Raw genomic sequence first — 70,816 nt, 5'->3', positions numbered from 1 at the left:
CCCTAAATGGCTGCTTCCTGGCCGATCCCCCTTCTCCTGCAGTGAGCGGTTCATCAGGACAGAGACACGGGCCTCACTGCCAGGGGAAGGGACCAGGTGGTACCCTGTTTGGTGGATTTTGCTCAAAGAGCCTTCCAGGTGTCCAAGGAGGCCTGAAGAGGGCTGTGTGTCACTTGTGATTTCTGAGAATGGACTTGCAGCCCTCCTGGAGGCTGGGAAGGAACCAGGATTTGTGAGTGGATGTCTATTGGGAGGGGTGAGCGGAAGTAAGTCTAGAGATGAGACTGAGCTGTGAGAGAAGGCTGGGGTCTACTTGGAGTCGCCCCGCTGACGCCTGCTCCTGGTGCTTAATGCCGGGCCACGCCCCTCTCCTTGTTCCTCAGACATGGCCGGTGTCCTCCAACCCCAGGGTCTTTGCACCGAAGTTCCCTTTTCCAGGAGCGACCTCCCCTAGAGGTCCCCACGATGCTCCCTCACCTCCTTCAGGTCTTGACTCAAAAGGCTGCGCGGGCAGGCGAGACCAGGTGTCGTCCCCCACCCCTCCCCCCACTTAAGTCGCCCTCTCCTGCTTTCTCACTTCTGAGCACGTATCGCCGCCATCCACCGTCATACATATTTCATCTACTTACTTGGTTTAGTCCTCCCTCTACCCTCTTCCAGAATGTCCGCCTCACTCTGTATGGTGTTTTCTATCATCTCCAGGGTCTTAAAAAAGTGCCTGGCATTCAAGAAATCCTTAATGAATAACTGAAGAGATTTGGGAAATTCCTAGGAAATGTTACTTTCCTTGGGAATACTTTCCATTTTATCTTACTCCTCACGGTTGCTGAACCATGAGCATGGATGCAGGAAGGCTGCCGAGCTGTGGACGGGGTCCGACCTCTGTAACCGGCTGTTGGCCCCGCAGGGCAGCGGCCTCAGATTCCGGCTTCCCTGACTCGGCCGTGCTGTCCCTCCACCCCTTCCACCTGCCCCAACCCCGTTTCGACTTTTCGCTTGGCCAAGCTCCCTGCAAACCTTCCCAGGTGGATCCCACCGATGGTGCCGGCTCCCCTCTCGTCTGCTTTGGCTCAGGTTAGTGGGTGAGGAGGTTGCCCACACCTCCGTGAGGTGGGCAGGTCTTCTGTCCAGCACCTGCCCAGGGCTGGCCCATGAGCAGCACTGGTGCTGACTCAGCCTGGCCACTGGATCTTCCCAGCCAGGGAGCACCCAGCTGCCCTGGCTGGCCTCATCTGGCTGATCAGCGTTGTTTCATCTGCCTCATCCCTTGCCTTGTTCTCCCTCTGTCCACCCACACGTGTGCACCTTCCATCGGCTGCCTTATCACCAGCCTCCGGCTTTAAGCTCCTCAGGGACAGAGGATGCCTTAGGCGGGGTCCCACCTCTTTGATGCGGCACCTGCTCATCTGATTGGAAATGGGACAGCTGAGGCCATTGCCTCTGGCTCCATCTTGCATGGTCCCCCTGCTCCAAGAGGGAGAACACTTCCTCGAACACCCAGCTCGGTCACCTGACGTGGGCTCCTGGCGCCAGGTGCACGGCCCGCTCAGACCGTGAACAGCATTGGAAACAGCACATGTTTCCTGTGAGTCACCCATCAGCCTCTCAACCTCAAGGGGACCCTCAGACGGCACCACATAAGGGTACATTTGTGATGGCGCTTAACGCCAAAGACCATTTGTGAAAGTTATCTTCCTTTTCAAAAACTTTTTTGGGTAGTCCAAAATTACATTTCAGAAACTGTCTTCTTCCTCTACAGTGAAGAACACACCTTGACTTGAGAGAAATGGTCCGACTTTATACTCTTTTATAAGCAATACAAGACCCTCTATGAGGCGTAAACGTGGGCTTTTTAATGGAAGGAACAGAGGATGTCTCTATGATAAAGAAAGAATAAGTGGGTAGAAGCATGTCTCTCCGCTGGGGGCCTCTGTTTTCAAAGTGTCTTCTTTTAAGAATCCAAATTACTCTGAGGTGACGTGGCTTCCGTTTGGAGGGTGTTTTCACTCATCCTATTCTCTCATTTAATCTGTTTCCAAGCCTTTGAGTGACTTAAGGCCAAAAGTAGATCTTTGTTTTTGTCTTTATGCATCTAAGCTCCAAGACAGCGGCAGGCACAGAGCCAGTGGGACGTGGTAAATGCTTAAGTCCGAGCAACGCACGAAGCCCCGAGTGAATGAAGTCCTGCCCGCCCTCCTGGGTCACGAGGGTGCCCTGCGACCACGTGTGCGGCAGCATCGTACGAGGCTGACCCTGTCGCTGGCGTTGGTGACGTGGTGAGGGCTTTCCATGGGACCTGCAGAGTCATTGCTGCGTTTCATGGTGAGCTTAGCGACGTGCTGGACACAGTCCCGCCATCGGCAACAGTCCAAATACTGATTCTACTCAGTCAGGATGCAAATGGAGCGGCAAGAAACAGAGCCTTTTAAAAACTCTTTCATTATTATTATCTTCTTGCTGTAAACAACAGAAATTTATTCTTTATATGCAGACTAATTATACGCAGTCTTTTAAAGTTTATTTACTACCTCCATACAGGATATTCTCAATTATGCCTCAACACACTTCACTTTTAGCTTTGTTGAAAAATGTTTTCGACTGCAACGTGCAATATTGTTGAGTTATCCTGCGCCAGCCGGATGTGGGTTTGGAGCCTGATTCTTCCAGTGCCCTGTTGGAGACCTTGGCTAAGTCCCTGACATTTGCTCCACCTCAGTGTTCATATCTTTAAAATGGGAGCAGTAATTCCTGCCCCACACAGTTATGAAAGAGTTCAGTTAAATTAAATTAAAGTTCCGCTCACAAACTTACCACTCATTACATGTTTTTTCTTTTTTTATTTCTCCAGCTGAGTTTGGTTTAAAAAATACAATAGCCTTGATGTGACTGTGAAGTAGTGAATTGAAAATAACACAGCGAGAATGAACGTCACCCTCTGCCTCCGCTTCCATGCTCATTGTTATCCAGAATAAACTCAGTGTTTGGGTAATGCCACAGGTGCTTCTCTAACTGCTTCAAAAATTTAAGAGATTATTCTGTGTCACGTTGATCCAATGCAATTTTACTCTTTTGCACGTAGAGCTGGGGTGGGAAGGTTTGCTCGGTGGGCCAGAGACGGGTGCTGTGGAGTCAAAGCGATGCAGGGTTCAACGCGCCGGGCTTCTCCGCCGGGCTGTCCCCCTGGGGGCGCGCGCTCCTGCCTGCGGAGCGGCGTCCTTCGCTGGCCGCACACACGGACGGCGTCAGGCGTCCTGCTCCCTCGGGTGGTTCTGTTTAAGAAGGAGACTTGCGTTCGTGTTTCTTTTTTAAAGTTCGTTTTCCTCTTCATTGTCATTAAAGGTTATTACAAGACACGGAACGTAGTTCCCTGTGCTATACAGAAGAAATTTGTTTTTTATCTATTTTTACATATAGTGGTGAGCCTTTGCAAATCTCAAACTCCCAAATTTATTCCTTCCCACCCCCTTTCCCCTGGTAACCAGAAAATTGTTTACTCTGTCTGGGAGTCTGCTTCTGCATCTGTGTTTCTTAATATTTCTTTTCCCCAAATTTCCTGGAACACGTAGGCAGTCTGCAAGCCTCCTTTGCCCTCAGATTTACTCCACTATCCCCCCTAAATCATCGCGTGTGTCTATTTTGTTGCGTACCTCCCCCACACTTTTCAACCTGGCAGGGTCCCCAGGGCCACAAAAATGTGTCAGATTATGTTCTGTGCCAAAGGACTGCAAAATAAACTCTGGGAAATTGTGTCGTTGTAGCTCGCAGGACTGTCAGATTTAGAAATGGATTTAGAATTTTTACTTTATGCATTTTGTGTTACTTTTAAGGCTGTCTGGGGGTGAATGGGAACTTACACATTTTGAGAAATGAAGGCAGAACAACTCAGCCTGGATTCATGCAGATTTAGAAACAGCTTTGTGTCGTGCTTAGTTTACAGCTGCAGTCGGGAATTTTACACGCCCCTGTCTAGCTGTGGCAGGCAACGTGCACGTGGTCAGATCCTACTCGTCCTGCAGGTAAGCTGTCGTCTGTAATTCAGTGCCTGTCCCTGCTGCGTCCGGGCGGCTGTGAAGTGTGACTGCAGCCCTGAGTAGTACCAATGGCACTAACGACCTCAAATGGGCATGAGCCAGATGGGGTCATTGGCTTTAGGAACTCTCCGTCCCCTCCACTTAGATCAAGGGTCAGACTTCTATGTTGCTTGGTTCCAGGAGAGCTTGTTCTGGTGTGTTTATGTTGAGCAAACGTGTAATCAGTAAAAGGAGGAAAACCCCAAATACATTTTCTTCTCATCCGACGGCTTTCCTTTTCTTCTGCATGGGCCTAAATAAATCCAGGCTGGTTTGGTCTGCCTTAACTTCTCAAAGTGTATAAACTCCCATTCACTCACAAATCTGCTTAAAAGTAACATAAAGTAAAAGTTCTAAAACTTCCAGCTCCATCATTTGAGCAGTTTACCCACTCCAGCGAGGGATGAAGAGAGCGGCAGGTCAGCTTCTCCACGGAAATCTGCATGGCCTCACTGCTCCTCGTAGAAACTGACATGGTCTGAAAGTTTGCTGGAGCCATGTATTTTATTAGGGAGCACAGACATAATTTGGTGATTAAATAGACTTGTCTACAATTGTATCTGAGAAGTAGTTTGGTCCTCAGATGAAACAATCTTTGTAGTTTACCTGTAGTTAGAAATCGCGGTTCTTAAAAATGCAGATGATGCACTACATGTACTTACTTTAAGCACGTACAAGGTCTGGGTTATAAGAGGTAGGGTGATGGAATGGCCAGAAAGACCTTTCAGAAATCAGCAGCGTTTGAACGCTGTTCAAACGTTTAATGGACTGACTCCTTCATTAAGAAAAGAATGTGATATAATGAATGTGAAAGTAGGAATTCAGAGATAAATGTAAAATTAATCTAAATTAAATATAAATATAAATCAAATACACAAAACCCCAAGAACTCTAAGAACAGGAAGATGACATGCTGGAAAAGCTTAGGGTTTTTTCCTTGATGTGCTTAAAATCGAGGCCAGCATTTTCTGGAAAAGGGCTGGATGGTAATCATCTCAGACTTCACAGGCTACATTCAGTCTCTGCCGCATTTCCTTCCTTCCTCCCTTCCTTCCTTCCTTCCTTCTTCCCCACCTCCCTCCTCCCTTCCTTCCGTCTTTTGGAATCTGTAAGTGCCAGAGCCACCTTCTTTACGATCTTGCATTCTTCCATTTAAACCACAGGTTTTAGTATGTTTATCCTTATATGCTAAGATATTAACCCGACGCCTGACATCTGGCACGGTCTCATGACAGCATTTCTTTTTTTTTTTTTTCGTCTAACCCTGCAGTATTGAAAGGGTGACAAATTCTGAGAGATGGGCTTTCTAATGATCAGCCTTACCAGAACTGTTTCCTTGGGTCAGCCCACCCCAACCCCACCAGCTGTCTGTAGAATTTAGTGTGGATCCTGACAGATACAGTTTGTTGAAACTACAGCCTCTGTGAGCAGGAGTGGTGTGCGGTGCAGATACAATATTAGAGGGTGGAAACAATTGAAAGGCACAGGGTAAAATCTCAGCTGCCGAGCTCTAAGAAGTGTTCGAGTCCATTTAGTGTTTCATTGTTGGGCATCGCTGACTATAAAGTGATGTCCTTGTGGGCAAAACTGGGCCTCTCTCTTTCCCGTATTTCTTTTATGCTTCTTTTGCTTCCATTCCTCCCCTCCCCGCCTCCCCTCAAAGCAGCAAAGTGCTCTCTACGCAGCACACAGTGGGGCTTAATAAACGTTGCAGACCCTCTGCACTTGCCTTCTAGACCGTCTACAAAATTGTCCTTTCTGCCTCCCAGTCTCCTATTTTTTTAACATAAAAATTCTTCAACCACTTTTCTATTTCTTTTTTTTAAAGTATGTGTTTTCAACCTGACAAATAAAAACAATATGAACAATTTAAGATTGCTTTTAAATATATCTATTTTTCTGTCCACCCTCTCCTTCTTTTTTCAAATATTAGCACTAAGTCATAAGGCATAAAGAGCTAGCGGTTTGCAAAGTTTGATTATGACTGACTCACCTGAAGTCTGTAGTCATTCACTTCTTCCATGCCTAAAAAAAGGGCAAAATATATTACACCCTTACTATTAAATGCTAGCAGAGATCTGATGCCTTTGAAAACACATATGATGTTCATCCAGCATACGTTCCAGGTTGAGGAAGAAAAAGAACCTGCTTGCAGGTTTTAGAAGCATTTCGTTCTAGTTCTCCATACGGTCTGAGACGTTTTTACACTTGAGTTAGCAATGTCTGAGTTAGTTGGGCCCCTCTCCAAGTCCCTCCTTCAGTGGCCCGAGTTTGGCATTAAAGCTTTCGGCTGGGAAGTTGCACAGGCAGGATATGCGTGGGGGTTACAAGGCTGTGGCTTCCACAAGCCCCAGCCCATGTACGTGGAAACCTCGAGAATCTAGAATCGAATGGTTTTAGCTGAGCTGGCAGGGCTCACAGGCAGGGAAGCGCCCAGCCCGCAGCTCAGCATGGGGTGTCAGGGACATCATTAAGGGGGCAGCATCCTGGCCGCTCCCTCCCACACCTGCGCCCTGGTTCCCTGCTGTAATTTTATGGGCCGTGAGGAGGCAGGTTTGACGCCGAAGAACACAGTCGGCCAACAGCTGCAGACGAGTCCGCTCCCCAGACAGTAAAATGTAAAGAGGGGGAGGGAGGGGCCACCTTTGAAGTTTACAAAAAGCATGACTTTGACCACTTCCTTTTTCCTTTTTAAATTGGTGTCCCAGGTATGCTGAGAACAACTATCAGCTAACTTTACAAGGAAAGATCCACTTCCTCCCAACACTTAGGGGCTGCGGGGCTCCCAGCACGGTAGTACCCCGGCTCAGTGACCCGCATTTCAGGGACCACATGGGTAAGAGGCAGATGAGAAGCCTGGCGTTTTGATTTGAAAGCATTATGCGAACATGCCCTGAGGATACACACCCAGAGAGCTCTCTGGATTCAAGTTTAAGGTTGAAGGGTACCAGCCACCGGGCCTCCCCGCGTCCCTCCCATATGTCTCCTCTGCATTGGGCCTTCTTGCTTTTGTCCTTGAAGGAACATGCTCGGAAAGTGAATTGTAACTGTGGGCTGTATTTTTCTCTTATTTTCATTTCTCAGTTTTAATCTCCACGTACTGTTTTCCCTTCCACTTTGCCTTCAGTATTTTGTTTGAAAAAGGGTTCCAGGAGTTTCAGTTGTTCGGTCACGTTTATACAGTTTAGCATGAGATGTCCTGGATGGTGTGTGTGTGTGTGTGTGTGTGTGTGTCTGTATATGTGTGTGTGTGTGTGTGTGTGTGAATCCGATACAATCGTCTTAGGGAGAGCTTACTGGATTGTGGGGTTTGAGTCTCTAGTTTGAACCACGCACAGAAGAAAAGTGTTTGGCAGCTTGGTGATTTCCAAATGGAACTCTGTTCATTTTAACAATGATCTTAACTTTCTGTTTAATAAAATGTAGGCAAAATGGATCAAATTTAGAATCTTTGATGTTCAATTCTAAAATAAGAATCAGGGTCATTATAAAAGGCCACGCTGCAGGACAGGCACTTCTCAGGCCGCCGGAACATTTAGGGAGAACAAAGACTCTCACAGGTCTCCCACTTTTTCTTCAAAACCACTAAAAGGACCATAAATACTTGCATCCTTTTTTGTAGGGTGGAAATTTACCTAGAGACCAACGCATGGAGCCTCGTAATTTTATTACGAACGCGCTCTGCTCTCACTATGCGGTCATAAGACGTCCAACCAAGCCCTTAACTTCCTGGGGCTCTGCTCCCCACCTTGGAGAAATAAGGCACTTGGTCTCGACCTCTTCTATCTAATACTGTAGCCACTAGTGGACATGTGACTGTTTAAATTTAATACAATTAAGAAATATTAAAAATTTAGTTCCACAGTTGCATCAGTCACATCTCAAGCGCTCCACAGTCCCTCGGGCCAGTGGCCGCTGCACTGGACGGAGGCGAGAGGCTGGAAGTTCTGTGGGATGGCCCCGGCAGGCTCCAGCCGGAGAAACGGCCCGCAGGCCAGGGCAGGTGGCCGGGCTCCAGCCACAGCGGTCTCGCTCTCCCCTTCTGGTTGAAAGTTCGTTGAATCATCATGATGTTATGTACCACGCCAGTTCTGCAGAGAGCCACTGATGCAGTAAACGTGTAATGAGCACCTACTGTGTGCCAGGAATTGTGCACCATTGATGCTCCTGGACCAGAAAGACAAAAAGCGTCATGCTTTTGGGCTCAGCGCTTACTGCCTGCAGAGGAAGACTAGCAAACAAGTCATCCGCAAGGCAGGAGAGGCTGGGCAGCTGTGCAGAGGGTGCGAGGGACTCTGGGGGGAGAGGCTCTGCATCAGGCAGGGCCCCCCAGAGACCACTAACCCTCAGTGCGGGCTCCACGCTTCCTGCACAAACTATGGCAGAGATCAGAAGTTCAGAACCGGAGGTGTCGAGTTAAGGAGTGTGACAAAGCTTTCAGATTCCGATGCCTCAATTGTCTCCTCTCTGGCAATATGGGAGCACCAACCTTCACACGTTAGCCAACACTCAGGAGTTCCAATAAAAAACGTATTTTACCAACATTACAAAGAAAAAATGGCTAGTTTTGTATTTCTTTTATTGCTGGTGAGCTAGAACACCCTTTATGTCATTGATGCAGGCTTCCCACGTCACTTCCGTCATCGCCCATTTCTGGGTGGGGTGGGTGTGCACACACGCATGTGTTGATAGTCCAATTTCTTTTTGATTTGTATGATCTCTTCATTGCAATGTTAACCTTGTGCCTGTCCTCGAGTTGCAAAAATAACACGTTTGTCATTAATCTTTTAATGCTTATGAACTTTAAATTTATGGAAGCAATAGATAGTTTTAGTTCGGAGCTAATTTAAATGTTTTCAATCTTTTCCTTTACGCCGGATAGCTTCCCAAAGCAAATATTACATAACTATCGACCAGTGTTGTGGTTCTGCGCGTTGGCTGCACGGTGGAGTCCTCTGGAGAGCTTGAAGAAATACGGATGCCTGGGTCCCCTGCTGCCGCCCCCAGCTACCCAGGGACCCACCATGCAGCCAAGCTCGAAAACCCCTGGTTTATATTTTGTAGCACTTTTATAATTTTATTTTCTACATTTATTTGATTATGAGGGAGGGGTCTGACATTATATTCCCAAAATAGTTCACCATTTGTCTTAAAACCACTTGTCTAATAATCTGTTCTCTCCCAGCTTGTTTGGAAAGCATCTTTACCACAGGTGATGCTTTCAAAGCTACTTGGGTCCTGTCCTGCAGTTTGTATTCTGTTCAGTGGGTTCCTGAGGCAGCCCTTTACCGGATCCCACAGGAGGCGTCCCCCCTTGCTACTTTTCTGGTTGTGGAACGCATGTTTAAATAGCATTTTGGTTAATTTAGCAGAGGAGCCTAGCCAATCCTGGTTTGAACAGAACATCCACAGAGCCATCTGGGTTGACGGTGAGTTAGTATTGAAAGTTGGTTTATTTTTGACTCACTTCATATAAATATGTTTAAAGTGAAATATACAATCATAGATTCACTCAACAACTTTCTGATGGGGCCAAGGGTTTTCCTTTGAGGTGGGGTCTGCTGATTAGTTCCCTGACTTTTCTTGATTCGCTGACAACTTGGATGCACTGTCGAGGCTTTGGACTCCCAGTTATGTGATTATTTAAGCACCCCTGGCCCCCAGCCCGAGGGCAGCATCCTTTAGACTCGCAGTTTTCTCAGGGGACCCAGTTCGTTGGTGGTCTTTCCGTTGACTTACCTTAATCACGTCTTCCCAAAGCAGTCAGCCTAGTGGCTTTGTTTGTTTAGAAATAACTGCCTGTCACAGTCACGTTGTTCTGGATTGTGTAAATTGTTAATTCAATTATAAACCCCTGATTATGACGACAAGACCCTTGGCTTCAGTGGGGAACAAATACAGGTGACTCACGATGACCACTACCTCGTGATGGTCACACATGGCGGTCCCGCTGTTCAGCTCAGCCTGCCCCTGGTGCCGTTGCATATTTCAAAGGGAGTCGAGGGTTAATCTGGTTGGCGGGTTCAGTTGGGTTTCCAGGAGGTTTTGGGGAGCTTATGAAGTGGGGGCTGCACGTGGTCAGAAGGCAGATGTAGTGGGCAGAGCCAGATGAGCCCATGTGGGGATCCAGCCCCCCTGCCCCCCGGCCGTGAGCACTGGAAGTTACATCCCTCACTCCTGCCTCATCCTGTGCCCACAAGGGGGAAATGCCAGGTCCTCGTGAGGGTCCAGTGAGGCCATGCCAAGGGACAGCTACACAAGCAGAGCCCTGGGAATTGTCGCTCCCTCGCTCTCCTCCTCCCCCACATCTAACCTGCCCCTGCCCACTCCTGTCTTTGCCACATCAGTACCACTAGGATAGTGATTTCAGACACACCTAGGACTGGGCCAGCCTCCGCTTCAAGGAGACAGAGAGAAAGACAAAAGCCCTCATCTCGTCAGACTCCGGGTTCTCAGCTCCCGTCTCACTGGCCTTCGGGCCCCTGAAGCAGACCCAGCACCCTTCAGAAGGAGCCTCGTGTGCACTCTTCCCTCCTGCCCCCCCCCCCCCCGCCATCTGCGCAGTTAACACGGCCTCACCCTTCACAGGCGGGCCTCCCTCCTGCCAGCCGGCCCGTCCTCCGGCTCCTCAGGGCTGGGGTCCCCGGCCTCAGGAGCGTTCACCCAGGCACAGCTGCTGGCTGTTTCGGTGGCTGTCTGGTGAATAGCATCTCTCTTCCCTGATGAACTCTGGGCTCCTTGGGGACAGGAGTTCTGCCCGCAGGGCGCCCCATGGCTGGCACAGGGTCTGAGCAAATGCTCATTAAATCCCTTCTGGAATACTCATCAGAGTGGACGATCAGTGTAATAAAGCCATCTGACGAAGTCTGACCTGTAAGATACACTTTGACGTATTTATCTCCTTTTTCCTGTCCTTTTAGCTAATCAGATGGGAACGTGTTACCTATCAAATGAACTCTTCCAGCTTTGGGCCGACGGCCTTGGCCTGGAAGGGCGATGAGGTGGCATCCACCTTCGAAATGACTTCTGGATCATTAGAAATAAGAGCCTCTGAGAAGACGGCTCAGCAGATACAAAGTCCATTTTCCAAGAAAAGGCGGCAACTTTCCCAAGGACCCCAGATCGGTCCTGAGGAAACTGCTCTCCATAAACCTTAATCCTTGGTGACAAACTGTCACAGTTGCAGATGATACCAAATTGCAGCGTATTTTTAATTATATTAGACTTTTTTCTCCCCTGTTGGGAGCGCGGGGAGAGCCAGGGCGCCTTTGATCCGGGGGCAGGTATGTTAATGCTGGAACAACAGGAAGCCCCGGCCCAGATTGCCTCCCCACCCCCTCCCGAGCGCCGCACCTTTTATCTACTTGACTTGATTAAGGAAACCAACTTGAAAGGGCCCAGGCCCTCGGTCATATTTACATCAGCTGTAGCCATTAGAAGGAAAAGAAATACTTCAAGGAAAAAAAGTGTAAGTGATTCACTGGTTCATCCGAGACCACATTTAGCATCAGATTTGGGACTTTTGGTTTCTATTTTGCAGGATCTGCAGATCTTTCTGGAAAAGGTGGGGCGGGGGTGGGGCAGGTCTCCCTCTCCTTTTTGGAAGCACTTAGCCCTCGCTCAGGCCCTCTCTCAGGGGGCTGCTAGAGCCACACCCCTTCCTCTCCTCCCCCCACCCTCACCCCAAACTCCGAACCCCTTCCATGTCCAGCAGGGTGGTTCCTGCCATCCTACTCCAAGTCCTGCCGAGCTGCCTGTTTGGCAAAGTCGGATCTCTGGAGGGATGTCCAGGCCTCCTTCTTCTGTCCCTGAGACTGGCCTGACCTTGTCAGTACAAGGCTCCCTCCACCCTCTGACTTTGGCATTTGCATTCCAAGATTTAAGGGTTTCCCCACGGCTTCCTTCTTTCTTCTCCCTCACCTGTTCAAAGTGTTCCCTTCAAAGACCTCCTGAAGCCCCACTCCCGCCACTGGTTCCCACCTTCCCCTTCCTCCCACAGCCAGCTGCCCTGACCCGGGGCTCACCGGGCCTCGGCCTCCTCGCCCTTGTCTTCTCTTTGTTGCTTGCAAATCCCGACAGGGCAGAACCCTCGTCTTCCTTTTGCCTCTCCTCAAAATATGGCAGGTTCATCAAACACTTAGGGAGCAGAATGAATCACCATTTGATGGCATTTCACTTGCTTAAACATTTTGAATATCACCTGTTGGTGTGTACAATAAAGACAGAAACTCAAGAGTAAATAATTCTTAATTTAAAAATTATGGAAAATCAGTGAAAATGCAATTGCTGATGTAGGGACAGCTTTGGCAGGAGTTACAGAGAATTATTCTGGGGCAAGGTCACAGACACGCATGAAATGTGAAATTTATTTATTGCATCATTCCTAGGGAAACTTAGGCAAAATGACTGGAATCGAGAAATGGGCAGAGATACATAGAATATCATTAATATGGCTAAATTAACAAAAACAAAACGGAAGGTGTCAGGATTGTCATAACAGCACACGTCATGACGTGGGCCGTGGCTGTGACACTGTGTACCACACAGGGGTTACTGGGTCCTTCTAAGTGGGCCTCTCGGGAGATTCCAATGACAGATGAACTGTCCGCCTTTCTTCTAAACAGAGAAAGTGTTTCAAGTTTGCTGACCTTTTCTGTGATAACAAATGACTGTCTAATCCTTCAAGGTGAAGATCAGATGCTCACATTTTATTATCATTAGCTGAAGTCTGTAGTTGAAATGAGGGTTCACTCTGGGTGGTGTACGCTCTGCAGGTCTTGACAAATGTGTGACGTCGTGTATCTGCCCCTCCTCGTACGGAGGGTTTTCACAGCCCTAAAGACCCCTGTGCTCTGCCTGCTCATCCCCCCCACCCCGCTCCTCAGCCTTCGGCAGCCAGTGACTGTTTCATTGTCTTCACTGCTTCTCCTTTTCCCAAATGTCATATGGTTGAGATCATACAGTACGTGGCCTTTTCAGATGGCCTTCTTTCGATCGGTAATATGCGTGTAAGCTTCCTCCACGCCTTTTGCAGGCTTGATAGCTCATTTCTCTTTAGTGCTGAATCATGTTCATGGTCTGGATGGACCACAGTTTATTTATCCATTCATCTACTGCAGGACCTTCTGGTTGCTTCCAAATTTGGACAATTATGAGTAAAGCTGCTATGAACACTCTGCGTACACGCCTTTGTGTGGACGTGAGTTTTCAGCTCTTCTGGGTAAATACCAAGGAGCATGACTGCTGAGCTGTGTGGCGAGAGCATGTTTTGTTTTGTAAGAAACTGCCTGTCTTCCAAGTGGCTGTACCGTATGCATTCCCACCGGCAGTGACTGAGTCCCGGCCAGCGCTCCATGTCGTCAGAGCTCCAGACTCAGCCATTCGAATAGGTGTGTAGTGATAGCTCGCTGTTGCTTCAATCTGCATTTCCCTGATGACTTGTGATGTGGAACATCTTTTCATAAGCTTATTTGCCATCTGTGTATCTTCTTTGATGAGTAGTCTTTTAAGATGTTTGGCCCATTTAAAAACATTGTGTTGCTTCCTTATTGTTGAGTTTTAAGAGTTCTTGGTATATTTTTAATACAAACCATCAGATGTGTTTTTGCAAATATTTCCTCCCAGTCTGTGTCTTGTCTCTTCAGTCTCTTAACAGTGTCTTTCATAGAGCAGAAGTTTTTAATTTTAACCAAATCCAGTTTATCAATTTTGTCTTTTTTTTTGCAAATATTTCCTCCCAGTCTGTGTCTTGTCTCTTCAGTCTCTTAACAGTGTCTTTCATAGAGCAGAAGTTTTTAATTTTAACCAAATCCAGTTTATCAATTTTGTCTTTTGTGGGTTGTGCTGCTTTTAGTGCAGTATCTTCAACACTCATCGCCAGACCAAGGCCACCAGATTTTCTCCTACTTTCTCTTCTAGAACTTTCACAGCTTTGCCTTCCCTTTTACGCAAATGATCTGTTGTGAGTTGATTTTTCGTGAAGGGTTTGAGGTCTGTATTCACTTTTTTTTTTTTTTGGCACGTAGACGTTCAGTTCCAACAGCATTTCTTGAAAAAACTGTTCTTTCTCTGTGGAATAGCCTGTGCTCCTTTGCCAAAGGTCAGTTGTCTGTATTAGTGTGGGTCTGCGTCCTGGCTCCTTATTCCAGTTCTTTGATTTATCTGTCTGTTCATTCACCAATACCCCCGCTGTCTCACTTTTTGTAACTTTACTGCAAATTTTGAAGTCGAGTAGTGTCAGTCCTCGGACTTCCTTTTTCTTCTTCATTATGGTGTTGGGTCTTTGGCCTTTTCATATAAACCTCAAAATCAGTTTGTTGATAATCACAAAATAACTTGGTGGGGTTTTCTTTGGAACTGTATTGAATCTATAGACCAAGGTATGTTGAGTCTTACTATCCATGGATGTGAAATATCTATTTACTTAAATCTTCTTTGACACCTCTCATCAAAGTTTTGTAGTTTCCCTCATATAGATCTTGTGCATATTTTGTTAGATTTATCCCTGAGTACTTTTTTGGTGCTAATGCAAATGATATTGTGTTTTTAATTTTAAATTCTATTTGTTCAGTGCTGGTGTATAGGAAAGTGATTGGCTCTTGTATACTAACCTTGTGACCAATAGCCTCGGTATAATCACCAGGTTCAAGGCACTTTGGGGGTCAACTTTCTGCATAGTTGATGTCTGCCAACAAAGATTTATTTCCTCCTTCTCAGTCTATATACCCTCCTCGTTTATTTTCCAGAAGAGATTGTGTAACATTTTGTGTTAATCTTCACTTAAATTTCATATACAATTATTTTGTGAAACCATCTGGGCCTAGAGATTTCTAAACTTGATTTCTTTAACGGTTATAAGACTTTTAAGGTTGTATTCCTCATCTTGGCTGAGTTTTGGTAGCTTGTTGGTTTTGAGAAATGGTCAATTTCTTCTAAGTTGTCAATTTTATGGTATAAACTGAACAGTATTCACTTACTATCATTTGGTGGCTGAAGGGTCTGTAGTGATACTCCCTATTTCATTCCTAATATGGTGACTTATGTCTTTTTATCAGTCTTGCTAGAGGCTTACAGATTTTACTGAGATTTTTCAAAGTGCTACCTTTTGTTTCATTTATATTCTCCGATTGTTCCCTATTTTTCATTTTATTGAGTTACACTGTTACCTTTATTATTGCCTCCCTTCTGCTTGATTTTGGTTTATTTTGCTCTTCTTTTTCTAGTTTTGTGAGGCAGGAACTTAGGAAATTGTTCTGAGACTTCTGCTTCCTACGTGTGCATTTCATGCTATAAGTTTCCCTCTCAGTTCTGCTCTAGATGCATCTCACAGGTTTTGATACATTGTGCCTTCATTTTCATTCAGTTAAATTTATGCTGAAATTTCCTTTTAGCCTTCCTCTTGGACCCATAGATTATTTAGCAGTGTTGCTACTTTCCATGTTTGAAAATTTCCCTTTTGTCTTTCTGTCATCAATTTCTAGCATGACTCCATCTGTCACTGACTTCTAGTATGATACCATTATGATCAGAGAACAAACTCTCTATGGTTTCAGTTTTCTTCAATTTACTAAATTAAAAAAAATTCCTCTAGGCCGTGGTCTGTCTTGATGAATGTTCTGTGGGTGCTGAACGTGAACGTGCACCCTGCTGCTCTTGGGTGATGTGTTCTCTAGATGTTGGTCGATGGGGTCGTTCAGTTCTTCTACATTTTTGCTGGTTTTCTGTTTAGAGGTTCTATTGAGTGCTGACAGAGGGGTGATGAAGTCTCTAACTATAATTGTGGATTTATCTTTCTCCTTTAAGTTCTTTCAGTGTTTTCATCGCGTGTTTTGAAGCTCTGTTGTTTGCTGCATACATATTTAGGATTGCTGTATCTTTTTGGTGAATTGATTCTTCACTCATTATAAAATGTTTCTCTTTGTCCTCAGTGATTTTCTTTGCTCTGAAGTCTACTTTATCTGATATAATGCAGCCATTCCTTTATTGGTTTTATATGATATATCTTTTTTCATCCTTTTACTTTCAAACTACCTATATACTTAAGTTTGAAATGAATTTTGTGAAGACAGCGTTTATTTGGGTAGTATGTTTCTGTCCATTCTGCCACCCTCTGAAGTCTAATTTGAGTATTTAGACCCTTTACATTTAGAGTAACTATTGAAACTTAGGGCTTACACCTGCCATTTCATTATTTGTTTTGTTCCTTTTCTGTTTCTCATTCCTCTGCTTCTCTTTTCTTGCCTTCCTGTGGATTATCTTGCAAATTTTAGAATGCTGTTTTTATTTATTTATAATATTTTTGATCATATCACTTTTTATAGTTTTCTTAGTGGTTGTTCTAGATATTACAACATACAAGTAACTTATTCTAGCCTCCTCATATCAACATCCTACCACTTTGAGTGAAACATTCAATGTTTACTTCCATTTAGATCCCTTAACCCGTTTCCTTTTTTAAATAAAATTGTCTTGAGTATTTCTTCTACATACATAGAGCACTACATCAGATGCCGGAACTTTCTCTCAAAGGGCGAACTAATAATAATAGTGGAATTACATATAAAAACACATACCTAGGGAGAAAGGGAGACATAAAACATGCATTTTACATGACACATAATATGAAAAAATGATTATAAGTGATATATCTAACTGAAAGACATAAAGGAGCTCATTGTACTATTATTATCAGTTTGTATAAGTATGAAACTTTTCAAAATAAATAGTTAGAAAAATCTTAGAGTTAAAAAGACAGCTCCCTCCCAACTTTACTTGGGAGTATCATATATTCCAGGATAAAAAATAGCATTTGTTCCATTTTTTCTTCAGTATATTAGCATTACTGGGAAAGGTAGAATGAAATAAAACTGCAGCGCCAACTCCAGCTGTAATCAATAGTCAGTGTGTGTTTCCAAGCACAGAAAACAGTTTAACAGAATCTGGCATTTTATTGGGTCCCTTGGATGATGCAGTGGTGTAGTTAAGATAAGCGGAAACTTTGGAAAAACACCGTCTTCATAAGCCAACTGAAAAACTGGTTATGAACTAGGAATAGTTCAAGACAGAAACTGAGGGGAAGCAAGCTTTCTTAAAAAATCCACCTGGGCTCGTGTACAGACCCAGAGGACTGAAGGGAACTCTGATTAAAGTGGGTAACCACACGAAACACTCGTAAACAAGAAAAAGGTTTTGGAAATGGAGGTGACTGGTTTGACAGACCACTTTGGTGCAGCCAAAATTCCAAACTGGGTTGAGAAAATGAATGCAGGTACTAAGGAGAAGCAGGCAAGTCTAAGATCTAGACTGCAATATCTAGAAGTATTTGAGAATGTTTGTAAACCCTGGGTGCAAACAATTCTAGGATAAAACAAGGAAGTAAAATAATTAAAAATCTTTCCATTTGTTTTGCCTGGAGGACTGGAAGGACAGGCCTGCTGGGTTGGACCAGGTGCTTTGTGGCAAGTACACTAAGCATAAATTTGGCCCCAGGACTTTGGACTAGTTTGAGAGGGAAGGGATTGAGCAGGACTGGACAGACTGACCTTAGCCCTGAGTCTTGGGTAGTGACCTAGCACATGAATGTCAAACTAACCAGAGTTTCACTGAGCATCTCATATACCGTGAAGTTTTCTTCACCTGGGTACCCTGTTAGTAAGCAATACTGGGGTCCTGTTAGTAAGGAAAAAGATGGGTAACAGGTGTTGGGTGGGCAGCCAGCAGTGGGGCTACCCCCAGAGAGTCCCGGCCACCTGCTGGGCCCGGCAGTGACTTCACACTGACACCAGGCAGATGGCCATGGAAAGCCCGTGCCCGGAGTGCTTATGAAACCAATAGGTGAGTTTCCCACTTTGTAAGTGTGAGCAGCGGAAATTGGAGGAACACAGCTTGGCTAAAGCACCATAAGCCGTGGCATTGAAGGGTATTTGTAAAAATCATCTCATATTTCCCTCGCAGGGCCTTCTCTGTCAGCCTTTGGGATGGAGGGAAAAGCTGCAAACGGCCCCAAGGCCCGAAGCAGGTGAGCAGGAGAGCAGGCGAGCTGCGTGCGTGTCTCTTCACTCTCACGCAACCTCTTGGCACCTTTCCCTTCCTCTCCACCTCTGTCCCCACTGGGCCCCTCATGGAATAAGCTGTTTCAGACTAAGAGAAGGCCCAAGGCATCGGGGGTTCAGAGCAAAATTTAGCAAAACCGATAGTGGAGGAGAAATGAAAGGTCACAGACAAAGGCTTGTCTTTGTCAGAACAGCCACAGAGGCCGGCTGAGGACAGAGACAGTTTCCAACCCACAGATGCTCCCACAGGGCTCAACCTTGACTGAACTGGGGCGCCATCCTTGAAGCCAGATATTTTGGCTCAGTTTCCTAAAAGCATGTCAAGATGACATTAGGATAATCTGACCCATATTTGAGCTTCTTATGGGGCATGTGAGGTCTTAAAAGTTGTAGAATTTGATGAACAAACGTTCCTCCGAGAGCTTACTGTCATGGGTTATGGAAGCTAGGATGGGACTGTTTAATTCATTTACAGATTATCAGTTCAGGGCGTAGGCTGCAGAATTCTCTCAAACTTAGAGAAGGGTCAAAGCCCCACACCTGGCATGCGTCCTCCCCTGTGCACGGATGGGAAAACCCACAAGACACACAGGTATAGCTCTCATCTGTCAAATGAGGGAGTTTGGCAGGATGACCTTCTTAGCGACACATTCTGACTCTACAGCCCATGAATACACACATCTAGAAATCTAGGGACCGGATTACAATCTCCACCCCAAGGGGACAGCAAAACTGGAAACACGCACGTGGACTAAGGCCTCTCACGCACAAATCTGGCCCTGTACCTATTCTAGTCCGGCGTTAAATCTGACTCTTTGAGCAAAGAGGGTGATGGTAAGTCGTGTGTGTGCGTTCTGGGGCTGTCTGAAAGGCCGACCCTCTCTTTCCTAATTTCCGGCTTCCCTTCCTGGGCCACGCTCGGCAGCGTGCCTGTTCCTCACGCGTCACCTGGCGCCTGGGTAAACGCGCAGCTTTCCCCGAAGGCTCTGACTTAGCTGCTCTGCGCGCAGGCCCAGGAAGCTGTGCTGCTGCCACGCTCCTCTGATCATTCCCGCGAGTCCGATGGTCGGACAAACGCAGGGAACCAGAGTCAGCAAACCTGCCTGCCACCATCGGTGCCGGTTCGGTCCGGGGACCTGAGGAAGGGTGGTTCGAGATCACAGCGCCCCTCCCTCAGGGCGCGGAGCGAGAGCGTTGCGAGCTCTCCGTGAAGCCCCCTCACCCAGGCCTCAGCGGGTGGCGCGCTCAGCTCGGTGCCGCTGTCTCCCTGGGCCTCCACGCTCTGCCTTCCTGTCCGACCTGCTTCTTGCTTTACCTCCTTCTGCTTGGAATTCTCTCCACCCTGATGTTCTATCACTTGGGATTCAATTGGGTTTTACTTTAACTTTCCAGCTATTTCTGTAACTAAAAAATTTCCCCTCATTTTCTACATTTAGGGTGACATGATTTGCATCACTATTTTTGGGTTTTTAAAGTAGTACCTCCAATACTGCACTTGATACCACCCTGAATTACGCTGTGCTAAATCATCTCCTTTGTTACCGGTCTCAGCCTGAGGAGCCAGGTCTCCGTCTGATGGTTTTGCTGTCCAAGGGCGTTAGTGTTATCTTGTCAACTAATTCACACTGGAAGGCCAGGGCAGAGGCGTCTAAGTGTTTACAGCTTTCCCAGAATACTTTGACACACACACGAGAGTATTATAAATATAAGCTAGGGGGAAGAGCTGCCAGGTTTACTCATCATAAGAGGCAACTCCAGGGCACACTGAGTGTGTGTGATACACACATGTGTATGTTACAAACACAAAGCAGACAAATATCCACCCTTGACAGTCTTCAGTTCTAGCTGCAGAGGTAAGACATGAATGTAAAGAATAAAAATAAACCATTTCTTTCAGAACAAGAGTATCTGCAGATCGGCTGAGAAGGATTCCAGAAGTGAGGCGTGTCTCAGTCACTCACATCAGATGTACTCGACGTCCCTGGCTAACAGGGAGCGCTCCAGGAGGTACGTGCTCCCTCAGCCAGGTACAGAGGCCAATTTTAAATAGGTTTTGCACAATCACACTCATGGTCTTTTCACAGGTGAGTGAATAAACTGTCACTCCACAATATGGCATCAATATGGTTTCCCAGTAAAAGAAGCATCAAAAAGTCTAATCAATAAGAAAGTGACCAGCATGGCGCACGTGGAAAAGGTGAACTAAAGTAACCCCATCCTTTGAGACCATCGGGCCTGTAGGAGGCAGAAAATACAGAGGGGAGAGAGGGGCCGGTTGTCTTGCAGGAGGCTGTAACAACTCCCCTGGGACTGCAAATTGTCAAAGCGTCTCACTCCTGCAGGCTGAAGTCCGCACCGCTCCTACCGAGCAGGTGCACCCCAGCAGCACAGGGCTGAGTCGGCCACCGCAGCCGGGGTGCCAGGGCGGATCACTCAGTGAGCAGGGTGCCCCGCGATGGGCACGGGGTGGGTACAGAGTGCAAGGCTGCGTGACTAGCGGGTAAGGCGAACACAAGAGCAAGTATGAAAAAGACACATCCTGCAATAACGGCAGAGAGAGGTGCAGAGACCAGAGAGAGACGGTTCCCAAACCTCCACGCTATCACCCAGGTGCCACGCCTGCCGACGCCAAGTCCGCATGCCGGGCGCTGAGCTGGCGCCCACTCTGGTCCGATGCCACAGGGCCGGGCTGCTACACGGAGGGGCGCCCGAGCTGGCGTGTTAGCCGACCGGGTCAGGCGAGGTTAGTGAGGAGGTTCAGACCTGACTGCAGGTCCCCATGGGGTGCAGGGGCCCTTCCCCTCACCTGGGTGGAGAGCTGGGCATCGGTCTCCGTCTTGCCCTAAGGCTGTACTCCCAAGGTACGCAGTGCGCACAGGTCACGCACTGAGCGGCAGGACTTGAGCTTGGAGCAGCAGCCTGAGCCCGGCTGTCCCGGCTCCCCAGGACCAGCAGAGCACAGGGATGCGGGGAGGATGGGGTCGGGGGGATGTGTCCGTAGGGAGCTGAGGAGATACTTCTTTTCTTTAGAGCCAGTGGAAACAAGGGGGCCACCTCAGAGTTAGGACGAATTAAGATGATGTCAGCCAGCTCCCCAGCTGTAGTAGCCCTTTCCAGCACAGAATTCCCAAGTTGTACCAGATCCTTTCCCCTCTTCCTGGGTCTGTACCCGGGAGAAGGCGCGTCTCTGAAGAGACCACAATTCCTTGGATCAGAGCTTTGTCTGCACTGAAGGTCCTCTTCTCTTCTCCAGAAACTGGCACGCTCAAGACCAGTTCTGGGATGCTTCCCATGAAGCAATTTAACGGATGTCCAACTGGAAGAATCCTGCAGATTCTTGGGCCAAGGAGTGACTCTCTGGTCATTTGCAGGGAGAAGTGTCTCTCTTTTAGTGGCCAATTCAAGCCCCTGCTATTAGCATTTGAATCAGGCAGCCTTGCTGTTTTGATTGAAAAGAGAAACCCAGGCTTTGTTGTTGCAATTTAGGGGCGTGAGTAATTTTCTACCCTCCTTTAATCAAGTCAAATAGATGGGGAAATGGCAATATATGGGGAAAGTGTGGTCTGGCCTCGGAAATGCAAACGCGGCCCCCATCCTGAAGCTGCCCCCTGTCAGTTCCTGGCCCCACGTGTGACAGCTCAGCTCCAGATCAGCGGGTTTCCTTGGCCAGCTGTCCTGTCCATTGGAATTTGGCTGAATGTCTTCAAAATATTCTCTTTGTTTGGATTAAACCAACCCAGATAATGGTGGAAATGCAGCAGGACATGATTGATGCGTGGATGGTCAAGGTCTCCTCTTGCGTCCTCTGGTCCATTTCCCACGCACAAGGGAGAAGGGTGGAAAGGTCCCTGCAGGGTCCAATGGTGACACCAGCACTCTCCTGAAGTTAAGGCTCCCAGGAGCACTTTGTAACATTTAATTTGTATGCCTAGGAGACACCCTGTTTGCTTCTGTAGCTAATAAAAACTGAACATTTGTTAAGTTAAAAAGACGCAAGAGGACCAAGGTTTCAAAAATCCTCCATTTGCCTTGCTATTCCTTTCAGGGGCTCACAGTTTCCTGTATGGTGTTCGTGGAGATGCGGAGATCTGGGATCCTTAGAAACGTAGACGACAAGGAAAACCCATCTGGGGAAAAAAAGTCTCTTGCAAAGTTGATGGGTTTGCAGCCAGGCTCAGAGCCAGGATTGCTTACTTTTGTGCCCTGACACTGGGGCAGAACCGTCACCCTGTGGGAAGCTCCTGGCAGCACTTCAGGGCCGCGTGGCAGGTGACAGGCTTGACAGCATCCCTGATGAACATCCGTCAAAGGTGTCTGTAAAACCGCAGAGGTCGCACGAGCCCTGCAGCCCCAGCCCATGGGAAGGGCCCGGGACCCCTGGCTCCAGCGGGAGAGGACCAGCCCCTCAGCCGCCCTGCTCCGCTTGTGCAGAGACGGCCTCAGGAAGACGCTTCTCCGCCTGCTCAGCCCGAGACCAGGCTCAGCAGCAACGAGAAGCTGCTCAAGGCGTTAAAGTGAGCTGTCGGAGGAAATCCACGCTCAGCAAACTGTGTTCTGTCCACTCTTCCAGCTAAGATGTTTGTGAGCTTCCTTCCCCACTCCACTCCCCTTTGGATGACAGGCGAATTCCCTCCTTTGAGATTTGGTTGACCCAGTCCCTCTCCCTCACATTCTGGGTCACAAGCCCACCACCCCTTCCAGGAAGCCCTCCAGGATTTATCTCCTTCGCTCATTAGCTCCTGCATAAGCTGGGGCTGAAACTGCCCCTCCTTCAGTTACATTCTTTAGCTGCTGGAGCCCTGTAAGAGCCCCAAAGGCGGGTACCGCGTCTTCTAATTATTGGGTGTTCTCCCCTAGGCCTGAGTGCTCTTCCAAGAAAAGCAATTTGTCAAACAGCTGTTCCCCAGGAGCTGATTAAAGGCTGTGTTTGTTTCTGCCTCGCTGGTTGCGGTATCGTGTGTGCAGAGACAAACGGCAGGCGGGGCTCTGAGGCACCTGTCTCACCGCGAGGCAGGGGGTCGCCCTGCAGTTTGCTGCAGCTGTTCTGGCCTCACCAGGAGAACCAACGCAGAAAGGGGGGATGAAGTCCCAGGGGCCAGCCTAGGACCACCGTTGGGACCGGGTGACACCAGGCAGTTGGTTCACTGGCCCTAGAGTCTGTCCCCCAAACTCAACTGGTGATGACAGCCATTACTCCATGTTCTCACAGAGCGGTGTGAGCACCAGGAGAGCTTGTGTGGGGCCCGCCGCTGCCGAGGCGGAGGGGCACTGCCTTGCCACCATCACTGCAGGGTCCGTAATTGGTCCCCAGGGCAGCCCTCCGGTTCCGGCCTCCTGGAGGGAATTCCCCACAAGACCGCAGTCCCCTGTCATTTGTCCCCATCTTCCCAGACAGCCCAGGATGCGGGCGAGGGAGGGAGGGCACCGCGGGGTGGTAAATGTTGCATCTATTACTAGCATTGGGAGACAGGTGGCGGCTAGAGCAGACGGCTGTGTGCCAGGCCCTGGGCAAGCGTCTGCGTGAGCTCGTGTCCCCTGTGTGTCCCCTACCCGCCGGCAGCCCTCTGAGTCATCAGTGCTCCGTCCGTCCCGTGGTGCGGACCAGACAGCTGCTCCGAGGCTCGCGGGCGTGTTCCGGGCCACGGCTGCGAGCAGCCGGGGGCCACACCCGGTGTCCTCGCGCCCATCCGGGCGGGAGGCAGCCCTTCAGCCGTGCGCGCGCGCTCCTTCAGCGCCGGACCGGACCGTCTGGCTTTAGGCCCAGGTGATGCCAGGTTTTATTAGGGGTACTGTGGAGGAGTGAAGGGAAGACGTCGTTTCGTGGGCTGCAGCAATGGGCGGATTCAATATGCGTTGCACAAAATCCATGTAATCCATCCGCACGTGGATGCGCAGCGCACGGGGTCAGGAACTGCTGCCTTCATCGGCGGCTTGCCGCTGCTTCTTCCAAGATGAGCACGCGCCGGAGACTTTCAGGGAGAAGTCCCGAGGCAGTAGGATAGCAGCGCTGTGTGCTCAAGGCGTGCCGAGCCTGACAGCTTGCTTCTGTGTTTGCTTTTCTCTGTTTGGTGCTACCCCGAGCAGACTGCTGGAGAGGAACGGCCGGTTTGCTGATGTGGGCCCAGAGGGCAGAGCCGTTGGTCTGCTCAGTGTTGTCTTGGTCTGGAAGCCGCACAGTGAGGCTCTGTCTCAGATCTGGGAAGGGGGGCAGGGGCCGGGGCCAGCCCAGGGGAGCGTTTGTGAGTACACAGTACCCTCCCTGCTGCCTGTCAGCAGACTGTGCACTGAAAGTCCTGACGCATCCAGGAGGGCTGCGTGGAGGCAGTGGCACGTTTATATGTACCGAACTGTTTACATTCTGGTCTTGATGTGGTGACCAGGGGACAGGAAAGTTAGTTCTGGCTTTAGACACATAAACATCTAACCTTGAGTCTAATTTAACAGCAAAAGGAAAACCAAAACAGCCCCTTGCCTTTCCGAGGTCGAGTTTCCTGCGGCTTCCCTCCGTGGACTCTCTCCGCCCAGCAAAGCCGGCCCTCAGTGGGCGATCACAGAGATGAACCCAGGGCCTCAACCGGCATTCCTTAGCAATAAGGTACTATCTCCCAAAATATCAAATAGTGTGCAATGAAAATTTAAATATAGATAAATAGACATTTTAGTGATCATTGCTAGTCCAACTTTGCCAAGTTCTGTTTTAAAAAATATTTCTCACATTTTGAAGGTAAGGAAAATGATAACCACAAAAATAACGCTTGCTTCCGAGAACTGGATCACGTGTTCCCAAGTGGACACGGGCAGGGCGGAGTGCGGCCAGGGGAGAGGACGGAGGACGGAGGACTTCTGGTCAGCGGGTCCGCAGCAAAAGGCTCTGCCTGCCCTCCGCTTCCTGAGGTGCGACAGCGCAGCCGGTAGAAAAAAAGTTTCGAATCAGAAAACAAGAGAACAAGTGGCCCTGTGCGGCAGGTGAGTAATCTAGAAAAATGCCAGAAATGAGAAATATTCAGGAAAAAAAAGAACCAAAAACTCCCTGCAGTTTTTGAGAAGTTGGCAGTGGCCGCGGAAAGGGAATTGAGAAATTCCAGATTTGGGGTGGCTCCTGCTTCTGATCTGAACCCCAAAATCACTTTCCCCAGGAATTCTTCCGGGACCCCCGTGGGGTGGGGTGGGGTGGGGGGACCTGGGCAGCGCTCATCTTTTCCGGGCTGGAGTTTTCCTCTTCTCATCACCGCGGAGGGGGTCAGGGATGTGGCTGCTCCCCGCCCCGCCCTCCGCCTGCGCTCCCCCAGCCACGGGGCAAGGGCTGTCACGGGCACCGCGAGGTCTCCTGCTTCTGGAAGAGTAACTAACACACCGAGGAGAGCAGTCAATTTTTCCTCAACGAATGCGTGAATGAATGAATGAATGCGCTCCTTTGGGTTCAGTTTTACGTCTATAAAATCTGGGTAATGCCCACCCCCCCCCCTTCTCACGCGGTGGAAAGGATGGCGTTGCAGGTGGGTAGGAACTGCCTGACCCTTTGTACCTCTGTGACCTTAGTCAGGCCCGGCCTTGGTGTCCTCATTTTGTGCAGAGGGTACAAGGGTGCCCACTCTAGGGGTGTTGTGAGGACTAACTCAGCAACGTAGTTAAGACGCTTTACCTAACGGCTGGCATGTGGTACGATCTCTTTAAATGTCCAGTACTTTGTACAAGATGAGTTGCATCCATTAAGGTCGCCATGGTGATGAATGTCTAGTGTGTGACACCCTCCTCCGTGTTAGATACATCTGTTGCCAACAACCTCATAAAGAAGGAGCAAGGAGGCTCCTGGCCGCCAGCTGGAGCAGCACTGGTGAGCAGGTCTCCACTGGGAGAAGCCCGGTTGCAGCCTGGCTGCTGACTGTGTCCGACTACGTCTGTGAGACAGACGTTTTGGCATTAGTCCAGTTTGATGCAGCAGGAATGGTCAGCCTTGAAGACGAGACACCAGGATTCAGTCTCTTACAACTTTGCTGTCTTATCTACTTGCCTTGTCTTTTGGAATCCTTACCAGATTTTGTCACGAACAGAGTTCATATTTTAATTAATGCACTGTGCATGAATTAAATTAATTACTTTACTTCTAATTAAAGAGCAACCATCAAGCTGTCTAACTGTACAGGTGCAGCGTAGCTCAGAGGCGGGTGATTGGTGGAGAGGTCCAGAAGGCCGGGATTCTGGCGAGGGGGCACCTGGAGAAAGATGGGCTGCGGCCGGCGAGGGGTGGGAAGTCCCTCTCTGGTCCAGGCCCACCCCGCTTTCTTTCCTCCGAAGATGTCGCAGATGCTGTTCCATTGGGCACCTGTGCACAGACCCATCTCTGAGACAGGACAGCATCACCTGATACTAGTTGTTCTCTAGTCTCTGTTTCCTGGGTATCAAATTCCATCAATTCAGAGGTGTTTTATAGATACTAACTTCAAGTCAACGGGTAAACAGCAGCTGTGAATTCATCAGTCATTAGTTTGATTTTCATGCAAGTTGCAGTAGAGATTATTTTTTCGCACACACACACACACACACACAGACCTTTGTTAATAGTGATTTGTTTTTACTTCTCTAATATTGATTTTGGTGAAGATTGATTGATTTGTCTTGCTAGAAACAGGTGCTGTTTTATTTATTGAGCCAGTATCTGAGGTTCTCAAACATCCTCTAAAGCAGGATTGTTGTGTATGAGAAGCTAATTCAAATTTTATATGCTTCCTTTGACACCCAATTTTGAAGAATGTTTCCATAATTTTCTCAGTGGTCAAAATTTCCAGTTTGAGACATAGTAGCCTGTGGATTCATATGATCAGGAAAGGAGGCATCGATATTCTGAAGGATGGATAGATACACAATGAGAAACGCACAGGTAAAACAGCCTTTGAAGAGCCGCTGCACTGGGGAATCTACTGGCAGACTTACAGTAGACTGAGGTGTTCAATGTAAGGTTCAGAAGCTTGTGGGGGTGTAAATGCCTTAGAATATGTTGTATACGATTATGTGCATATGATTTTCTTGGAGACAGGATTCATAGTGTGTGCGTGCTTTCAATTGGGTTTTTAGGGAGGTCTCTGATCCCAAAAAAGTTAATGTCACAGAGTGAAGTCATTCAGTGAAGTGGATAAAACCTTCCATTTGCAGAAAAAGTATACACTGGTATATTAACCAATGTTAATATTGGTATTAACACCATTTTAAGAGTTAATGTATAGAAAAAAGATTTAAATACAATTTGTTTTCCAGTTTTATGGAGAAATAATTGACATACATCACTGTATAAGTTTAAGGTGTAGAGCATGATGGTTTGATTAACATCTACTGTGAAATAACGATCACAGTAGGTTTAGTTAATATCCATCTTCGCTCATATAGATACAATGAAAAGAAAAGAAAACAATTCTCTGGTGATGAGAACTCTTAGGATCTACTCTCTTAACGTTCCTTCATATTGTAGCGCAGTGTTACTGTAGTCATTGTGCTGTGACATTCCTAGTGCTTATTTGTCTTATAATTGGCGGTCACCTTCTTCTAAGTCCCCCTTCCCCAAAGCCCTGCCTCTGATTCCATGTAAAAGTGAGATTATACAGTATTAGCCTTTCTCTAACTTATTTCACTTAGCATCGTGCCTTCCAGGTTCATCCATGTTGTTACAGTGATAGGATTTCCTTGTTTTTTTATGGCTGAATTATATATATATATATATATATATGTATATTTATATATTTATATATGTTTATATATGTTTATATATATATGTATATTTATATATTTATATATGTTTATATATGTTTATATATATATATATGTGTATATATATATATATATATATATATATATATATATATATATGACAATATCTTTATCCATACACTCATCCATCGCTGGACACTTAAGCTGTTTTCATGTCTTGGCTATTGTAAATAATGCTCCTGTGAACATGAGGATGTGAACATCTTTTTGAGTTGTGTTTTCATTTTCGTTGGATAAATATCCAGGTGTGGGATTGCTGGATCACATGGTAATTCTATTTTTAATATTTTGAGGAACCTCCATACTGTCCTCCATAGTGGCTGCACCAACTTACATTCCCACCAGCAGTGCACGAGGGTTCCCTTTTCTTCACATCCTTACCAACACTTGTTATCTCTTGCCTGTTTGATAATGGCCATTCTAATGGGTGTGATTTTATTTGCATTTTCCTAATGATTATTGATGTCAAGCACCTTTCATGTACCTGTTGGTCATTCATGCATCTTCAGAGAAATGTCTATTCAGGTCCTTTGCCCATTTTAAAATTGTTTTTTTTTTTGCTATTAAGTTGTATGAGTTCTTTATATATTTTGGATATTAATCTGTTATCAGACATATTGTTTGCAGATATTTTTTTCCTGCCCTGTAGGTTGTCTTTTCACTTTGCTAATAGTTTCTTTCACTGTGCAGCTTTTTAGTTTGACATAGTTCCTCTTGTTTTTCATTTTGTTGCTTGTGCTTGAGATGTCATATCCAAAAAACCATTGCCAAGACCCATGTCAATATTTTTCTGTTTTTTTCTAGGAGTTTCATGGTTTCAGATCTTACATTTAAGTCTTTAATCCATTTTGAGTTGATTTTTGTAAGTGGTGAAAAATAGGGGTCAAGTTTCATTCTTTTACATGTAAATATCCAATTTTCCCAACACCATTTATTGAAGACTGTATTTCTCCACTGAGTATTCTTGGCTCCATTGTCAAATATTAGTTGACTGGATGTGCTTGGACTCACTTCTGGGCTCTTGGCTCTGTTCCATTGGTCTTTCTGTTTGTAATGCCAGCACCACACTGTTTTTATCACTATAGCTTTGTAGTGTAGCTTGAAACTAGAAAGTGGATGCCTCCTGCTTTGCTCTTCTTTCTTGGAACCTCTTTGGCTATTCAGGGTCTTTTGAAGTTCCATATAAATTTTAGGAGTATTTTTTTCTATTTGTGCAAAAAATGTCATTGGAATCTTGATAGGAATTTTGTTGAATCTATATGACCTTTGGTAATACTGACATTTTAACAATATTCAATCTTCCAATCCATGAACATGGGATACCTTTCCATTTATTTGTGTCTTCTTAGTTTTCTTTCATCAAAGTCTCATTGTTCTCAGAGTAGAGATCCTCATCTTCTTAAATTTATTCCTACGTATTTATTCCTATTTATTTTATAGTTTTTGATGCTATTGTAAATTGGATCAATTTATTTATTTAGTATTCAGGTAATTTATTGTTGGTAAGTAGAATCTTTAAGAGAAGTCTCTCTTTTCTTTAGGATTAACCTTCTAAAACACATGAAGGGTGAGCCTACTTCTCCAGGGATGACTATAGCACCCAGGACCATGGCACCCCTGACCCTGGAACAAGCAATTCAGATGCATTGTGCTGTGGTTGGCTTCTGTCTTTTCTCTGCCTAGAGAGTTAGAGGATATAGTTCTCCAGGAGATCAAACAACAAGTTAGATGGGGGAGTGAAAGCAAGAGATGCCAGAGGATGAGAAGTTGTGGTGAGAGAAGGACCCTGAGCTTAAGATTTGAGTCAGAGCAGCTCTGGGCAATGCCCAAAGTTCAGAGCATGAATTCCTGCCCTTGGTGGAGTGGGGGTGAAGGTCACTAAGATTTCAGGGCTGCTGAATTTGATGGGTCAGCAGCCTGAGGAGATGGAAATTCTCAGGATAATGGCAAGAGGCAGGAGAGGGGGCATGAACTGTGTCCCAATTCCTTGGTGACTAAGAGCAAAGGCCCAAGAATTAGACTTATAATAGAGTTGGTGGGTGGCACATCTCCACCGCACTTTGTCTTCAGAGTTATGTGTATAGTTTTGTCCTTTTATTCATTCTAGGAGTCTAAAACAGCAAGTCGATATTGGACTAACTACATGGATTAAGAATAAGACTGTAGTGTCCTACCTGGATGAAAACAATGAAGAAATGTTGAAAATCCCAAATAAATAACTGAAGGGCAGATATCGTTTTCTTTAATTCAAAGTTATGAAAAGCAATGGTGGCAGCATCAAATAAATAATCATATATTTGTTATAAATGTGACATTTTCGTGCAGAAACCCAGAACCATGAATGAGAACCAGCAGAAATGAGAGTCAGCAGGATCTGACTCACAAAAAAATCATGAGAATGGAAGTTATCAGATGTAGAAAATACAATAGGAGTGATTAATATGGTTAAGTGAATTTTACAAAGAATTTTAAATTCTGAGTAAACAGTAGACTATTAAAATGAATTAACATTGTTTGAGAAAGAAATAGAATTTTTAGAGTGGGAAATATAATAAATAAAAATATTTAACTAGTGGATTAAACAGTAGATTAGTCATATGTGAAGACAGAATTAGTGAACTATATAGATCAATGTACATTGTCTAAAATACAACACAGAGAAACACGGTGATGGAATACATAACAGAGGTTAAGGGCATTGGAGTGAGAAAATCCGACATGTGCTTTATCACAGTTCCAGCAGAACTAATCAAGAGAATGGGGAAAGAGCAATATTTGAAGAAAAAAAATTAAATTCCAGAATTGATGAAAGACACCAGTCCTGAGATTTAGGGGTCCCAAAGAGTCACAAGATGGTAAATAAAAAGAGCAACACCAACTGTAGAGGGGAATTCTTTAAAGACACCAGAGAGAAAAGACAGATTGCCCACAAAGGAGCAGTAATTAGAATACAGACCACATGTCAATAGTGACAGTGGACAAGTTCTTAGAAAATTATTTTAATAAGAAGAAATGGAAAGTCCAAATAGTTCTATATATTAAATAGTTTGAATCTGTAATTTAAAAACTTTCCCACAAAGAAAAGAAGAAAACTCTATACCCATATGGTTCCCCTGGTGAATTTCATACAAATATTTAGGGGAAAAATGTCATCTTTTATATGTAAATTCTCCCAGAAAATAGAAAAAGAGGGCACATTCCCCATTTCTTTTTGTGATGCCTGCATTACCTAGAAAGAAAAAACAGGCTTGTCTCAAGAATGTAGTTGCAAAAATTTTAAACAAAATACTAGTAATTTGAATCCAGTAATATTTTGGTCCTGGACCAGAAGGCTCAAAATCAGATGCAGAACAGAAACTATTTATGATAGTTTTAGTGCTGATCTTTGGTGGAACGATGGATGATTTAATACATGGTACTTGGACAATTGGTTTTCCAATTGTGAATCTCTCTCTCTAATCTTATGCACAGAAGTCAGTTCTACGTGGTCTAAAGTCCTAATTGTAAAAAGGCAGAATTATACAACTTTAAAAAAAGAAAGACTATCTTGGAGGTTGGAATGGCTCTCTTAAACAAAGATACAAAAAGTGTACAATGGAAAGGAAAAGTGTGATAACTGGGACCATATTAAAATTGAGAATTTCTGTTGGCAAAGGATGCTATCAGGGACGTGAAAGACTAGTCACTAAGGGGGAGGATGTTTTATTGGTTATAAAATTGACAAATGATTAGTACCAGCATTTGAAAAAAACTGCAAGTGAGTTTTAAAAAAGTTTCAATGGGATACTCAAAATCCTTAGTAATCAGAGAACTGCTATTTGAAACCATGACATTCTTTTTTATACCCTTCAGATTGGAAAAATTGTAAAATCTGACAATTTGTGTCAATTGTCAGCAATTTACAAGTTCTGGTCAGGATTCAATGAGCGAGGAGCCTTAGTCACTGCAGGTGGCACATAAAACCAGTGCAGTCTCTTTTGGAATACAATTTGGCAAATTCTATAAATGCTGAGAGTAGATGTTACCCAGAAATTCCCTTTCTAGGCTTACAACTCACCTATGGGGAGCTCCGACGCACAGGCATTGCAAGATACGTACATTTACAGCTTGTACTCAAACCTTGGCAGGTAATACTGCGTAAGTTCCTACAACATCCCCAGGGGTCTCCCCCAGTGCCTTTAACCTCACAATCCCTCTAGCACCCAAAGGAAGCAGCTGCAACAGGAGAATAGTCTTGTTTTAAAGCTGACCTCTGAGGTTCATGGTGATGTTTGAAAGTAATACAACAAGCTGACAAAAAATAAGTTAGTCAAAAGCCAAGGAACACAACTTGAGTCTTCCTGCTTCTGCTCTGGGATCTCTAGTCCACTAGCACAACGGAATTATGGTCCTGCACGAACTGTGTGACCCTGGGGAGACTTCTTTACCTCTCTGATCTACATTTTATTTTATTCTGAAAATTTTTAAAAGGAAGGAAGGTAATACTTTCATAGGGTGCTTTGGAAACTTGATAGGATGACACATTCAGGCATAAGCACCGTTTGGCTTCGGCTTTTCTCTCTAATCACCAGTATCTCTGATTGGATTGCAAGTTGCTTAAGGGGTGAGATTTTCCTCCTCCAAATCCTATTGTATTGTCATCCTTTGTATTACGAAACTTTTTTTTTCAGATTTTCAAAGTATTTAAGTCAACCAGTTCCCACTCCCCAAACACGCGCGCACACACACAAACACACACACACACACACACACACACACACACACAGCAGATTTCATTTATAAATAGTTGCATATATGCAGTGGGTAGGAGAGAAAAAAGTACATCTGTTTCCACTCGCCATATATTTAACCCTGATTAGTGGAAACAAGATAAGTTCAAATGTTAGCCACTATGTATGAAAATAGATTTAAAAACCCCAAGTTTCTTCTGTGTAGCACAGGGAACTGTATTCAGTATCTTATAATAACCTTTAATAAAAAAATATGAAAACAAATATGTGTATGTGTATACATGACTGGGACCCTGTGCTGTACATCAGAAATTGATACATGGTAACTGACTGTGCTTCAATTAAAAAAAGTAATATTATAAAAATAAAAAAAAATAAAGTAAGACAGATCAGAAATCCAGTCGCACTCTATTTCTTCCTCTCTCTGGAGACTTAGTTGAATATAAACGTGGGTATTACCTCCGTGCAAAACGCTGATGTCTGGAATAACATATGCACAAGTCCTTGCATATAATGGACCTCATGAATGTTACTTCCTCCTCCTCGTGTCCCGGGGCTGGGACCGCTTGGAAGCTTGTGAGTTTAGACTGTAGAATGTGCTAATCCTCATTTCCAAATGGGTTTCCCTCCTCAGCGGCTTCTTTTCAGCTCGCAGAATCTCCACGGTGGGAACCATTGACTGGGGCTCTTTTCTCACAGAGGCGCTAAGCCCTCCCCTTTGTCCCGATTTTACTATCAGTCTGGTACTTGATCTGTAGGGAGGGCTGATCTTAGCTCCTCCCCCTGTCCTCCCGGGTCCCCAGCCCTCCGCCTCACCCCAGCTGCAGCCGCCTGCACTCCAGGTCCTTTTGGAGATTTCTGCTCGGGGCTCTGCCTCTGTCTTTCCTTCTGTTCCCTGCTCCCAGGTGAGCCCTCCCCAAACAGTCTTACAGTGTGATCACATTCATTGTCCATTGTTCCTTTACGTCTCTGTCTATAGCACTGGTGGGAATTTCTACAGGTCGCCTCTAAAAGTGCCCTCCCTTGAGTTCTTTCTCTCCAGTCCGTGAGGATGCCGGCATTCCACTCATCTCAACAGTCTGCCAGGGCTGCACTCCCGTACCTACCTGCTGACCTCTGCCCTCCTGTTTCGTCTTTCCAACCACGCCGGCACCTAGTGCATCTGCCTCGCCATCCAGTTTCCCGCCAGGCTTGGCCCTCGTGTCTTAATGTTCCATTCGTTCTTGTTAAATAGGTGACTGTGTCTCCACTGTCATCAGAAGTCCACTCTCTGTTAGCTGTTCCCATCTTCGCTCCAGAGTCAGCCACTGAAAACCCGCTGCCCCTGCCTCCCTCGGGTCTCCACGGTCTTTGCCTGGTCTCAGATTCTGCGTCAGGCCATACTGCATGTGGTCGGTTTCTCCCACAGGAAGAGCTGTCTCCCTGCCACTCCCGGGCCCCCGACTCTCTGAGCTCTGAGCCTGCTGCACCAACCCCTTCCACAGCAACAATCACAATCTGTCCTGATTTTGGGCAGAATGCCTGCCTTTCCTATTAATAAGTCACTATGGAAACCTTAGAGCTGGTCCAGCTTAAGTAGTAGGCATCAGTTACCCCTACCTGCATGTGTTTCCAACCTTCTTTCCTATAAGAGAATTGGTTTGGGACTTGAAACTAATTCAGTGCCACAATAGGATTTTCCAGTATAAGATATAGAGAAAGGAGTTATGTTTAGTCACTGATGAAATGATTGAGTAAAGTCCCCAGTCATGATTTCTCAAGTAATTTGAAGCCTAGCATGATGTTCCTACCCGCTCACCCCCTTTGCTTCCCTTGGAAGAGCGCATTTGTTTCGATTCTTAGGTCTCAGTTTACACACAACTCCGACAGGGAGTCCTTCCTCTACTGTCTTCAAGGCAAGTGGCCATTAGAATGGGCGGGTATGCGACTAAAGACAAACCACTGTGGTCTCTGTGGCTCTGCATTTGAGGGGATGTTAAGGGTTAACATTTTGTTAAGATGCTCCCTGGCAGGGATGCAGGTGGATTTTGAGGACAGGGGCTCCCAAGTTGGCCAATAGGAACCCATTCAGTGAGTAAAACAGACTGTGCACCTCACCTGCCTCGGTGTGGCTCTCGGTGTGGCTCTCGGTGTGCCTCTTGGTGTGGCTGTGAGAGCGTCTGCCACACCAGGTCCTCGGAGAGCGGCGAGGGGCCGCGGATAGGCTGGGGAGACCGCCCCCAGCTCCGAGGGGAATGTGGGAAAAGAAAACAGCATAAAGCCAAGTGTTAAGGGACAAGGGGCCGTGGGGTTATTCCTAAAGCTCAGAGGGGGAGCAGCTCCAGAGACAATAATTGATTGGAACCAGAAGATAAATTCAGATAGCTGTTGAGCCTTCTCAGTCAGGCAGAGCCTGGAGGAGCGAGGATGGAGGGCAGTGGGAGGTGGTGAGGGACAGGGGCGCCAGGACTGTCAGAAATTGGAGCTGCCGCAGGGAATCAGATACGCAATGTAGGTGGGGAAAACCAGGAGTGGCACCGAGGCGAAGTGACATAGAGGGGTGCGAAAGCGCTCTCCCGAGGCAGCTAGCACAGGTAGAAAAGCCTAAGAGGTGAGGGAGCAGAGACAGTGAGAGCAGCGAGAAATCCTGCTAGGAAGCGCTGACAGCAGCCCCTGAGGTAGAAACAGAAGGACTGAACCCTTCCTGCGTCAGGTCAGAGCTGAAGGCGCCCCTCCCCCAACAACGCCAGCAAAACCAGGAAAAAGGGATTCCTGCCGTCTCTGAGGACTGAGAATTCCAATATCCAGGAGGACCACAAGCTACCCACCACGGAAGGGACCATGGTCCCCTGCCTACAGCTTTCTCCCCTGCAGCCCCGAAGTCCAAAGGGACTGGAGCAACCGTGCTGGAGTTTTAAGGAGAAAGGTCACCACTCCAAGCTCTGGGCCTCACCAGGCTGGTTTGTTTGTTTTTAGTGTGTGACCTCCCGTCAGGAGACTGTCCATTGTCATGTGTGACAAAGTTCTGTGGTTCAGAAAGCAGAGTGAGGATGGATTTGGTCTTGAAGCACTTCCATGGTCTAATCTGATTCTACACCTGCAAAGGCCAACCCTGGCCTGCAGTTCAGGGGAGAGCCATCACGAAGCTCTGAGTTGTAGTCCCCCTGCCTACAGTGGGTCAGCCATATTCAGGGCTGGGCCACTGTCCTGAGAAAGACTTTAAGACTCGTCTTGGGGAGAGGGTATATAGCTCAGTGGTACAGCAAGGGCTTAGCATGCGCAAGGTCCTGGGTTCCATCCCCAGTACCTCCATTAAGTAATCAATCAATCAAATCCCACCCCTTAACATAAAGACACAAGTCTTTGCTCTTCTCCACTAACCAAAGATGCCCTCTGGCAACCCAATGGCCTTTGAAAACTTTCAATGCTGAGGAGTCTCAAGAATGATGTCGTGGAACTTCAGAAGCCAAAACAAAATCCATGGGGTTTCTTTCAGTGTGATGGACAGAGAAAGCACTGGGGACTGAAATGATTTGGTACTCAATGCCCTGCACATGTTGTCTTATATTTAGGACACAAATGTTCCCAAGTTTGTGGTTCAGTCTGCACCACCAGTGTAGGAGGAAAGCTCACCCCAAGGACAACACTGGAAAAGGTGAGGAAAACACACGCGAGGATGTGTGGGGATAGGGCCGATGGTACCACGTTCACACACGCACACACGTTATGTATATGCAGACCTACACACATGCTACGTAAATGTGTGTAGTGCATTCTACAATGAGCAGAAATGATATGATAGGAAGAGAAATTTATTTTTTTTCTTTTAAGGAAATAGGAAAAAATGAAATCAGGAAACTGGAGCGCCTGGCCAGGGTTGCACAGTGCCGCCAACGTCTGACTGCCCGTGAGCCCCTGAGCACCGCTGATACCTGCTCCCGAAAGACAGATGGTTTTGTTGCTTGAGAGGGGGTTGTGTCCGGCGAAAACTGCCTCTCTGGGAATTGAGGAGTGTGTGTGTGTGTTTGTGCGTGTGTGTGTGTGGTGCAGTTTCTTGTAAAATGTCTCCTAAATTATTTGGAGGGAGGACCAGCCGCGCTCTGAGGCCCGCCTGTCAGGGCTCTCCTGGCTTGTCTGGAGCGGTTAGGCTTCCCAAGGGGGGAAAGACCCCATGAGAAACATGCGGGGGCGCCGTGTCCCCTAGCCCGCAAGGACGCACCTAGTTATTAACTGGGAATTCTTTATAGCTGGGGGGGGGGAGTTTTTGACTGTAAACTGTCATGGACGGCAGCCTTCACTGAAGGGATCCTGAGAGAGGAGACGCTTGTCCTGAGAACCAAGGGACAAACATCCAGAAAATCAGGCCCAGGAAAGAGACGGAAAGTACTCGGCGGTGGAAGTCGGAAAAACCCAGCGGCAGCCACCTCACTGTCCCTAACCTGCAGCCTCCGACCCAGCCGCGCGGTGAGCTTTCTGCGCTGCGATCTGGGACACCTGACGTTAGTTCTGGAGGGGAGAGATGTCTCTACGCACGTTTGAAAGCCAACATTCTTTTTTTGCCGGAGTGTTAGTCTTTTTCGGCCGTGCTTCTTCCCGACTGTGGAGACGAATTGAAATCGGAACCGCAGTGCTGGAATTTGGGGAACCCGCCGGTCTGCGCCCCTCTAAGGGGTCAAGGAGCTGCTAAGCTTCGCTCCCCGACTGGAGGTTTTAGAGGCCTGCCGGGCTCAGGAGGTCTCAGGCCACAGAGATGACCTTTGGACATTTTTAATGTCTCAGGAAAGACGCACGCACAAGTCCCCTAAAGCCCATGGCCGAAGAGCCCGGTCGAAGGCGACTCGGGAGGGTCCGGGTGATGGGAGCAAATGAGGTCCTTTTGGTGCCTCTTTCCAGAAGGAAACTTCCCCCGTCAGGCCACCCCCCTGGCATTTTCCTTGCATCCTAGACAACAAAAGAAACTGAGAAATGCGACATTGAGGCGGTGCGCTGCGCTTCCCGACTCCAGTCCCCATTTGGAGAGGGGCGGGAAAGCATCTCTGGGGGCGACCTCGCCCCACCCCCGCGGGCAGCAGGTGCTCTGTCCAGGGCTGGCTCCTGGGATCCCTCCTGCGGCTCCCCCCTCAATTCCCGGCGCTAGGACGAGCCTGGCCAGGCGCTGGGCAGGGAAGCGTTCGCGCAGGGCGCAGATTGGACGTCCTTCCCCGAGATCCCCCGTGCTAAGGCGCAGGGCTTTCTGAATGGGGTGCCTCACCCGATTCGTGGCTTTTTCCAGAGGGTGTGGAGGTGAGGGGAGTGCAAAATGGACGTAAGGCACCAAGGCTGGGGCCACACACCCTTGTTCGAGCCACAGGCGTTGGATGCGGAGGCGCGCGGCGGCGCCCTGAAGCCGGGCGTCTGCTTCCTCCCCCTTCTCGAGCTCCTGTCTCAGGAGGAATGTTACTGTCTGAAGAAACTCTGTGGAACTATTTCCTGCTTATTGTCACCTATCCTTCACTGTCCTCGTGAAAATGCTCCCCGAAAGGTTATAGACCACCTGGGCCCCACACCGCGGGGCACTGAGGCCAGGCCGGGCAGGGAGACGCACCCCGAACCCCGCTCGCCTGGAAACCCTGGCTCGCGCCCTCTCCCCCTCCCTCTCACCTTCCGCGAAAGCAAAGACCAAATCAAAAAAGTGGAACAGACCCTCGGGTCACACTCAGAGTACGCTTAGACCTCGCCAACAAAGTCTTGTTTTTATAAGAGGGGAGCGAGAAAGCATCCCCCAAAGGGTCGTTTGGTTGATTTCAGTCTATTTCCCTCTCAGGGCGCGGGGTGTATCCGGGGGCAGAGACTCGGAGCGCGAGGCTTCCCTTTCCAGACAGTGAGGGCTCCGGAGAACAGGGGACGCCGAGTGGGCTGATCCATGGTCGCGGGTGTTAGTGGAGTCACCTGAAGCGCCGTGGGCCGAGGGACGCGTCGGGACTCGGGCAGGCTGGGTGGTGGGCTGAGCTTCGGAGGATCGAGACCAGCTCCACCCGGAAAGGCACGCGGCGCGTCCTTAAGCGGGGGTTGTGGTGCGCGATGGTTGCTGGCGAGGGACCGACACCGGCTCGGGAGCCAGTGTGAGCCGCGGTGCGACTCCAGGCCGGCACACCTGCAGGATCCGGGGTGCGCTTGGAGAGCGAGGAGGGCCCGGCTCCCGGGAGTAAGGGAGCATCTCGGGCATCCAGACAGCCCCTGGGCGAGGTGCGGGCCGGGCGAGCTCGGGAGCCCGGTTCTTCCACCCTCATCGCGTCCCCCTCCTCCTCCCGGCCTCCGGGGCCCGCCGGGCCGCTTTGATGGAGGTGCAAACATCTGGGGGAGGGCGGAGGTATAGGGGCTGGGCCGGGCCGCGCAGTGCCGGGCTGCGGATTTACAAGAAACAGGCGCGGGAGCCCATTGTTGGCGGCCCGCCTCCGCAGCCCGCCCGGCGGGGTCTGATATGGCCGCGCGCGGCCAATGGGCAGCTGCCCGGGCACTTCAAAGGGCGCTCGGCCCAATCCGCCGCGCCCCCCGCCGCCGCCGCCGCGGCGGCTCTATTTATGCCGAGGGGACAGATTCTCTCTCCCCAGAGACCTACTCTAGCAGCTCCTTGAGGGAGTTCAAGTGGAATAACCTTTCCCCCCACCCCTTTCCCCCGCCCCCTCCCCCCAAGATCGCCTTCTTCACCCTCCTCCCAGGTCTGGGGGCGCCGTCGGTCCTCTCGTCTTGGGTGCGCGGCCGCCTCCTGGGGTGAAGGTGGCTCTTGGATAGCGAGTGAGGGCTTCGGGGGCGGTGGGGAGGGGGCGGGAGAATGAGCTCCCCCGGCGCCGAGAGCGGGGGGAAGAGCCTGCAGTACCGAGTGGACCACCTGCTGAGCGCCGTGGAGAGCGAGCTGCAGGCGGGCAGCGAGAAGGGCGACCCCACGGAGCGCGAGCTGCGCGTGGGCCTGGAGGAGAGCGAGCTGTGGCTGCGCTTCAAGGAGCTCACCAACGAGATGATTGTCACCAAGAACGGCAGGTAGGCGCGCGGCCGGGTCTGGGGCACGCGCCACGCACTCGGGCGGGCCGGGCGCCGGCTGCAGAGGTCCGCACTGTGCCACACTTTCTCCGGGTGGAAGTTTTTTTGCTCATTTCCGCTCAGGCTGGAAACAGACCCTTGTGGCCTCTAATTACTCCTCTGGGGCCTCTTGGTGTAATCTTCACTCATCTGGGGAGGAGGACTCCTGGGGGAGTCTCCCGACCCGCGCCTGCCCGGCCGGCTTGGCCCGGGTGCTGCCACCCTCTGCCGGGTCCTCTCCCGCCGGCCTCCAGAGGCCGTGGGATAGCGCAGAGGACGCTTGTGGATCTAGGAGGGTCCTGGGAAGCGGGGAACTACGGAGTCTCTTTTAAGTTCCCGAGGGGACTCCTCACTGCTCCAACTGACACGCCTCCGCCTTGGGTCTAATGGGTCAGATCCGGGTCCTCCTGCTGAGCGCCTCCCTTTCCAGGAGGATGTTCCCCGTGCTGAAGGTGAACGTGTCCGGCCTGGACCCCAACGCCATGTACTCCTTCCTGCTGGACTTCGTGGCTGCTGACAACCACCGCTGGAAGTACGTGAACGGCGAGTGGGTGCCAGGGGGCAAGCCCGAGCCGCAGGCGCCCAGCTGCGTCTACATCCACCCCGACTCGCCCAACTTCGGGGCGCACTGGATGAAGGCGCCGGTCTCCTTCAGCAAAGTCAAGCTCACCAACAAGCTCAACGGAGGAGGCCAGGTAGGTGTGATGGGGTGGGGGCGGGAGAGGGGTGGGGGTAGGGGACGGCGCGAGGACACCACGACTCCGCACCTTCTTGCGGTGGAGCCTTGGCAGGGCGCTGCCTGCATGGAGGTGACATCTGCCTTCCTCAATTAAGCCTTTGGTGTTGTTTATAGTAACCTGACGACAGTAACACCAAGGCCTGGAGAGCGGGGGGGGGGGGGGGGGGCGCCAAGCCTCCCCTTTGAGCACTCAAGCAGGTCTTAAACTTCGGGGTCACTTTTGCGTCCTAGTCCTCAGCGTTCCTAACGGCAGAGAACACCTCAGCCTTGACGGTCAAGCGTCATTTGAGAGCCGGATATGCCCACCGTGTAGTATCTCCAGCTTGAAGTTTGAACGCACGTGTAAATATGTCCTTTTCCGCAGAAAGGTCTTTAGTTTTGGATTGAGGATCATTTCTGGGAGACCTGGTGTTCCCGAAAGCCAGGCTCGCGCGCTGGTGTTTAAAGGTGCCTTTAGCTGCCCTGGAAGCCTTGGTCAAAGCATTTCTCCATGAGCATTCGCTGCTTTTAACGGCATGTAGCATCTCACATGCTTTTGCAAACTAGTCGTGGGAGCAGCATTTGATGGGAAACCTGCCAACTTCAGCAGTGAAGACATTTTCCTGCAAGCTGAGAGATCTTTTGCACCTTGAATGTATTTTTCTCCTCAACAGCAGGGCAAATGGGTGTTTGGTTGTCTTCACGGTGGGACTGTGATGACCACCATTGCCGGTTTGTGTCTCTGTCAGATCATGTTGAATTCCTTACACAAGTATGAGCCCCGAATCCACATAGTGAGAGTTGGGGGTCCGCAGCGCATGATCACCAGCCACTGCTTCCCGGAGACGCAGTTCATAGCTGTGACGGCTTACCAGAACGAGGAGGTGAGCGGCGCGCGCGGCGTTCCTGTGTCGTGTAGCTTTCTTGTGTCGCGGGTGCCGAGTCCCGGAGATTCGCACGAATACAGAGACTGTGTCTTTTGTGGGATCATTGGTGTCTTTTCAAGTAATTTATCGTAACCACAAAATTGGGACTGAAGGGAGAAAAGCTTTAAAATGAGTCATTATTAAAGCAATTTCCCCCTTTAATTTTCCACAAAAGTATATAAAACTAGAAGCGCCCACTAAAATGCTCAAAATGAAAAGATGAGTAAAAACATTGAGATGAAGTACTGTGAGGGCTTCTTGAGAACAAAACTTCAGGAAAAGGCATCTCCTCACTTTGGGAATCTTCCTGAAAGGGCCGGGGACACCCCTCCAAATCCACGCAGTGTGAAGAATCAACCAGATGCAGAATACAGGTTCGTGCCTGTAAAGCTATGTCCAAGTCGGACCCCAAAGTACAGTCTGTGATTAGCTGGCTAGGTTGTCCGTGTTGATCACCAACTAGGACTCACCTTCACTATTGCCAAGCAGCCCTAGGTTATGTTTTGAGCCATATTTGTTTGATGTATGCACACAGAATATTGTCAGCAGTAGGTTAAGCTTATTGTAAATTACACTCGGAAAATTAGCATTTAAAAACTTTTTATAAATGTGCTGTTCTTTATAAGATATTGTGATTACTCAGCTACTTCAGATCCAAATAGAAACACATACTTGGAAAGAAGTCTGATTATATTTGGATATTTAGAGGGGTTACTGGTGGTTCCCAATTTCTTGGTGCCAAATAAAATCCTCTGACCATATAGAAATGTGCTAGTAAACTCAACTTCTTGTTTTTCAGATCACAGCTCTTAAAATTAAATACAATCCATTTGCAAAAGCTTTCCTTGATGCAAAGGAAAGGTGAGAGAATTCTAACTATATACTCTTTAGGCCAAGAAGTATGCAGAAAAATGAAATATTACTGCCGTGCTATTTTCTAGACGCTCTCCTTCTTGACAATTCAATCCACTTTTTTGACAGAAGTGATCACAAAGATATGATGGAAGAACCCGGAGACAGCCAGCAATCTGGGTACTCCCAATGTACGGTTTGTTGCACTCTGTCTACCCAGACACACCTTGTTTTGGGGACTAGACTGCTGGGAGCTGGGAGCTTGGAGCTGGGGACGGAGCAGGGAGTTTCTGGGTGTGGCGGGAGCACTTTGCCCTTTGCCATGCAAGCCATATGTGTTGGCTGTTGGCTGTGTTTCTACTGGTCTTCAACCTACTGGTTCTCAGCCTCTGCCCCACCTGGGGTCGTGGAGCCCATGGGGCTCCTGACAGAGAAGTCTGGGGAGAATTTTCCTGGGCTCTTTTGCTTTTCTTCGAGGCCGCTCCGACCATGGCTGGGACGGATCACTGAGTCCTTGGCGGGTGTTTAGACTCTGCTGTGTTGAGCAAGAAGGGAGTGCAGCCCTTATGTCCACTTTGAGATGGCTTCTCTTTTTGTTAGTGGTTGAAAACAGAAGGATCATCTTTGGAATGGTGCTTCTGACAGCGTGTGGTTTTCCCCTTAGCCTGCTTCTGATCCAAGGATGGCCTGTCAGCTCGTGCTGGAAACAGTGGCTATAGGATGGGAAAAGTCTGCTTAAACAAGTCTAGCTTCCTTAGGAGTTCTGTGAGCCAGAGCAAAGTGACGGAGGTCTACAGCAGAGTCTTTTAGGAGAAAAGGCTTTGTCTAGCCCTCCTCCACACTCAGGGAGGGACTCTGAGAGATAAATGATTGACAACTGTAGGGACGGAGAAGTTAGTGCTTGCTGTCACTTCAAGTCTGGATGAACCAGCATGGTGCCCTCCTAAGCAATCATTTCCTTTCCTTTTCCTTCCTTCCTCCCTCCCTTCTATCCTTCCTCCCTTCCATCCTTCCATCCTTCCTTCCTCCCCCCCTTCCATCCTCCCTTCCTTCCTTCCTTCCTTCCTTCCTTCCTTCCTTCCTTCCATTTTATGGACTAATTTGGCAAACAGTGCTCCTAAGTGGCTCGCGGGCTGCCATGTCAGAGAGCAGATTATGAACAACCTTTCTGGAGCGTGAGGGGCCCCGGCGTTGCGGCCCCATCCCGCCCCGCCCTCCTTTATATGGTGCCTGAAAAACTGTGTGCAGTTCAGGCGCTGGAGCTGGAGTCCTTGTCCTCCTAGAGGTTGCTCTTCTGAATGAAAAAAGAAAATTTGAAGAAAAAAAAAAGAGTGGAGAAGAAAGTGGGTTTTGTACAGGAGGACAGGACTGTGCTGGAACAACTTTCTGACTGATGGACAAGGCAGGCGAGCGCAAGCCTGAGGCAGAAGAGGAGTGAGCAGAACGTGGGGCACCACCGGCCGGGACAAGCACTCCCGTGTGTGACGGGGTGGGGCTGGGGCTGGGGTGAAGTGGGGACACGGGGACTCAGCTGCCTGGTTCCCCTTGTGTGTCTTGAACATGTCTGTTTTTACATTTTACTGAAGCTCGGCAGTCAGGCCCTGAGAACTGACCTAATTATGGAGCAGAACATCCCGTAAGAGGCCAGGAGGAGGGGGGGAGAGTAGGATTTTTGAATAAGAGCAGCTGAGGAAGCCTTAGGCTTGGCTGAGGCTGGGTCTCCCGGGTTATCTCAGGGGCCGTGGGTTTGGAAACCTTGGCCAGCCTGGGGCCGCTAGTGTGGAGCTGACACCCATGCTGCCTGAAGACTCGGCTTGGGTGCTCGCTGGTCCGCGAATCCTAAGGAGAAGGCCCACAGCTCCCTGGCCTCGGGGCTCCTGCCCTTTCAGTAACGGAGGTGATGCAAATGCCAGTTACTCAGCACTCTTTTCTCACAGCAGGGGGGTGGCTGATTCCTGGAGCCAGCACCCTGTGTCCACCCGCCACCTCCCACCCTCAGTTCGGAGGCCCCCTCTCGCTTCCCTCCACGCACGGCTGTGAAACGTACCCGGCCCTGAGGAGCCACCGTCCATCCCCCTACCCCAGCCCTTACGCACATCGGAACAATTCTCCAAGTAAGTCCTGACTGGAAAGGAGTTTTGGGGTGGCCGGGACACTTCTGGGGAGGGAAAGGCAGCCTGCAGGGTCCCGGAGGCTGGATCTTTAGTGGCTCGGGAGGGACTTTGATTGCACGTCCTCATCACTGCTGGCTCGACCACAGAGACATCCAGACCACAGGGGCTTTTGGAGCTGAATGTGACTCAGTTATTACTCCCAGAATGGAGGCCCACGTCTAGGCGCCCAGGCTTGGGCATTTTATGAACCCCTCTAAAGCGACGTTGGGTCAGCCAGGTGCAGAGATCAATGGCTTGACTAGACACAGTATGTTTCCCAAGTATGGTTCCCAGGTCAGTAGCGTCAGCATCACCTGGAAACCACCCCGACTTAGTCGGAAGCACCAGGGGTGGGTCCAGCAGTTTGCGGTTTAAGAAGCCCCCTGACGCGTGCTTGAGCGCCATGAACACTGGACGAGCCCATGATAGTCGCTGCACCGCGCTCTCTCTAACGCCATCTATGCCTGGGCTTCATTTTGTCTGGCTCCAGAAGGAAGGAAAAAGCTAATGAACACCATAAAACAATTAAGCAATTAAAGCTGATTTGAGATGAAAGGAGTTTATTTGGTAAGGAAATAGCCATTCACCCAGAGGCTAGGAGAAACCATATTTTAAATTTTGCTCAGTTATGGTTTCTAAAGCCCTTTTAACTCTTCAGAAATAACCCCTTAGGGGAAAGGCAGGTTAAAGCTACATTCAACTTTATTTTTAAAGGTAATTAATCCCCACTCATGTGACTGTAGGATTCCATTTTTACAGGGCAGCCACTGAGCTAATGGTAAAGAAAAAGCCTGGGTTTACTGGAATGTATCTTCAAATGCACACATTTGACGCTAAACATTAGCCTCGATGACCAGTTAAGCAGGCTGGTGGGTTTGCTCTCTGTCTTCACTGTCACACACAGTGCTGCTGTCCATGTTGGGTAGCCCGTTACTGGTAGTGTTTGGCAGTATCTCAGTGGATTTTGTCGCTTGTGGAAGACTCCATGAGTAATGACACTTTATTACATCCGGTAGCCTATTCGGACAACTCATCTGCATGTTTATCCATGCTCCAATCCCATGACAACTGGTCCAGCCTTGGAGTGCCTGCCCACACCAGCATGCTCCCCATGAATCCGAACGCCGGTCCTCCTACGGGCTCCAGGTAATGTGCAGCTGGGGATGGATGCAGACTGTCCTGGGATCTCTGGGTGCCTGTGACTTCACACCATCTCATTCACTGGCCTCCATTCTGCCCTTCACCTCACATCCTGAGTTTTTATTTACAATTTGACCACTAGTCAGAAATGACTGCGGATCCCAGGTGACATGACTGTTACGAGTTCCTGCTCCAGTCTTTTCTCTGGGAAGACGGGTGGCTCCCTCAGGGTGGATGGGAGCTGGGCTGTAACAGAAGGAAAGCAGGGACCCTATCCTGGCTCTGCTAACTACTAGCATGTGATGGATAAGTCTTTTAAACTCTCTGAGCCTCGTTTCTCCAAGAAAAAGGCATAAAATGACCCCAGCTTCAGCCCATCTGTACAGGGTTGTTGAGGTCAGTAGGAGAGAATTTTGAATAAATGTTTCCAGACCTTTTTTGACAGGCACTATTAAATTAAGGAAATAAATATGTTGGATTTCTGTGGAAAGAGAACCAAAGTTCTGAGCATGAATGCTGGGTAACCTGCAAAGAATGATGACTATTTTATTATTAACCTGAAAATTATGTACAGGAAGGTTGGTTTAAAAAATCAGGTCAGTCAGTAAGTGTGTTGCATCTCTTCGTAGGATTTTTATAATAAAAAACTAAAATAACAAACCTAGAGGTCAGTCCTCACTTTCAGGAGGACTGAAATCAGGAAACGGGCCCAAAGATATTAAATGAGTGAACAAGCTGGCCACGGTCTATAGATAAGACATCTTGACCGTAAAAGCAATGCCGTTTCTATGTAGAGAACGTCAAAATTTGTCTGAGATCCTAATTCCTATGTCTAGGAAACAATTCCTTTAAAATAAGAATCTAATTGTTTACTCTTGAGAAAGTAAAACAATGTGCAACCAGCCAGCTTTCCAAGGGCCCTGAAGCCACTCGGAGCTGCTGTAAACGGGGTGGCCTGCGGTCACAGAGGGGCTCCCCCTGTGCGTTTCAGGGCGTCTTGTTTCTCTTCTTCTGTGAAGTGGGGAGAGCAGCCCCCTCACTGAACTCAGGCTTGTTTGTGAGTGTGAATGCATCTGAAGCGCAGGACGTGGCTTGCTAAAGAATATAGCCCACTGCTGCGCACGGCCTCCCTGCTCATTTATAGGAAGACCCTACTGTAAGAGAAAGAAACTTTCTGGAAACAAAATTTGAGCATAATGTAATGCTGTTCAGGTCCGTGTTCTTAAGACTGGAGGATTTAGTACCGGTTTCCAACTCCTTTCGTAGACTGGGGATCAGCCTCCACAGCGGTCGCGGACCAAGGGAAACGTGACACAGCTGTGAAGGGCAGAGCTGGGACTTACTTCCAGTCTGATCCCCAGGTGCCTGTCTTTCTGGGAGCGGTGCCCATACAGGAGTTGCTGGCCGGGACAGAATGCTCTCCATTGCTCAGTGTTTTATTTTTATTTAATTAAAAAACTTTTCCTTTGAAGGCACCTTTAAAAAAAAAATAGGGGTACTGAGGATTGACTCCAGACCTCGTGCATGCTAAGCACATGACCCACCACTGAGCTGTGCCCTCCCCAGGCTCAGTGTTTTAGGTGTTGTCTCCACCCTAGGAGTCCCTGGGAGGTGCAGGGGGGTGGCGTGCTGGTTCACACAGAAGCATCTGATGCAGTGTGTCTGAGGATTCTGGATTCTGAGCAAGAGCGCAAAACTGGCGTCTTTTGCAGGAAATCCTAACAGCGCTCTGCCCGGGGCTACGTCTAGGTAAATAGCTGGCGTCCTCATGATTTTGCTTCCTGTTAATAGACCAGACGGTAACGTCCACACAGATCAGAGGAAAAGGCCCGTTTGAAAGGAAGACACCCAGTGACCCAGCTGTCGGGAGACGGGTGCTGGTAGTGTCCTTCCCCGCCCGCAGCTGGCCGGGGCACCCCGACCCCACGCCTCTGACCTGTCTGTTTCCCCTTCTCTCCGCCGCAGTCAGCACCCCAGCCTGTGGTCCGTGAGCAGCGGCACCGTCCCCCCCGGCGCCCAGACAGCAGGGATGTCCAGCGGGCTGGGAGCCCAGTTCTTCCGAGGCCCTGCTGCCCGCTCTGCGCCCCTCGCGCACCCAGTCCCCGCTTCCTCCTCCGCGGGGTCCCCGCTGTATGAAGGGGCCGCCACGGCCGCAGACATTGCCGACAGCCAGTATGACGCCTCGGCCCACGCCCGCCTCCTAGCCTCGTGGACCCCAGTGTCGCCTCCGTCCATGTGAACGAGGGCCCTGGGTCTTAAAAGACACAATGACTTCTTTGTTGTGGCAGCAAGTGTTGATTTGATGGGCCATCTCTGGGGCAAGGGGAGGAAATTAGCCTCACTGTGAGGACGAGGAGGAACTCAAGTCTTGCTATTTATCAAGCGTCCCCCCACCACCATCGTTGCCCATCCTTGGTGGTGGCAGTGCGGTCCCGAGTCCTTTATGTGCTGCAGGTGAATTCAAGTATGGAGGCCATGCAGTTGGCCTATTTTACCATGATTCACAGTAAAAATTACTTGCTCACATCCAGAAATTTTGTTTCTATGCGGCACATAGATCATCTTGGGACATCAGAGTTTGTAAACTCCGCTGGTCCTACTCTAGTGACACCAAAAAGCACACTTTTAATTCTTTTTCTTGTTACTTTCGAGTAGCTTTCCGGTCCCTTTTGTGGCAGTGTCACAGTTGCAGCTGAGCTGTGAAAGACAGAATGAAATCAGTTGAGGTCGGCAGATTGCAGCTGAAGTGGAAATGTGCAGCCTCTGCCAACTAGGATGCGTTTGTTTCAAGCATAGGTAGCTAATCTCTTGTATTGTTAAACCTCCCACTGTTTATATTTTTCTTTTGACAAAGTAGCCAAAGACAATCAGCAGAAAGCGTTTTCTGCAAAATAAAGGCAATGTGCAAGATGTGGTTGGTCTAATTATTGCTCACACCCCTGCTTTTTGGGAATGAGATCGTGTGGTTTGTGACAGCTGGTGATAAAGATCATTTTGGAGAAGCTTTTCAGTGGGTGATGGACTTCAACATTTTATCTAATCAGTTGTGGAACTGGAAGTGAAATTTGCATATATTTACTCAGTGCTAATTGCCACAAAACAGGCAAAAGATGTCAAATGATTTCCAAGAAAGTCAAAGAGTCAATGCTGAATCATGAATGTGGATAATGACAGAATGTAGAAATGCTGATGTTGTAGAGTTACTGTGGGATGCCTACCTGATTCAAGCACAAACACGTAAAGTGAACTGACAAGAAGCCATAGTTTCTAAATGTAAGGTGCAGGCGCCGCAGTCGTTTGAACAATGTGGTGTTTGTAAATGACTTTCCTGCTGGTGAGGCTGCCGAGCAGTGACCAGGACCGTGCCTGTGCTGCGCTGGGGTGATTCCTCCATCTAGTGGCAAAAGCCTTACTTTAATCTTGTTCAAGCTCGAAGTTCTGGACTCTTACTTTTTAAAAGAGTGTAAGCCTAGAATTTAACTGTAAATAGCTGAAGTTTCAGTGTATTTGTGCCTGCTTTCCAGGTGAGACGTGCTTCTTGTGAACTATTGGCCACCTGAAAGTTTTTCTTGGCTTTATTCCTACTAGGTTTTACCGTAGCTCACGTAGAAATACCCCAGATCAGAAGATTTGTTGACTTAAACATATTGGAAGAATATTTTAAAATAAACCATGCCCAAGAGGATGGGGAAGTAAACTGGCCTCGGCAGTCTGGCTCCAGGCACGGGGTCTGCAGGAGAAGGGTCGGGGCCTGGGGGCAGGAGGTGTGGGGATGGTGTGCGCAGAGACCCCACGCGCGGGCATTTCCCAGGAAACGTGGCTGTCTCCTCCATCATCCTGACTGCTCCCGAAGGCTGGGACCAAGGTCTTGTGCTCCTAGAACCTACCTAGCCCAGTGCCTGCCCCTTTCCAAGCCTTCCAGAGTGCTCCTGAGCAGGGACTCACTGTGGGGTGGAGAGGGGCCTGGGCCACTGAGATGCGCGCGGATGCCGCGGGTTACTGAGGGGCTGTTCCTGACAGCACTGCAGGGAACGTGGCCCTGCCCCAGGCTGGGGGCTGTGGGGACACTGAGTCATGGGTCCTAAATCCAGGGGCCTTCAGCTCTGGTTGAGGAGAGCGATCACCCGTGCAGAGGAGGGACAGGGCCTTGACGTGGGTTTCTAAAGGTGACCCAGAGTTCAAATTCAAGAAATGACTATTTTAATGTACCAAACAATGTCCTTGCAGTTACACAGGGGGCTGTGGCTGTCGCATGGCCCAAGGAGCCTGCAATTTGGTACCAAAGACCTGCATTGAGTGTTCCTTTGCCTCCCTTGCCAGTGGGGACCCCAGGAAAGTTAAGTTACCAGTCCAGAAGCTGAAGCCTCTTATCTGTAAAGATGGAGAAGGAAGATGCTGGGTGGTGTTAAACATAAATCTGTTTTATCCAGAACATGAGCTTTTCTGTGCTGCGGTTTGTCCTATCGGCCAATTGACAAATGGTATGAAATCTATGGACAAGAAGGAAGCTCACTTAAAAGACACCAGGAATTTTAATCAACAGTGCACGGGGAGAACAAAGGCTTCCATCACACAGGAGGAAGAAAAGAGGCCACCAGGGAAGGAGAAGCAGCGGCCATCGGCACGCAAGCGTCCGGAGAGGGGCTTCACATGGCTGGGAGGGGTCTCCACCTGAATCCCGCAACAGAGACAGCAGAAGACGGCCACACAGTAGACAGGGGACATCCCCCCACACCCCATCCTTCCCTTCATCTTGACCTGTAATTACTGGGCACCGCTGATAACTGAGGAGCCGCGTTAGTAACCATTGTTTGTCTTAAAATACAATTTGGCTCTAAAAACAGGAAAGAGGAAGTGTTGTGATTACAAAAGGGATTTATTAATGTGAGTAGCGGAAGTCCTTAGAAGACAGCACAAGTACAGCTAGACACGTCCACGCGAGGCGGCGCGCGCCCCTCCGGCGGCTGCTCGCGGGGCTGCAAGACGCCGGAGCCCGTGCGAGGCCCGCAGGCAGCGCCTCTGGCGGGAGCCGGAATGGGCCCCTTTCTCCAGGTCCTCACGCTCACGTATCCTCTTTCCCAAAACTGGTCTGCCTGAGAGGCGTCTGGAGGTGGGGTGCCCCCTCCCCAACCCTTTCACGATTGCCCTTTTCCCACTTAAAAGGAGAGTTTACTGCTGCCTTACCGGGCTCTCCATTGACTCAGGTGTAAAACCTCCGGACATCAAACGAAGGCAATTGTTCAACCCCAAGGCGCCATAAAGGTCTCCGGCTCGCCCCGGCCCTCCTCCGCATGGAGGCCGACGCCCCTTCCCGGCACCCAGACGCACATCGCTCAGTCCCAGCCACCCGCGAGGAAGGCTGGCCCATCTGACCCAGCCCTAAATTCCTGGGAGGTGGGAACAGCTGTCATTTCGGGTGTTTATGACGTGCCAGTCACTGTTCTAAGGGCATTGCATCTCACTTCAACCTCCTAAGAAACTTCTCCTCTTTTTATGGAAAAGCAAGAGGCGGTCCAGAGGAGAAGGCTATCTCGTCCAAGGTCAGTGAGCGAGGAATAAGACACGCGCCCTGGAAACCTGAGTGCCGAGCACCCCTCTCTACCAGGGTGCTTGGCCTAGCAAAGTAAGTCCAGTGTGCGTTCCCGGTCTAACCAGGTGGGAGCACACAGGGACCGCGGAGATGCAGGAACTCGCCTGACCTGCTTGCTCCATCTCATGAGCTGTTAGATTCCCAAAAGGCATCTGGTACAGTAGACAACTGTGCACATTGGAAACACGGCTTAACCCCGCCTTCCAGGAACCTGAGGCTGGATGCTGGGGTGGGAGGAGGGGGCTTGAAGAAGAGGCGGGAAGTGGGATGTGAACGGGATGAGGCGGTTCAATGACCAAAATGCTGAGCTATGAACAGGAGATGCACGCAGGCCCTGAGGAGTGGCCACTGCAGGTTGGTCGGTCACCCCAGGCTTCTGTCTGCTGCCGTGGCCTCCCCTGCCCCTCCTCCCCTCACAAACATGTGTTGAATACATGCTCTGTGCCGGGCTTTGGGATGATGTTGGGGTGCTGAGGGAACCTGACGATGAAGCCCTACCACCCCATTTAAGACAAGAAAAAGGGTTTTAAAGGAGTACACATTAAAAAAATATATACCCACAAAACCACCACCACAATCAAGACAGCTAACGTCCCATCCCTCCCCAGGAGGGGCAATTTTCGAATTCAAAATTTATCTCTTCCCATCCCCTTTACCCACTGGTAACCATAAGTTTGTTCTCTGGTCTGTGAGTCTGTTTCTGTTTTGTAAATTAGTTCATTTGTGTCCTTTCTTTTTTAAGATTTCACATATAAGTGACATCCTATGGTATTCTTCTTTCTCTGTCTAACTTACTTCATTTAGAATGACGATCTATATGTCCATCCATGTTGCTGCAAATGGCATTATTTTATTCTTTTTTATGGCTGAGTAGTATTCCACTGTGTATGTATACCACATCTTCTTTATCCAGTCATCTGTCGATGATCATTTAGGTTGTTTCCATGCCTTGGCTATTGTAAATAGTGCTGCTGTGAACGTTGGGGTGCATGTGTCTTTTTTATATTTTTTTCTGAGTATATGCTCAGAAGTGGGATTGCTGGATCTTAGGGTAAGTCTATTTTTATTTTTTTAAGAAACCTCTATACTGTCCTACAAAGTGGCTGCACCAAACTGCATTTCCACCATCAGTGTAGGAGGGTTCCTTTTTCCCCACACCCTCTCTGGCATTTGTCATCTGTGGACTTTTGAATGATGGCCATTCTGACTGGTGTGAGGTGATACCTCAGTGTAGCTGTGATTTGCATTTCTCTGACAATCAGTGATTTCGAGCATCTTTTCCTGTGCTTGTTGGCCATCTGGATGTCTTCTTTGGAGAGATGTCTATTTACATAAAAGAAGACACATTTGAATGAAGTATTTAGGAGAAAATAAGCAGTGTCTTTGGAAGGGCTTCCAAGTGGGGCCCTTTTTATAATTTTTAATTTTTTAAAATTGAAGTCTAGTTGGTGTGCAATGTTCTGTTAGTTTCTGATGAGAAGTGTGGTGGGCACGGCATACACAGCTGTACATTTTCCTTTTTGGATTCTACATTACAAGATGTTGAATATAATTCCCTGTGCTGTACAGTAGGGCCTTGTTGTTCATTTTCTGTATAGTAGTGTGTAGCTGCTAATCCCATACTCCTAATTTATCCCCCACCACCCTGCCCCCGGTAACCATAAGTTTGTTTTCTATGTCTGTGAGAATCTTTGTTTTGTAAATAAGTTTGTTTGTCAGAATTTTTTACATTCCACATGTAAGTAATGTCATGTGATATTTGTCCTTCTCTGCAGGTGGGGCCCTTTAAATAAGTCTGTCCAGAGAGGAGGTAGCCCTGAAGCCAGGCAAGCTGAGCTCCCAGTGACAGAACAGCAGCTGTGAGGCTGTGAGGCCCTGGGAGCAGAAGCCGGGTTGTGTCTGAGGAACTGGGAGGGAGGCGTGGACAGACAGGGCAGTGACGGGGGGAGGGAAGAGGGGCACGAGGGGCCCACAGCCCTGGTAGCCCCGATAGCCCCGAACACTTGTACGTCTTTAAAATTGTTGTGAAATAGACACAAAAAGATTTACCACCTCAACCGTTTTTAAGGGCAGTGTTAAGTACAATTACACTGTTGTGCGGTCGTCACCTCTGTCCGTCCCCATAACGTTTTCATCATTCCAAACGGAAACTCTGTCCCCACGAAACACTAAATCCCTGTCTTCTCCCCCAGCCCCTGGCCCCCAGCTTTCAGCTTTCTATCTCTACAGATTTGACTCCCCCAGGGGCCTCGTGTAAGCAGGATCTGACAGTATTCGTTTTTTCACGATTTCTAGAATGTTAGTGGTTCTCAGTTTTATATTTAGGTCTGTGCTGTACCACACTTTTTTTTCCTGAATATGGAGTGAGGTAAGGGGTTACATTTCATTTTGCCCCCCATGGGGATATCTAGTTGTAAAAAAATGTTCCTTTCTACATAGGTTGAAAATTAATTGGCCATACAGTGTGGGTCAACTCTTGACTTTCTATTCTATTCCATTGATCAGATCATTGATGGTAGCAGCAAGCAAGTTAGTTAAGGGAGGTCTGAGAAAGCTATGCAAATGTGCAGAAAGCGGAAGTTTCTCTGGGTAATGGAATTTCCATTGTGACTTGGATGTTGAAGTTTTGGACAGTGATGGCTGTGGCCAAGGGAGTATCTTTCGGGTCCCTCGTGGACAGCTCCACCGTCAATGCAGCCTTTTGCCCCTGCTCCTCCTCAGATGGTGCTATGTGTTAGAGCTTCATCTTTGTCCTTTATCATTGTTTTGAGGTTACACCTAATTTTCTTATTTTTCTACTTAGTAATGTTCTTAATAATATAGAAGACAGACCAAAGATGGTTTGAAAAATTACACAGAGTGTAGAACAGATTTCTTTCATGACCCTACTCTTGAAATAATTTCCTCCAGCCCAGACAGGGCTTCCAGGTGTTTCTGACCGTACTGTGTTCGCGTAGGTCACTTCCCCGACTACGGGCATGTAGCATTTCTGTGACAGTGCTTGGGCACGCCACTTTCCCACCAACGATCAAGACTGTGTCAGATTTGTTTCCATTGATTCATATTACAGAGACAAGAACGTGTTCCCCCAGGCAGAGCTGAGACCTCTGTCGGGTAGAGTGCGAGGGCTGGTCTGAGGCACACACGGGGCTGGGACGTGTCGCCTGGCTCTCAGACTGCAGGCAGCGTCTCCACCCAAGTTTTTTGTGTGCTCTGCTCTTAGATCCCCAGTGTGGGGAATGAATGCCATTCCTCACCTAGGTAGGAGAATTTTCTCATCAGGGAAAACACATAGTTCAGCTTTGAGGAAAATTCCTTGGGTCTGAGTGATTGATGGACGATGGACTGAGAACCAGGAGGTAGTGTGTGTTCCAATTAAATGGTGCATGTTTTTAAAGAAAGTGGAACATCTTAACAGTATCTAAAGGGCTTATTTTTAACACGGATAATTAGCTATGTTTGAACCACGACTATACTTGACTCCTTTATGAAGCGTCTCTCATAAAAACAATTGGTGTTCATGTGACTTGTTTTTTGGCTTTTTTTAGATGAAGTAAAGTCACTTACAATGTGTCAGTTTCTGGTGTACAGCGTAATGTCCCAGTCATGCATATTTATAATACATATATTCATTTTCATATTCTTTTTTATTGAAGGTTATTACAAGATATTGAATATTGTTCCCTGTGCTATACAGAAGAAATTTGTTTTTTAATCTGTTTTTTTATATAGTAGATAATATTTGCAAATCTCGAACTCCCAAATTTATCCCATCCCACCTCCTCTCCCCTGGTAGCCGTAAGATTGTTTACTATGTCTGCAAGTCTGTTTCTGTTTTGTAGAGGAGTTCATTAGTGTCTTCTTTTTTCTTTTTTTTAGATTCCACATATAAGCGATATCATATGGTATTTTTCTTTCTCTTTCTGGCTGACTTCACTTAGAATGACCATCTCCAGGTCCATCCTCACGTGCCTGTTTAACGGTTACTTTCATACTAGAGAAAACATTTTGAGGAGCTTGCAAATCCTCCAGCACATATCCAAAGAACAGTCTTTTGTGAACTCAGATTGTTCCTGAGACGGCTTTATATTGTTATTCAGTATGTGGAGATGAGACTAAAGAAGGAGCAGGCAAATTATTTTTGAATTAGGAATAACCTAGTTCTGTCATTTTCAAAAGACTGTTGCTATGCTGAGAGTATTGAAAAGCAAGAAGGAATTGCCTTTAAAAAATGGCAAGCACTCATGACATATGCCTTATTTGTTGCAATTTTTAGTTTACTGTGCCGCCAGAGTAAAATGTCTTGTTGTGTTACTTAGTTTTTGGTTTTGAAAATGCATCCACTGTATCTGTGTAAGTTTTGCGAGAAGTATATTAGCATAATGGCCTTGGTCTGGATCAGCAGTTTCACGCGCTTGGTCTCACTGTGGCGTGAGCACCATGATGAAGAGCACCGAGTGCAGTGAGGTGAACTCTGGTTTCAGTAGCTATTCCCTATTTCTTCTCCTTTGGTCAGAACTAGTTTCTTTCTGTGATGTGGACAGTTTTCCCTGCCTTCTCCCCTCACTAACGTCTCACTTCCTGCTCCTTTCTTAGCGTCTCTGCCTCGTGCTCATTTTCTGTCTCCGGCACAGACACCGACCTGCAGGAAGCCTGGCAGGCCCGTGACGGGCGCGGCCACCACAGCTGGCACTGCAGACTCGCTCCCCTGCGCCAGGAATCGTACCTGCTCACACACTCCTGCTTTGTCTTCACGCTGACCCACCAGGACAAGCGCTGCTCCCAGACGCAGTTTACACAGCAGAGCGGTGGGCCCGCTGGGACACAGCGTGTCCCCAAAGTCCAGGCGTGAATTGCAGAAAACCAGAGGGCAAAGGAAATCAGCAGGCTGGTTTTATGCTGGATGATGAAATGCTCTCCCAAGCTACCTGCACCACCTTGATCCTGATGGGATAGGGGTTCGATATCGCTACTTGTGCAATCTTACCATATCCTGGCGTTTTCAGACGTTCGTCCGCACTTCCATAGCTCATGGGATGCTGGGAGTAATCAGCTAGGTCTGTGTCTGTCCCTGAAGTCCACGAGCTTTCCATGACTTCATGCCCAGCATGTTCGCAGGGACAAGACAGTTACACTGTGGCGTGGCCTGTCTCCCTAGTGTGATTAAATGAAAATTAAATCATTGGATTAGCCATTTAAAAAGCTCTTCTACGTTATTGTTAAATAGCATAACTCTTCATGTTTTTTAGAGTTTGTTAAAATTTTATTTTATTGAGTTATAGTCAGTTTACAATGTTGTGTCAATTTCCAGTGTAGAGCAATTTTTCAATTATATGTGAAAAGACGTATATTCATTGTCGCGTTCTTTTCCACTGTGAGCTACCACAAGATCTTGCATATATTTCCCTGTGCTGTACAGTATAATCGTGTTTAATCTATTCTACATATACCTGTCAGTATCTACAAATTTCGAACTCCCAGTCTGTCCCTTCCCACCCTCCCCCCGCCCCGGCAACCACAAGTTTGTATTCTGTGTCTGTGAGTCTGTTTCTGTTTTGTATTTATAGCATAACTCTTTAAAGAGTACGTTCCGAACGGGATGACCCTTGGCTCAATTGCTCAAAATTTCTTGCATGGCTAAGTTGAAAGTATTTTTCTGAAAAAAACCATGGTTTCCTTCCTTTCTTCATCGTGGTGAATTAATGACCTGGACAATGCACTGAAGAACAGTTGGCTGGGGATAACATCAAATTTCACAGAAAAGATTTCAAATATCCTGAAGTTGTGATAGAACCATATTTACTGAGATGGTTTTCCAACTTCATGTAGGGGAAGCCACGGGGATTCTGATCACTGGCTTCCACGAGTTCTCGGGCCAGGTGGTCAGCACAGCGGAGTGGCCACGTGTCCCGGAGTTGGGGCCGAGTTACCTTCTGTGGATAACAAGGTGGCCCAGGGTCCCCACTCGTTGCTTCCTGTCCAGCTAATTGAAAGCCAGGCGGGCATAGAATTCTCCCCCCAGGACGAATCTGGTGCACTGATGTGGCTGTTTTCCTTCGTGTCTTGGTGACAATTCATGAAATGAGTTTCTGATGGAGTTTTTGGGAAGAAAACGTGTTGAGTTAGAGTCCTTGAAGATGAGTTTTTCATTTTTTCCAGAACATCTTCTGGGTCCTGTAACTTTTGGTTTGCTGTGCTGGGCGGTGTAGCGCCTTCCTTCAGGGCGTGGGTGGGGCGTCCCTGGGTCAGAAATGTAGAGGGGAGGAGGGTGCGTTGGTCTCCCACCTTGCAGTCCGGCCTGTGAGAACATCCCCTCCAGATGAGGCAGCAGAGCCCACGTGCCTGAACGCCTGGTGCTCAGGACAGTAAACAGGTCTGACCGCAGGGCTCCCAGGGCAAAGAGCCAGTGTGGTGGTTTGCCAAGGTAGCCGCGCACAAGTGAGTGGCGGTGCCGTTACGAACGAGGGTAGCAGTAAGTGGCTGGGATCGAATCCATGCTCATCTGACTCCCAGGCTGATGGTTTTCTGTGACTCTAGGCTGTCTCTCTGCTAAGTGTAAATCACGGTGACAGGTAATTAATACTATGAAGCTCGCAGTGCAATGAGATGGATACAAGCTGAACTTAAATGACTATAATGCGATGCTCCTTGGCTCCCCGACCTCTGCACAGCCCACCACTGCTAAGCCCGACTGCTCTTCGTGGCCCTGCTTGACTCTCCCAGGGCCCCCTGACCCCGGCCCCACTGCCTCGTTCAGAACCGACTCCTGACCCCCCATCCCGCCCCAATACTGCAATAGTCGTTTGGCCTCCTTACTTTACCTCCTGTGTAAACACTTCTTTTTTTGTTTAAGTAAAAACGTTTAGCTCAGAAACCCTTGTCCAGTGTATCTGACCCGTAAAAATATTTGTTTTGTTCGCACTGTCTTAGAAACAATTCGAATTTAAATGTCTTTTCCAGAGATACCCCGTCAGTGCCTGTGGTTCTGCGCTGCCTGTTTAACTCATGGACTGAATCCTCCTGGTCCTGAGAACACTGACTTTGGCCCTTTTACACACACGTAATCCACGTAAAAGTCACTGTCTCACTTTGAGTGCAGGTCCCGTTCCTTAGGCACCGGCTTCTCACGAGCATGTGCTTCATCTTAGGTGGCTTTATTTGTTTATGTTTTTGTGCTGAATGTTGGTTTTTGCTTTTTGCTCCAAGATGGGGGTCTATATTTTGAAAATCAGATTAGGCCAGTTGCATTTATTGATATGGAGAATATTTTTAGTATTTTGTCATTTTTAATGCTACATTTACTATTTTTATTGCTCATTTGAAACACATTTTCCATGAAGCTCTCCTGTGGTTGTTCTGTTTTATGTGTGGACGTCTCGTAAGCCGGACATTGGTGTTTTGCTCCAGCAGTTACTTTTATTGCTGCCCATTCTTATGTCTTGTTCTGTCCTTTTGTACTTAAATGACAATTTGACTTGGTAGAAAATTCATCAGTTGCATTCCTTCTTTGACAATCTGCAGGTGCTCCCCCGCCGCTGGATGGAGCGGTGGGAGGGGCCATCCCGGAGCCGGCCTGATGCTGTCTTACAGGGGACCTAGTCTTCTTGGTCTGGATGCTTAAAGGTTCCTTCTTTCCCTTGCTTTCCAGTAACTTGTGAATTTTCCTGTCCTTCTTTCAATGACTGCTGTGAGCTTTTCAATCTAAAGAGCATATTTTAAAATTTTCTTACAAAATTCAAGGCAGTTTCAGTTAAATCCCAGCTTTTTTGGTTAGATGCTGATAAGCTAATTGTAAATTTTAAATGGAAATGAAAATGATCTAATATAGACAAAAGTGGCATTGAAAAAGAACAAAATCCTAAATGATTTCAAGACATATGATGGAACTACATTAATCAAAGCTATGTGGTATTGGCACAAGGATAGAGAAAGATGCATAGGAAGCGAGAAACAGACCCTGTATCTATGATCACTTAGCGATTCAAGGCAAGTCTCAGCGAGTGGCCCTGGGACAACTGGTAGGCATATGAAGACAAAACCAAACGTGCAAACTCTTACACCATCTGAAGCATCAACCTGAAATAGGTCCTAAGCCCAAATGTAAAGGATAAAACTACAAAACTTCCAGAAGAAAACAGAGGAGACAATCTTAGTGACCTTGAGTTTGGCAAAAATTTCTTTAAAAGAATCCCAACACCACTAATTATAAAAGACAAAAAAAAAAAAAAACCCCAATAATAAATGTGACTTCCTCAAAATGAAAATGCTTTCTCATTAAAACACATTGTTATGAAAATGAAAAAGCAGGTCACATCCTGGGAGAAAACATGTGCCCAGCAAAGGACTTACACCCGTAAAGACCTCTTACTACTGAACCGTAGGCAAACAAGCAGTGTGGTTACAGTGGACAGAAGACTTGGACGGATGCTTCACACAATAAGATACACAGATAAAAAATAAAAATGAAGACACTGAGCATGATTGGTCACTATGGAAATGCAAGTTGAAAGCACAGTGAGAAACTACTGCACACCTGCCACGAAGGCTAAAATTTAAACGTCTGACCGTGTCAGGTACTGACAAGGGTGCGGGAACTCGCACACTGCTGGCAGCAAGACGACATAGTACATCAACTTCAGAAAATGTTTGGTAGTTACTTACAAATGTAAACAGGTATCTCCATGTGGCCCAGCCTTTCCGTTTGTAGACATTTACCCAAAAGAAATGGGAATTTTGTTCCTCAGAAATACTGGCACCCAATGCTTACAGCAGCTTTAAAAAAATTATTATTATTTGGTTTGTTTGGGGTTTTTTGGGGGGAGAGTAATTAGGCTTATTTATTTATTCATTTTTAACAGAGATACTGGGGATTGAACCCAGGACCTTGTGCATGCTAAGGATGCGCTCTGCCACTGAGCTGTACCCTCCCCGCAACATACATTTTTAATCTTTATTACAATTTTATGAAGTGGTTCTTATCCTCATTTTGCTGATGAGGAAAATGTATTTCAGAGCTAGTAGGGAATTTTGCTCAATAACAATTCATAATCAATATTAATTAACTAGTGATTAACATATGCAGTCCTGAGCGCTCCCCTCGGGAAGCATTTCAGAGCAGCAGTCCCGAGAGCCTGGCCCCGCGCACCAGATCCTCGGTCCTGGACGGTCAGCCTGGCTCGGCCCCCAAGGCTGACAGAGGCTCACCGCCCTCCAAGGACACTCGGGGAGGTGCTGGGGCCGCTCGCTCACCCTGCTCCCGGCACCTCCGGGTCCAGTCCCCACCTCCAGCCAGCCCTGGTGCCCCTCCCCACTTCGGACCTGTCACATGTCACGTACGCCATCCTCCCGACCATGACTCAGCTTCTGTAAGCCCAATTTTAGATCCCACAGTGTCCTTTGGAATTTTGGGGTAAAACCTGGCCAGTTTACCCCATGTGCTCTGACTGCAACGCTGCCTGTCAGATGGACGGGACAAGGAGATTGTGTTCTGAGAAGCAGGCTGCTTGGTTGAGATGTCAGACAGACGGACAACTGTCTGCCCTCCTCTGTGCCCACCAGACCACAGGGTGGTTGGATGTGAAGTCAGCTGTGTAAGGAAGGTGCTAATTTTCACACAACTGTCACACTCTGGCAATCCTTCTCACCTCAGGGAGGAGGTAGAAGGTTGATCCCAGGAACTGGGGAAACAACGCATCCTCGCTTTCCCAGGGTCCCCAAGGCGCGGCCCCGCGGCGGACAGGGACAGGGCTGTGCGCGGGGACGGGGCTGTGCGCGGGGACAGCTCGGACGCCCTCCACCTGCTGCAAGAACCCGGCTCCCCGCTGGCGAATGCTCTCATCTGAGTAAGGGCTGGGAGGATGTCTCGGCAGCGCAGCCCCATGGTGAGGGCCCCTGCCCGACGCGTGTGGCCCGGGCCGTCCTCCCTGGTCCCGCCTGCGGCCCTGGGACTGAGTCATCACCGCCATCCATCTTCACAGCTCCCTGTCCTCCTCTAGAAGGTGATGCTGATGGGAATGTAGCCGCCCCAGAACTCTGGTGTCAGGAGAGGTGCTACCTTCCCCGCTGCCCCATGGTGCCTGCACCCCAGCCGCGGGGCGGGGGAGGTTTCTGTGGAAGAGTGAACAAGATTTCACGGAGCTGAGGGCCAGGGGCAGGGGAGGTAGGAGTGGCACTGAGCCAGGTCCGCCTGTCCGACACACAGCAAGCACAGCGCTGAGACGCCGACTGCAGCACAAAAAGGGTTTATTCACTAGGCAGCCACACGAGGAGGTGGGAGAACGGAGCTCAAATCCACCCCCTAAAGGCGAAAGCTCAAGGTACTTATGGGACAAAGAAGCAGGGTGTCTGAGGCCCGGGGAGCCGGGGAAGGTGATTTGAGATTTTAAAACGGCGAGGGAATGGTGGTTCCGTGCAGCCCCGCTAAGCGGCAGGTGTCTTCGTGGGAAGCATACTCAGACAATGGCACGTTAGCCTGGTCTGAGGGTGGAGTTTCAGGCCCTCTGATGTCACCCACCAAGCAGACACTTGCACATGCTCAGTTGGAGGGTCAGTGGGTCCCAACCAGCCTTCCCCAGCTTGAGTTGGACTGGACACAGCGGACTCCAAGTCCCTGCAGAACAAGTCAAGCAAGCGCCTTGATGTTGGAGGACATGCAAGTCTTTGTAAAAACAATTAAAGGCAGGTCACAGTGCCTTCTTTATTAATTTAGGGGGGACCACTACAGTTTAATGGCTCTCACTGGTGGTCACCCTCAGTGTCAAGAGTGACCCCCCAGTCTCTTAGAACAAGCAGGTAGATGGTGGCAGGATTAGTGGACACGGAGAGAGGGCGCATGAGGCGGGAAGCAGACGCGTTAGACGCCCCGCTGCAGCTGCGACTCCACACGGGCCTGCCGGGCACCCTCTGAGTGGTTCTGAGCTGGGTGTGCAAGTCCGGAGTTGTCGGGCCTGGATGGGTCGTGGAGTCAAAGAATGGACGAAGTGGCTTAGCAGACCGTGAGGTGAGGTGCAGAAGAGGGCTGGAGGTGGACGTCGGAGGGACAGTCATTTGTAGATCAGAAAGCTGGCCAAGACCCCAGGAGGGCCACACGGAGGGACGGAAACAGTGCTGGCGGACTGACGGGTGAGGGGGCAGAACTTCACGGGGCTGCGCCCCGCCCAGTACAATGACGACCGAAGCGTGGACGTGAATCCACCGTAAAACCAGGTTTAAAAGTGGAACTGCTGGCGAAACAGCTCAGTTTTCCTCCTGTTCGTTCGTATCCACCTGCAGACCAGCTGCTCCTGTTCGCTGTGCTCGCTGAGGATTTTACTGGATGTTCGACACCTGCATCCCGAATCAGGGGCCCCTGCAAACCCAGCATCCATCCCGGCCCCGGAGGCCAAGAGGCAGCAGTAAGAGCCGAGAGGAAGCGGACGTGACTCCTGGAGGTTGTCCCTTAGGCTGGAAAATACAGAAGCCGGCTGGCTCTTTGAGGGATCCGTATCCACAACTGTTCCCTTGCTGCTGTTTTGGCTAAATCCACATCCACCCCTGCGGGTTAGAGAGCGGAAAACTGGGAAGATCTTGTATTGTGTCACCCAAAGATTAAGGCGAGAAGAAAATAATGGTCTCCATACGGATGCAGAGACGTAGGAACCTCATGGAGGAAAACGATGCGTGGTTGCTAGGCACTGCTTCTGTTTGTGGGTGAAACTGTGACTCACCCATCCCGACAAAAGTCTTTCACACCGGCGTGCGGAGCCCGGGCAGACAAGCTGCCCAGCCTTCCTGAACGGGCGGATGGCGTCTCTCTGTGAACACCGAGACCGCGCTCATCTCGGAACGAATGGTTCTCCGTCTGATCCCCTTTCTTCCATCGCAAGGACAGGGCATCCCAGCAGGAGCACTCTCCTCCCTGGCTGCATCCTGCAGTGGAGTCAAAAGCACCCGTGTGATGCACGGGGACTTGCTGACACGTCAAGTTCTTCAAACCCAGAGCTTGAATCCTGGACCCCTTGCAGGGGCGGTTCCGGGACATTCGTGACTCACAACATTGATTGCAACCATTTTTGAATTGTCTTTTTTTCTACACCCTTTCCTCTTAATAATTTGTTATAAAAAACCTACATACAAAAATTTCAAAGAAAAATGCAATAAACACCTTAATATCTATCCTGCACCTCATGAAGCAAAATTAGGTGAGCTCTCTGTATATCCTTCTGACTGTATCCTCCACACTCCTGTCTGCAGGGAGCTGTTCTGAATTGTGTTCATTTCCAAACATCTATATTTTGACAGTGTATGTTTTTATTCTAAAATTACATATGCTATTTAAAAACTTTTATTTTGCAATAATTTTATCTTTTTATTGTAGTTGATTTACAATGTTGTGTCAATTTCTGGTGTACAGCACAATTCAGTCATACATATACATGTATATTCCTTTTCATGTTCTTAATATACATTAATATATAATATAGTTACCTGTGGTATACAGTATAAACTTGTTTACTTTACTTATAGTAGTTAGTATCTGCAAATCTTGAACTCCCATTTTGTCTCTTCCCACCCTCTCTCACCCCTGGTACCCATGAGTTTTCTATGTCTATGAGTCTGTGTCTGTTTTGTAAATAACTTCATTTGTGTCTTTTTTTTTAGATTCCACATATAAGTGATATATGGTATTTTTTTTTCCTCTGTCTGACTTACTTCACTTATAATGACGATCTCCAGGTCCAACTATGTTGCTGCAAATGGCATTATTTTATTCTTTTTTATGGCTGACTAGTATTCCATCGTGTGTGTGTGTGTGTGTTGTGTGTGTGTGTGTGTGTGTGTATGTGTATACACCACAACTTCTTTATCTAGTCATCAGTCAATAAACATTTATGTTGTTTCCATGCCTTGGCTCTTGTAAATAGTGCTGCTGTGAACACTGGGGTGCACGTAGTAATTCTAGAGTTACAAAAATGTTACAAAATAGTACACAGAGTTCCCATATATCCTTTACCCAGTTTACCCTGATATTGAAAACTTATGTAACAATTACATAACTAGCAAAACCAGGAAATTAACATTGGTACTGTACTGTTAACTAAGCCACAGATCTTTTTCAAATTTTATCATCCAACAGTATATCTTATTGACGATTTACCAAATCTGTTGTGTACAAATATGAATTTACTAATAGAATATTTTCCTTGGATTGGACGTTCTGAGTCAAAGGACATATGCATATTAAATATTGATAGAAATGGCAAAATTGTTCACGAAAGAGGCTGTATCAATTTACATGACCACTCTCAGCGGACAGAGTACCTCCTTACCCACACCCTTCTCAGCACAACATATGACCAGACTTTGAGACATTACCATTGATAGGTGAAAACGCTGCTTCATTTTTAAATGAGAGCGTGATTAAAATAAAATTCACATTATCACAAATTCACCCTTTTAAAATACAACTCAGTGGTTTCAGTTTATTCAAGCCTTTGCAGCTAGCACAGCTAACGTTAGGGTATTTTTACCCCCTCATGCCTATCAGCAGTCACTCGCCTTACTCCCTCCCCCGCCTCCTGGAAACCACCAGTCTGTTTTTTATCTCAGTGGATTTGCCAGTTCTGGACGTTTCATATAAATAGAATCATACAATATGTGGTCGTTTGTCATAACTTCTTTCACTCAGCACCATGTTTTCGGGATTCATCTATGCCACAGCAAGCATCAGTGTTCCACTGTTTCTAGTGACGGGTAACACTCTACTGTGTGTGTCTGTCACACCGTGCTTATCCACTCATTCTCTGGTGGGCATTTGGGTTGTGTCTGCTTCTGGGCTATCATGGATAATGCTGCCCTGGACATTTACATAGAAGAGCTTGTGCAGACGTACATTTTCATTTCTCATGAGTGTACTCCTAAGAGTAGAATGGCTGGGTCATTTGGTCATACTATATTTAATTTTATTTTTTTAAAAACTGAAATATAGTTGGTGTACAATATTATTTCAGGTGTACTACATAATGATTTGGTATTTGCATACACTAGGAAATGATTATCGAGACTAGTAACCATCTGTCCCCCATACAAAATTATCGCAATATTATAGACCATATTCCTTATGCTGCATATTACATTCCCGTAGCTTCTTTATTTTTAAACTGGAGGGTTTTTTGGAGGGGAGGGCTTAGCTCAGCGGAATAGTGCATGCTTAGCATTCACTTGCATGCACAAGGTCCTGGGTTCAATCGCCAGGAAAAAAAACTAATTACTTCCCCCCAAAAATAATTAAAAGAAAACTGGAGGTTTGAACATCTTAATCCCTTTTACCGATTTTGCCCAGACACCCCTGCCCTGCAAGAAACTGTTTGTCTCTGTATCTATTAAACTGCTTTCATTTTGTTTGCTTGCTTTGTTATTTTAATTTCACATATAAGTGAGATCAAGTGGTGTTTGTCTGTCTCTGACTTATTTCACTTGACATAAAATCCTCTATTATTATGCAGTTATGGTTAAGAGTTACTATGCCTCTTCCTGCAAAAAACAAATTGACAAAAAAAATCAGTAAAGACATAGATGACTGAGCAACGCCATCTACGGTCTTTATGTAACGACATCTACAGGATACCGCGCTGAACAAGGGCAGGGTACATGTTCTTTTCCAGTGCACGAGGGGAGGATACAGCCGCTAAGATAGGTGATGTGCTGCCATATAAAGCGAGTCTTAAAAAATTTAAAGGGACCAAAACCTTGCAAAATGTATTTTCTAAACACGGTGGAATTCAGTTAGATGTCAACAACCTTAAAATATCTAGGAACCCCCCCCCAAACATCTAAACAACACACTTCTAAATAATTCATGGGCCAATGACAATGTCAAGGAGAAATTGGAGACCGTTTTGATCTGTAGGACAACAAAAGACACCACATGTATGTTCATGTGTGGATGCAGCTAACACCGCGTTTAGAGAGAAGCTGCAGCTGCCAACGCTTAAACGAGGCGTGGGCAAGAGGTCCGTGGCTGAGACGCGGAATTAGCAGACATCAGCACACTGGGGTAGCGGGTCAACGCAGAGTTCCCAACCCAAAAGCAGAGGCCACACACGGACCTCAGGAAACGCCAACTCTAAGGGACGTAAACAGACCGGACAGAAAGGGAGGCAGGAGAGAAGCCAGTGAACTACGAGGTCCGATTGGCTTCTGAATGAATTCCACCAGCTCGTGGGACTAACGCAAGGATCATCCTCATCTTGAAAACAGCTGTGAAAACGCCCTACCGCCCAAAGCCTTCCGCTGCAATAGCCTAAAAGGCCACACGGTGGCGCAAAAACACCGGCAGCCCTTCCCAGGCCCGGGGTTGTAAACTGCGGTGCGAGAGCGCCCTCTTCTGCTGTGTGAGCGCCGGCGCATCCGCCTGCTGAGTCGTCGACTGGCTTGGCACATTTTGATGGAGGTGTTACCGCGTGTTAGGGACTGGCACTATCACTGCGAGCAAGACCGTTTTCTCCCCGGGTGTGGGATTGGAGCGCAAAAGAAAAAAAAGTAAGTAAGTCAAAAAGGGTAATTCCAGCTGATAGTAAAGGTTTGGGAACAACAGAACTCAGCATTCTGGAGAGCAAGTTGTGCTGGTACAGAAGCCTGAGCCGTGGAAGAGACAATCGCTCTGCGGTCAGGACCGCTCGGAGCCGACTGTCCACTGTTCACATGGAGGAGCAACCGCACACGCCTGGTCATCTAGGCTCGAGTTCACCTTCACTGCTCTTGCTGACTTTCAACACTGAAGTAAACAGCTTTTATTTTGCCTCGCTGTGGTCTGACTTTCCTTCTGATGGACAAGTCCAGTTTATCCACCTACTTACCTCCCTGTCTACCTGCCTACTTACCTGTCTATCCAGTTGTCTGTCCCATCTGTCCATCCATCTATCCATCCATCCAGGAACTCATTCCAGCTAGGAATCGACCCCCCTCCTTGCATCTCCATGGGGAGTGCCCCTCTGTGTTCTGTACTAATCCTCTCAGGAAAGCAAAATTCTGAGCTTAAATCCAGTAAATTGGGACAGGCTCGGTGGCAGGAGTGTGGAGAGTAAGAAATCAGAGCTCATGAGCTGCTGTTGCAGAAACTTGAATTTGTTATCTGGAGAGAAGAATCCTCAGAGTGTGGGGCTGAGGTCAGGGCAAGGTGAGAGTCTTCTGTACCTGGAGTGATGGAGAGAACGGGACGGCTTGGTGACCTGGAGCGCAGAAGTGAAAAGGCTGCAGGAAGCCAGTTCTGATGGGATAAATGATACATCTTTCTACAGTGTTTACTAGAGGGAGGTGCTCTCCCTGCACATGGGCATCAGAGAGAGATTTGGGGGGTGTGGGAGGGGTCAACCAGTAGATGGTGGGTCAACCAGATAACTTTTGAGATTCCTTATCATCCTGAAATGCTCTGATTTTTTAAGAGAAATTGGAAAAAGTCAGGAGTAAGTAGAAAGAGGAGTCAGGAAAAGAAACCAGACAAGCTGGCAAAGTTGGAGTAAAGCCAGAAAGTGCAACGTGGATCTGGAAGCCAAAGGGAGGAGCGTGGGCGCCGGGGCCTCGTCGGCTGAGGCTCACACGGGATGCAGGTGGAGGCGCTGGACACGGTGACCGGGAAGCAGGTGGCGAGCACCTGGAGGAGTTCTGGGTTCCCAGCTGCCCGGTGATAATGAGATGTGATGGCTGTGGCTTTACAGGGCGCTTCCCGACTGAGACCCGCCCTCCGCTAAGGAAGAGCTCCCCAGGCGTCCGCTCCCAGAGTTCAGGTCGCTCTTAGGACCATTTCCCAGGGCCAAAGCCCGCCTGGTGCCTGTGCCTCCAAACACGGGGACACAGGGCCTCCCTGGTTGTCTGCTCCTGGGCGTTGTTCTAAGGGCAAAAGTAATGAGCATTCAAAGCAGCTGTGAGACTGGTGGGAGAACAACCTCCGCCTCATAGATACGCTTGGTTCATGGAGCCCAGCGTTCCGACTCACTGAGTTTCAGGTCAGCATGCGGTTAATTAAACTCTAGGGGCTTCCGATGGAGTTGGAAACTCTGGGCAGCGAGTTGATCGTAAGGCATTCAAAGAGGAAAGGCAGCGAAACCCCTCCGCCCGGCGCGGTGACCGGCTTGCGCGGTCGGCAGGCGGGGCCCCGCCCGCGGGGGGGGGGCCGCCTCCCGCTCCTCCGAGTCTGCAGAACCTCTGTTCTGGGTTCGGTCGGCTTCCGGCTTCCGGCGACGTAGCAGCCTCTCCTCCGCGGCTACGCCCGAGACCTCGCCGCTGCATCTGGGCGCCAGCAAAACGCCACCCTGGCCCGCCTCCCGGGCACTGGCTCTTGTTTCTAGAAGCCTCCGCGATTCTGAACAGCGTACACGTTGTCTCAGACCTGGAGCCCCGAAATGGGGCCGTTTCTGGGTTTCTGACACCCTCCTGTGGATTTTCTGTTGTTTTGGTTTTCTTTTTAAGTGACCTAGAAAAGATTCTGCTGCTTGTTAACAGTACCAGCTGGAGCTACATGGTCTTGGTCCCCAAGCAGGCAACGTGCCCACGCAAAACAGGGTCTCAAGCTTCTAAAGCCAGAGCTACCTGTTCTCACATGAAACATCCGCATGTGGTTCTGGTGTTTCCTCCAGTGTCTGTAGTGTCTTAGTGGGAGGGTGATAACAGAGTCATTTATTGCATTAAAATATGCAACCGAAGCAAAGAGTGCAAAGTGCAACCGTAAGATGAGCAGGTCCTTTAAGTTGTTTCACAATCTGTTAAGAGCTCTAGTGACAACAAAGTTAGTCTACTGAGCTTCCAGGCACTTTTTCAAACGTAGTTTTTGAGCCCATCACATGTGTTGGTGGCCTCGCCGTGTGACAAGAGTGGATGGAATGATGAGTAGGTGAAGTGGTGCACGTCTTCATCCAGTCCAGCAGTCCGGTGGGGCGGGCGTGCTGGTCAACGATCTGTCCACATGTCACACTGTAACGGTGACGAGGGACACAGAGCAGAGTGCTAGGGCATCGATGGCTTATTGGAGTGAGGTGTGACCTCACCGGGGATGCCCCAGCACTGGGGGAGCCAACAAGTGAGCTGAGATCTGGTGGGTGAGCTCCGCTGAATCTTACAGAAGCTCTGAGCCTTGTTTCGGGGCTGATTTTCCTAGTTTCTTCCCCATTGGTCTCTTGTGGGGAGATTACTATTTGCGATCTTGAAGGAGGAGGAGTAAAAAACAGAATTCATCTAGGTCCCTGCATTTCCCTAAAATTGCCAACCTTCCCGCCAGTTTCCCAGAGAACCTCCCCTAGTCCTGCATGTTTAAAGAGTAGTTTATAAAAATCATACTTTTTATTTTAAAGTAATAAAGACTACTATATTTCCAATTATATAGATAACTTGTATCTCCATATATACAGAAAATGAGAGAGAAAATTAAAAAGTAGACATTAAAATTATTTAAAAACTTGTAGACACTGTTAAGATTTCAGCAAACTTTCCAAATCTGTCTGTACAAGTACAGACATGCTTTTTTAAAAACTTAACTGAAAACTAATTGACAAATATAATTTTATATGTTTAGTGTACAACGTGATGATTTGATAAACAAATACAGTGTAGAATGAGTACCAAGATCAAGATAATTCACACATCCGTCACCTCACACACTTAGCTCTGTGTGTGTGTGTGAATCTTAAGATCCGCTCTAAGCAACTTCCAAGTATGTCCTACAGAATTATTAACCCTGCTTAGCATGTTATGTACATTAGATCCTCAGAACTTATTCTTATAACCAAACATAAGATAACAAAGTTTGTGTCCTTTGACCCATTTCCCCTCCTCCCCAGCCTCTGATAATCACCATCCTATTCTGTTTCTATGAAGTTTCATTTTTTTAAAAATTTTCACTTTTAATTGATACCATCCAGTATTCACCTCTCTGTCTGCCTTAATTCACTTAGTATAATGTCCTCCAGATTCATTCGTGCAAATGGCAGCATTTCCTTCTTTTTAATGGCTGAATAACGTTCCATTGGGTGTGTGTTAACTATATTGCATTTTCTTTATCCAGCCATCCATTGAAGGACTTTCAGGTCGCCTCCTGGTCTTGTCTGTTGGTAATAATGCCGCAGTGAACGTGGGATTACAGGCGTCTCTGTGAGATCCTGATTTCATCTCCCTCAGATTTCTGCTCAGAAGTGGGATTACTGGATCATATGATAATCTTATTTTTAATTTTTTGAGGCGCGTCCGCACTTTTTCCCATAGTGGCTGCACCATTTACACTCCCACCAACAGTGCTCTAGGGTTCCCTTTTCTCCACACCCTCCCCAGCACTTAGCATCTCTTGTCTTTTTGATGCCATTCTAACAGGTGGGAGGTGATACCTCATTGTGGTTGTGATTTGCATTTCCCTGAGGGTTAATGAGGCTGAGCACCTTCTCAGGTACCTGATGGCCTGATACCAGCGCGTCTCCTCCCAGGGCAGCCTTCTCCGTGGAGCACACACACCGGGTGGGTGCTGGGGACGAGCGTCAGTGCACAGCTGCGTCGTGCTCCACCACAGGGATACAGTCGACGTGCAGGCAACCAGTCCCACGCCGATGGACGTGAATTTATAATACTTTTTCATGATTTTAAACGATGCTAAGATTAATATCTTTGCACATACATCTTTGTTAGATTGTTCCTTACAGGCAAGTTACCAGATTCTGTCTTCACTTTTAATAATTAAACACATGAAAAGAGGCAGCTTCGCTGAAGCTCAGGGAGCGGCGTTTCCTCTCTCATCCCCCTCCTTTCCTCTGTGACCCCGGGGCCCTTCCCGGTC

At 47.9% G+C, this 70,816-nt stretch overlaps 1 protein-coding gene and 1 long non-coding RNA gene across 4 annotated transcripts; one reads left to right on the top strand and one right to left on the bottom strand.

The window, feature by feature from the left end:
- Window positions 1-39,154: 39,154 nt before the first annotated feature.
- Window positions 39,155-47,673, top strand: TBXT (T-box transcription factor T). 3 transcript variants are annotated; one of them, XM_031679845.2, is made up of 8 exons: window positions 39,155-39,606; window positions 40,076-40,340; window positions 41,113-41,247; window positions 42,089-42,150; window positions 42,271-42,332; window positions 44,079-44,255; window positions 45,311-45,440; window positions 47,400-47,673. In XM_031679845.2, exons 1-8 carry the CDS (start codon window positions 39,401-39,403, stop codon window positions 47,671-47,673), a joined length of 1,311 nt encoding a protein of 436 aa, XP_031535705.2. In that variant the 5' UTR covers window positions 39,155-39,400. The 3 variants fall into 3 exon arrangements, with proteins under 3 accessions (XP_031535705.2, XP_072822452.1, XP_072822453.1); XM_072966351.1 differs by having other exon boundaries at window positions 39,401-39,606; window positions 44,082-44,255; XM_072966352.1 differs by lacking the exon at window positions 44,079-44,255 and having other exon boundaries at window positions 39,401-39,606.
- A 15,188-nt stretch (window positions 47,674-62,861) lies between these two features.
- LOC140697939 (uncharacterized) lies at window positions 62,862-68,072 on the bottom strand. The gene is made up of 3 exons (XR_012075322.1): window positions 67,997-68,072; window positions 66,885-67,197; window positions 62,862-62,931 (listed from the first exon to the last, which is right to left on the bottom strand). It is a non-coding gene; the product is annotated as an uncharacterized lncRNA (long non-coding RNA).
- Window positions 68,073-70,816: the final 2,744 nt, after the last annotated feature.

Source organism: Vicugna pacos, chromosome 8 (genome assembly GCF_048564905.1).
Source record: "Vicugna pacos chromosome 8, VicPac4, whole genome shotgun sequence".
NCBI lineage: Eukaryota > Metazoa > Chordata > Mammalia > Artiodactyla > Camelidae > Vicugna > Vicugna pacos.
Note: the sequence above shows the minus strand (reverse complement) of the source record. Positions and strands in the feature narration are given on the sequence as shown.

Excerpts from the sequence above, each read along its gene's own strand:
- TBXT (XM_031679845.2), top strand. The coding sequence starts at position 39,401 with ATGAGCTCCCCCGGCGCCGAGAGCGGGGGGAAGAGCCTGCAGTACCGA. Across the intron at positions 39,607-40,075 it reads ATTGTCACCAAGAACGGCAG|GAGGATGTTCCCCGTGCTGA; the intron begins GTAGGCGCGCGG and ends CTCCCTTTCCAG. Across the intron at positions 44,256-45,310 it reads ACATCGGAACAATTCTCCAA|CCTATTCGGACAACTCATCT; the intron begins GTAAGTCCTGAC and ends TACATCCGGTAG.